Raw genomic sequence first — 72089 nt, 5'->3', positions numbered from 1 at the left:
ACAAGGGATTTATCAGGCCAAGTAGTTCGCCTTGGGGAGCCCCGATCCTGTTTGTGAAGAAGAAGAAGGACGGGTCGCATCGTATGTGTATAGACTATAGGGAGCTGAATAAGGTAACGGTGAAGAACCGTTACCCACTCCCGAGGATTGATGACCTCTTTGACCAGCTACAGGGAGCATCTTGGTTCTCCAAGATTGATTTTCGTGGTGATGCCTTTCGGGCTCACCATAGCTCCTTCCGCGTTCATGGATCTCATGAACCGCATGTGTAGAGCGATGTTAGACCGGTCTGTGATAGTGTTTATTGATGATATCTTAGTTTACTCCAAGACACAAGAGCAGCACGAGGAGCATTTGCGAGAAGTTCTGGAGACTTTAAGGAGGGAGAACTTGTATGCTAAGTTCTCCAAGTGTGAGTTCTGGTTGCGCGAGGTGCAGTTCCTCGGACACCTCTTCAACCAGGACAGGATCTCAGTGGACCCGGCCAAGGTAGAGGCCGTGATGAGATGGGAAGTTCTGAAATCTCCATCTGAGATTTGGAGTTTCCTGGGATTAGCAGGCTACTATAGGAGATTCATTCAGGATTTCTCCAAGATAGGCGTACCTCTGACGCGGCTGACGAAGAAAGTCGTGGTCTTTCGATGGGGGCTTGAGCAGCAGGCAGCGTTCCAGACACTAAGACAGAAATTATGTGAGGTGCCAATCTTAGCCCTGCCAGAGGGCTTGGAGGATTTTGTGGTGTACTGTGATGCGTCCATCTCAGGGTTGGGCGCAGTGCTGATGCAGAGAGGGCATGTCACCGCCTACGCATCGAGGCAGCTGAAGCCTGACGAGGCGAATTACCCGACGCATGATTTGGAGCTGGGGGCTGTTGTGTTTGCCCTCAAGATTTGGCGTCATTACCTCTATAGGGTTTGTTTTACCATCTACACGGACCATAAGAGTTTGAGGTATCTCATGGATCAGCCAAATCTGAACATGAGGCAGCGTCGGTGGTTGGACGTGGTGAATGATTATGACAATGAGATTCCTTTACCACCCGGGGAAGGCCAAAGTAGTGGCCGATGCACTTAGCCGCAAGGCAGCGCCGATCAGAGGCGTGTGCATGAGGATGACAGTGGTGACTTCGTTGTTAGAGCAGATTTGGGAGGCTCAGCAGGAGGCTATAAAGGAGGAACATCGGAAGAGCAAGCGTATAGTGGGTCAGGTTTCCTCCTTCGATTATGATAGTCGAGGGTTATTGACACTACACCGCAGGGTGTGGGTACCATATCACGGGGGTGTGCGCCAAGTTCTGATGGAGGAGGCGCACAAATCCCGATTCTCCATTCATCCTGGGGCGACGAAGATGTATAGGGATCTTCGTCTGGACTATTGGTGGCCCTGCTTGAAGCAGGATGTGGCATGGTACGTGGAGCGGTGCTTAACCTACAGGAAGGTCAAGGACAAGCATCAGAGACCACATGGCAAGATGCAGTCATTGGATATTCCGCTGTGGAAATGGGAGGATATTACAATGAATTTTATCACCAAGCTTCCCAGGACCGTGCGGGGAGTGAATTCGATTTGGGTCATCGTCGATCGACTGACCAAGAGCGCCCACTTTATCCCGATTCAGGAGAGCATCTCGGCCGAGAAATCGGCCGATATCTATATCAGGGAGGTGGTGGCGCGGCACGGGGTGCCAGTTTCGGTGATTTCGGATAGGGATGTGCGGTTCACTTCCAGGTTCTGGAAGAAATTCCACGACGAGTTGGGTACTCGTCTGCATTTCAGCACCGCCTTTCACCCGCAGACGGATGGCCAGAGCAAGCGGACCATCCAGACTCTGGAGGACATGTTGCGGGCATGTGTTTTAGACTTCGGAGGTAGTTGGAATACTTACCTTCCGCTGGCGGTGTTCTCGTATAATAATAGCTATCATGTGAGTATCGACCGTCCTCCCTTCAAGATGTTGTATGGGAGGAGGTGCAGGACCCCGGTATATTGGGGCGAGGTTGGCCAGAGGGTCATGGGGAGCACCGAAGTAGTGCTCAAGACAACAGAGAAGATTCAGCATGTCGGGAGTAGGCTTCAGACTGCTCAGATTCGGCAGAAAAGTTATGCTGATAAGCGTCGTTCAGACCTAGAGTTCCAGGTCGGAGATATGGTTCTCTTGAAGGTGTCACCTTGGAAAGGTGTCATCCGATTCAGGAAGCGGGGCAAATTGGGCCCAAGGTACATTGGACCATTCAGGGTTGCAGCCCGGGTGGACAAGGTAGCATAGAGGCTGGATCTGCCAGCCGAACTCAGTCAAATCCACAGCACCTACCACGTCTCCCAGCTGCGGAAGTGCCTAGTGGACAACTCAGCAGTGGTACCCCTAGAGGATATTCAGGTTGATGACAGCTTGAATTACATTGAGAGGCTAGTGGCAATCCTCGACCGAAAGTCGAAGGATTTGAGGAACAAGAGGTTGGAACTCGTGAAGGTGCAATGGCAGCACCGGAAGGGGTCGGAGTAGACTTGGGAGCCGATGGAAGAGATGATGGAGCACTACCCCGAGCTGTTTCAGGAGCAAGCAGCAGACTTCGAGGACAAAGTCTAAAATAAGTGGGGGAGATTTGTAGCACTTGGTTCTTGGTACGTAATCTTTGTAATTAACTCTTTAAATATTCACATTTTTGGCCTTGGACTCGGCGAGTTGAAGGACCAACTCACCGAGTAGAAGCGGGATAAGACGCAAGACTTAAGTGATGGACTCGGCGAGTCGGGTCCCAGACTCGGCGAGTAGGTACTGTTCAGACAAAAACCCTAATCCGAGGGTTTGCACCCTATTTAAGCAATGTTATGACGGCCATATTGTCCCTTATGCTAGCCGTTTGTGCTTTGTTAAGGCCATTTTTGGTGTTCTTGTGTGGTTGTTAAGCTTGGAAGGAAGGAAGGAGAGTTGGGACCAGTATATCCAGGGATTTTACTTCATTTTCAGCAGCTTCAAGGTATAATGCCCCTGTCTTGACTCATCCATGTGTTTATTCATCTTTAACTTGGGATCTCTTTGGATTTCTATGTCATATTTCGGATTTGGAAGTGTTGAGTTGGTTTTGACTTCAGATCTGGACCTTAAGAGGGGTCTCATGGCATAAAGGTGCCAACTTTAGGGCCATGAGAGCCCCATGCACATTGTAGGACACTTTATATGGGTTTTGAGCTAAAAACCCCATGCTTGTGCATCAAGTTTGGAACTTTACGTCTAAAGTGAACATTAGGAGGTCAGATCTATGGTTTTGGTGTGTTAGATCTCATTTAAATCGAATTTATGGAATTGGTCAAGATTGGACTCGGCGAGTGCATGAGTAGACTCGGCGAGTCCAAGGCAATCTTCTTGTGGAGGAAGATGAACTCGACGAGTTGTTCATACAACTCGGCGAGTCAAGGACAGGACCTGTTTATCAGTTGAAGATGAACTCGACGAGTTGTTCATATAACTCGGCGAGTCGGATGAAGATTCAGTCAATGTCCATTTAGAAGGAAAACTCGTCGAGTCATCGCATAACTCGACGAGTAGAGACGAGTGTAAGATCAAATGGAAGGATAGGGACTCGGCGAGTTGGCAAGCCAACTCGGCGAGTCAGGTCAACGGGTAGTTGACTTTGACTTTGACTTGGTCGGGGGTTAAGTAGTCATTTTACCCTAAGGACAGTTAGCAGTGTTTGATGGACTGTTTTGTGGGAAATACAGCCGGAGGATTTCCGGAGCAGCAGTAGCAGATAGACAGTTCCCGCACAGATCAGCAGCTACTTCGAGGTTAGTTACCTTCGAGTAGCGGTGGGTCTACGGCCACAATGTCAGCCCATCAGTAGGAGTTGTATGACTAGATGATTGTCTATGTGATATTCATCTGGGTTTCCTACTACCTGATATGTTTATGTACTAGTATGATATGATGTTATGTGCTAGTGACAGTAGGGGAGATAGTCCCCAGAGTACCGGCTGATAGGGCCGAAGGGGTAGTTATGCCCAGCCATGCTAGATAGAGTATGTGATATGTGTTATGTGGTAGTAGTATGGGGTGAAATAGTCCCTAGTATCTGGTCGAGAGGACCGAAGGGGAGACCAGCACCCAGATATGCTAGCCAGCATTCGGCCGAGAGGACCGAAGGGGAGGCCAGCACCCAGATATGCTAGCCAATATCCGGTCGAGAGGACTGAAGGGGTAGGTCGGGCACCCAGATATGCCTGACAGTATATGTATGTTATGTGGTTGTATGGTATGTGGTGAGATGGGGGAACTCACTAAGCTTCGTGCTTACAGTTTTCAGTTTTGGTTTCAGGTACCTCTTCATCGAAGGGGAAGGAGTTGGCGCAGTAGTGGCACATCATACACACACACTGTTTTCCGCTTTACGAGCTTGTTCTGGGATTTGTACTCTGATATTGGTTTGTTTTCATACTTTGGTTTTTAGACACGATGTATGTTATGAAATGGCTTAATTAGACAATGTTTTATTTACAAATGTTTTCCAAAGTATTGATTTAAAATAAACGAAATTTTTGGGCGTGAAATTTGGGTCGTTAGATACACCTTTGCCTTAGAAAGCTTACATGTGTGTCTAGACAAATTCAGAACTTATGTTACTAAGTCCCAAATGTTTAGACTAATTGCCAAATCTCACAATTTGAACTATGGAAAGGGATGCCGTAACCATAATCGAATTTGAGAATACAATTTTCACAAAATCTCTCTTTGTCTTATCGAGTCTTAGAGTCATACTCCAAGATTGTGAATTGAGTGACAAGTCTTAAGTAGGTTTATAACACTCATCACAACTTTTCCAAATTCCACATTTGATGAGTGTTATAAACCTACTTAAGACTTGTCACTCAATTCACAATCTTGGAGTATGACTCTAAGACTCGATATTAGAACGAAGTATGATTGACTTCTTGATTTAACCATTTCCACAATTCCCAATTCCTCTTCTTAGACATATAAATGTACTAAGACTCACTTAGAGGATCAATTGAGATATGTTTCTTAATCACTAAGACACAATAAAAGGTACTCTCCCTTCTTCTTAGAACAAAGAAACTTTTATCTTTCTGCCTACTTGATTCTTCTTATTCGTTCTCCTATTCATTGAAACATTTTTCAATCAACTCATATTTACACCTAATCTTATAAGTATATTCATATTTACTAAACTTTAGTAAATCATGACAAATATCTTTATCACTCTTGTGGTGGACTTGATCAACGTACAATCTTGTGTACTCGATCTCCTAGTCCTTCACTTGACACTCTGTCAAAGAATTAATCTAATTTCCAAATATGAAATTTCTCATTCATCACACAACCAAGTTGTATGATTCCAAGTTTCTGTCCAATTGAAACTTGGGCGATGAGAAACTCTCCCTATTTGGTAAATTCTCGACATTTCCACAAATAAAATAATTAAGAATCAAATCCATTCTTACTAATAATAGAAACTTTCAAACATCAATTTTTCGTACACGCCATTGCAAGGATAAATAAATAAGATAAAATCAAAATTCATTTTATTGTGGAAAAATTTGTCCTTGCAATTCAATTGAAAAACTATGTTATTACATATTTCTTAGCAATCTATTGTAACTCCAAGTAATAGCTCAAGAATCTAATCTTCAAGCAATGCGATCGAAATCTAGTTCTTCACGATTAGATTCAGCTCACTTCTTGCCTTAAGTTTCCTCTCTTTTCTTCGATCCTACAAAACATCAAAATGTAATCTTATCACATCATGTATTAAGAATCTAGAATAGGAACTTAAAAGAGTTAGATAATGGATTTTACCTGAAGTAGAGCCATACGTCTTGACTCTCCCATCTCTTAGATCTCTCAGGTAAATAGGGCAGCTTCGTCTCCAATTCCCCTTCTCTTGGAAATAAAAGCAAATGGACTTTTTTGGAATGACACAAGGAACTATCTCTGAGTTTACCTTTTCTGGATCTCCATTGTCATCATTTTCAATGTCCATTGAAGTTTGGGAGTTTGATTCACCAGACAAATTTGCTTGACCAGCACGCCAAATCATTGCTGATTCAGCAGCTATAAGCAAATAGGTGAGATCAATGATGGTCACGTCGTGATCCATCATATAGTACTCTCTAACGAACTCACTATATGATTCAGGAAGTGACTGAAAAACCCAGTCAATAGCCAACGCCTTGGGGAAGACAACACCTAGCATACCCAACCTGTCAATGTGTGACTTCATCTCTAAGACGTGTGCACACACAGACTTTCCATCATCGTGCTTAATTGCCAATAGGGCTTGAGTGAGCTTGAACTTTTCAAGCCTTCGAACTTGTGGGTTGGGGAGAACAATTGTAGGATGTGGAGGAAGTGAAGCATGATTTCTTGTTCCTCGATCATATCGTGGAATATCATCTTCGTTTGGAAAACTTGTTCCAAGGGATTTAGGAAAACCATAGTTGTTTGACATCTACAAAACAGGAGAAAATTCAAGTTAAGTTGATTGAGTCCTTAATAAAACACCCAAATGAATTATTAAGGCTAGGATCCAACACAATACTCTACAACCTAGAAGAGGGATGTCGTAATCTAGTTGCAGAATATTTGAAGCTAGGTAAATGACGATTTACCAATTTCCACCATAAAAAACGAAAAGGAAGTTTAAGTTTTAAACGAGGTGAAACTCCTAGACCTTTTGAGATTAATGGAACTTTTCAATGACATGTTTAATCTCGATTATGCCGTTCTATTTATGACCAAGATGTCGAGGATCACAAATAAGGTGTGAATAACCATACGAATCATTTGGTGCACCCAATGCTACTATCACCTAATCAATGTGTCGGTTAATCACACACTCTCCATTGATCTATGATAAGCATCGAGTCACCCTTCGCTAGTGTGCCGGTTAACCACACACTCTCCACTAACGTTTGACAAGGGTACGAAGTGTGATTTCATGGATTAGCATAAAATTTCACATTTTTACTAAAGTAACTATGATTTGGAAATTTGTAAAAGCATTTAGTTACTTTGTATTTCATTATACTTATAATGGAAGGTTTCTGTCCTATCCTACCCGTTCGGCTAATGACCCTCCACTAGTCAAGAGTGCGGTGGGTAAGAGTGAATACCCATTCAATTGCCATTTTATAGGCAATTTCCTTAAACACCCCTTATAGACCAGCTTTGTGAATGAGGTCTACTAACGGTAAGACTGACTCTTTACTCATATATATATATATATATATATATATATATATATATATATATATATAATATTAAACTTGTAATGTTACATATATATAGTATAGGGTGTATTATACACTTTATTAAATACTAGGTGGTTTTATTAACTTTCTCTTTTAATTAAACCATTAATTAATTTAACAAAACCATGAGGGTGTAATTTGAACTTTTTCAAAATACTAGGGTTTTAGAATTTAACATTTCAAAATTAAACTTCTAATCAACTTTTAAATTCCAAAACTTGAGGGAAAGTTTTGAAACTTTTCAAAACATTAGTGTTCAACTATTTAAATTTCAAAAACTAAAACTATTAAGTTTAAATTTAAACTATGAAACCTAAAGGGAGTAATTTGAAACTTTTCCAAGAACATTCTAGATCAACAATTCAAATAAGGCAATTATCTATTTTTGACCTAGTCAAATTTCTTGCAAGATAATTCATCAAATAACTCAAATAATAAAATATTATCTTATAAGGTAACAAATATTTGATTAAATGGTAATTATCTACTATTTTGTTAAGGATATTTACCCAAAATCAATAAAAAAAATCGGATTTTATTAATTAAAACTGTTTTGGTAATTATCCCACAGCAAAATAGGCAAGAAAATTGCAAAAACAGGCTGGACTCGCCGAGTCAGGGACTGGACTCGCCGAGTCGACCTGACTCGCCGAGTTCATCCACTGACTCGCCGAGTCAGTAAATCATAGGGCAAAAAACTTCATTTTTTATTCAAAAATCGATCACTCAAGCATCAAATTCACTAACAAACAGCCCTAGGCTCTGATACCACTGATGGGTTTTGAGCAATACATCATTCCTATGGTGTACATGAAAACCCTAATAGCTTTTGGATCTACTTTGTCTAATGAACATGCAATTGAATATCCAAAGCTATAAACCCTAGATCTAGCGTACAACTAATCATATTAACACAAAATAGGGTTTAGATCTAACCTTTGATTGTTATATAGCAATAACAATCTAATCCTTGGCTTCAGAAAGATTAGTGCCTCAAGTGTTGCACCTCTAATGGAGTCACAAACACCACTAAGCAACAAGAATGATTAGGAGAAGAACCTCTAATGGAGTCACAAACACCACTAAGCAACAAGAATGATTAGGAGAAGAGAAGAGGCACTCAAAAACGTCTGGAAACCCTAATCCAAGCGTTAGCTACGTTTTTGGAGCCCAAGGGTTCCTTATATACTTAGGTGTGACAACCCGAAATTTCCATTCTGAACAAACCATATCAAGTCAATAAAAGTTAGAACAGTTACAGTGCAATTCCAGACTTTTGGGTATAAGTTGGAGTATTTCAGGATTTACACTTAAGGAGATATCAGGAGAGTGGACGCACTAGGGTTTTGAGCAACACTGTTATTCCAAAACTTTATGATATTAGAGTTCATTCCGTGAATAAAATATTTTCTGCCAAAAATCCCAGGACTATATATAGGATTCTGAACCATATTTATTCATTAGTTACATTTCCAACTAGAGAAAAGCTGAATTCTCTCTCACGGATCTTCGGGTTTTCATCCCAAATCGTGAGTACTTCCATCTAGTTGTATTATATAGCTTTGATTGTGCTTAATAAAGTCAAAATCGGATCAAAACCCCAAGATTTGAGAGTTTACCGCCCAAGAACACTTGGGGAGTAAACTCTTTAATAAGGGCCAAATGGTGCCTAGTCCTTCCTTAAGCCATGAAACCAGTTTGGACTTGTACACTAATGAGTTTAGGGATAGAAAACAACCTCAAAACACCAAGGAAATGGTGTTCACGGCCCAAGATCTTCTTGAACCGTAAACACTAAATTTAGGGCCAAAAGTGTGCCCAATGTCCCTCCAAACTTTGGAACGGAACCTAGAGACTACCTATGGCTTGTTTAGACATCCAAAACACTAAGAATCAAGGGTTGAAAGTGAGTTCACGGCCAAGGATGTTCTTGGGCCGTGAACTCCATTTTAGGTTGCCAAAATGCCCTAAATGCCTTCATTAAGCCAAGAGACAAACATACCACTTTACCTTGATGTGTCTAGGACCCAAAACAATGAAAATACCAACATCCATGAGTGTTTACGGCCGCAAACACATGACCAAATGGTCCATGGGCCGAAAACTCAAGATAGGGGTGTTTTGATGCCACAAACACTTCCTAAGGCTTAGGCTTGAAATTAGGATGCTTCCTTATAACCTTTAGGACCCTCATAAGCATAAATGGCCATGAGTTTACGGTACTAAACTCATTAGGGCCGTGAACTCCTTAAAAGTCCAAGGAAAGTGGGTTTTTCTTCATCCTAGGTTAGAGCTAATGTCCCTAAATCATACCCTAGCCTTCAAGCTTGCATTCCCACATGAGTAGCCATGAGTTTACGGCCGTAAACTCCCTTGGGTCGTGAACTCATGGTAGTAAACTCATGTGAGTCCCTTTATACCTTCCTATGTTAAATCACATGTGATTCCAACACTTGGTGAAGGTGTTTCCTAGTCCCGGAACGTGTTTCCTTTCATATAAATGTTTTAAACACTATATTCATGTCAATATGTTTCCTTATATGTCATTTAGGACTTATTGTGTCTCGGGACTTCATTCGTGGAACTTCTCATCCCTACACGCATACCCGCTAGAAACACTCACAACAGGTGAGTTCATACCCCTTAATCAATGTTTTAAATGATTTTAAATACTTATATTAGGGAATACAGGTAGAAAACAACATGTTATTAAATCAATCATATGTATTTATAACTGTTTTTTCATTCAGCTGATTTCACATACTACAATATGTGATGCATGAAATGGTTTTATATCTTAAAAATACCTTGGTAGCAAAAGTATTACATTTGAAATGTTTACTAAAATGACATCAAGTCATTGTTAATTATTGTTCAAAACTCATAGATATCTTACAAAACCATTTTTACCTTCTTGAACAAAACTATATATATACACTTATGTTCTTATATATATATATATATATATATATATATATATATATATATATATATATATATATATATATATATTGATGTTACAGTTTTCATCCTTCATTCAGTTTCCCTCACCCTTGTATAGCAATGGTGTATAAACCTGTTTGGACAATCAATTACCTTCCAGTTAACTATTATAAGGATAGTTAGGAGATACATAACATTATTCCTTTTACAAGGAATTACATCAGAGTCAGTTCATTCATGAGTCTACACTATACATTACATGAGAACCTTACATGAATACATTACATGAGTACCTTACATGAATACATTACATGAGAACCTTACATGAATACATTACATGAGAACCGTTACGTAGATACATCTTCCTGTATACATTTACACGGATACTTGTACCTCGATTCATTAGGATGATTTATTAGTACCTTCTGTGTAAATTGTCCTGCCTATCCCAGTTCAACGGGATATCTAGATAGGACTAACCATTCTGAAGCCCAGCTGATTGGACAAGTGGTTGATGAACATCTACGGATGCCTACGGTTATTACTTATATTAGAATACAGTTATGGGACTAACCATTCCTCGAGCCTACTGTTCGCTACAGAGGTTAATGAACATCTACGGATGCCTACGGTTAATACTTATATTAGGGAATCGATTACGGGACTAACCCTCCCTCCCCCCTGCTGTAGCTACAGAGGACAATTGAACTATCTACGGATGTTCATTAGGTTATACATTTCGCTTACCACGATGTCGTGTTAGTCCTAGTACCAAAGGATAACAATTACATTAGTACATTTTCCTATTACTTTATTTTGTGATACATTCACATAAACAAGGAGTTAGACTAAGTACTTTTAGTAGTAGTCAATAGAAAGGAAAAACTATCATTATCATAGCAAAACATTCGGGTCTTGGTAGAAGACTATTATATTCTTTTCCAGTTTACTTTATTTTGTGATACATTCACATAAACGATGAGTTAGCCTAAGTACTGTTTGTAATAATCAAAAAGAAGGAAAAACTATCATTTTCATAGCAAAACATTCGGGTCTTGGTAGAAGACTACATTGCATACTAGTAGGAAATAAGGGATTTTCTAGGGTTTTCATACTTATATCAATTGTTTCATTTAAAGATTTACAAGGCATTCATAACAGCTTTCCAAAACAAGACAATGACACTTAAATACTTATGAATTCACCAGCTTTAGGCTGATACTCGCTTTCAAAATAACTTGTATTCTCAGGTCACCAGTTAGACAGGTATGATGGCCAGGCTTTGAGAAGACGGAGCACAGACAAGACTCGTCTTATTTTGATTATTCATTTTATTGTTGTACATTATGAAAGAACACACATGTATTAAAACTTTACTTTTAATACAATGGCGGATGTTGTTGCTTGTTTACTACTTTAAACTGTTGTGATACTTCACAAGACGTCCTCCACCTCGGAACATTTCCGCCATTCTTGGTTTTGGGGTGTGACAGATTGGTATCAGAGCATTGTTTATAGTGAATATAGTATATCAACCCATAAAAGATATACTAACTATAAATACATTGGGATTAAAACACTCTGTCTAAGAGTTATACTTTTAAATAATAAAATATTTAAGTAAGTATACATGCCTGCATTCATACTAAAATCAGTGTCACAATGACAAGAACAAAAGTATTACGATTGTTGAATATCACAAGTAAGTCTGGGGATGTATGGTCAGTCTTGGGAGTAGCATAGCCTGATCAACTATGTTGTTCCGAGGAGTGATTAGCACATGCCCAAGAATGGTTGTGAGATGGCAACAAGTCTAAAAACTTACCAATATTACCAAAAAGAGAACATTATAACATAACCTAAGTCTAAAATACCATAGGGGTGTTTTGTGTTACTATAAGTACTTTATACATGAGAACTAAAACGGGATCTTCATTACTATGTTGATAGTTGCTAAGTGGATACACTAAAATTATATGTAACTAGGATGTTATAGACTTAAAATTGGTGAAATTTTTTCTTTACCCCTATTCCTTGTGAATTTTGAGTTAAGGTCACTTATTCGAAGGCCTATCCTGTGTTGATTACATATAACTGGTATGCACTTTACAAATAGCGATATAACTAATGAAGATTTTCTAATGATTATCTAGACAGTTCGTCTAATAATTATTTCCTTACCCAAATTCTCGCGTAGATAACATGGTTGGACTCCATCCCCACGGCAAGTCGTACCTTCCGAACGAGGTCATTGCTGGATGGTTTGAAGAAGAGCCAGAGAATGATCATCCAATCCCTGTGAATGATCACCATGAGGAAGATCTCTCGGACGGTGCTAACTCCGAACCCGAGGTTGAGAACCCACCCCAGACAGCTCCCTTTCCGATTCCTAACCCTCATCCTGATTTTCATGGCCCGACGCCTGAGTGGGTGGAAAGTTTGGAAACATGGAGCCAAGGACAATATCAGCCCATGCCATTTAATGGTGACCGAAGCTTCTATGACCTGAGCAATGGGGGCTCAGCAGACAGAATCTTGCCAATCTTGGTCCGCAGAGTGGCCCGAAATGAGATTCAAGGCAGGACAGCCCTACATCAGATCACTGAAGTTGTCGCCGATGCGAGAATGCATACCCTCCACACCATTCGTCTAGAAGATGCTCGTGAGAGACCTGAGAGAAACCATGAATCCCTGCTGCGAACTGGCTGAAACATGAGCCGAAGTCATAGAACTTCGAGTACGCTAGAGGGTGTACGAAAGACACCTACTTGATGTGGAACGCCAACTGGCTGAACTGAGAGTTCATCAGAGGGATGACCGTTGCTAGTAGTAGATACTTTACTTTATATTCCTTGTTAGAAAGGAATCATGTTTCTGTCTATGCCCGATGTGGCATTTTCTATGAAGCTAACTTGTACTGTAAGCACTTTTGGTTAGGTCTTTATGCTGTCAAGAACTATCTTCTCTGGATATGATGTAAGACCTTGTTACAAGGTCATTTTCCCGAACTTGTACGTCGTGAATATCAAAGAGATTGACAGTCGGCTAACTTCTGTGTCATTCTTTATTCAAATACTCTTATCATACTTTCATTAGAGTCTATTTGAAACATGCTCTAGTTAAGTCATTGGACTATAGCAATTTAACTCCGGAGAAATCTCCAAGTCTCTTTTAATGGTTGGATAATGTTATTCACCAACCAATGATACCTCGGCTAGAACGAAAAACATCTTGAGACCATTGTACGAACTTACTTCCGATCTTTGCTAGGACTACATCATAGGGATGTAGGTCAAAACTTCATGAACATGCTTCCATTCTATACTAGGACTACATCATAGGGATGTAGGTCAAACCTTAGAGAGCACACTTCTATTTTTTTTACATGAGCGATCGAACTATGTCTAGGTTCAACCATTCTCGCTCACAAATTCATTTCTCTTTCCGTGTAACAGAATCATGTCGCCAAAGAAAAGCGATCAACCCATCAACCAAACACCAACTCTTCAGATTGATGCAGCTACCTTTCAAGCTGCAGTCTCGGCTGCCGTGTCAGCTATTCTGACCCACCTTAACGCTAACAACGCAAACGATGGTAGGATTGTTAACAGAAATTCCAATATGAGTAACAATCAAGCACCTCAACGAGCAGCAAACTATCATGACACCCCGAGTCCCAAAACCAAGTGTAACAAACGGAAGTCTTTGGCTAAATCTAAGGACAAATCGCTTCGAAGGGCGAATAGGAAACAACCACCAGTAACAACTTTCATAGCCACGACATCTATACCTCAAACTACCTTTCCTTCTAGTATCCCAATTGTCCCTAAACCAGCCAAACTTTATGTTGGAAATCTCCCAAAATTCATCCAATGCAGTTATCACCACCATGGCCTTTGTAGGGAGAAGCAATGCTCAAACTGCAACAGAAAGGGGCACACCAAGCGTTACTACAAGAGCCTAACAAGGCCGAACAACCAAGTGCCCAGCACCAGTGTAAACCAAGCTTGCTACGGTTGTGGCAAGGTAGGTCACTACAGAAGGAACTGCCCAGATACAGCAAATGCTAGCACAGACGGCAGTATGCTACCGACCACCGCCGCAAGAGAGACTACTCCGGATCCACGTTAATGTAATTAAGGCGTTTCGTTGTAACACACTTATAAACTATCCAAAACTAGTGCAACCAGAGTCTTATCTTTTGCGAGATCTCGTCCATTTAGGGATGCTCGTGCTGCGTATACTTGTATTTTGTAGTATACCTTGTTCGCAGCAATAGTCTTGTAGTAAATCTAAAAGTACAATAACTCTGTTACTGATTGCATTGTTGTGTTTTGGTCTGTAACGCCTTATGTTCAAATCTAATGTCTTTAGTTTCCATATGTTTCCCACTTTATCATACGACTCGAGTAAATTTGATCCTCACAATACCACCTTCATAAGTACATCTCTTTCTCAGTAAATGTCTTTTAGCGAAGTCGTCATATCAGAACACCGAGGTACTCATGCATGGAGTACCTTATAGTTCTTTTCCTTTCCGAAGGAATCCCCACAGTATCACTCGTGCAGTACGTCAAGTTCAATTCAAGGATTCATACGGTTGATCTATCACTAAAGAATGTATACATGAGAGTCATATATAATCAATGTTCTAAAGGTCTAGAATTGATGATTCCACTTTAACTTCTTTTCCCTCGATGGGATGTGAGATTAAGGAAGAATCAGTTAATCGACTACCTTTTCAATCTTAATTATCTACGACTCGTATACACGAGATTGTGATCATTGAACCATGTATGAATTCTAATATGAACTTCAGGACGGAGACTGCCAAAGAGTATGAGTAATTGCATTGGCATAGGAACAAACTTAGAACCCAGTATGACTCTTATAACCAGATCGCCTTACAGTCTAAACACCTACGGAGATACAAGAACAGCCCGGACAACACAGCGAACTACTCAACAAAAGAATTAGAAGACCAGGCTTCTCACCCTTGAGAGCTCCGATCTTATTCTTACCGGAAGTTGACGGAGTGCGTCATATGTACCTCGACGATCGAGGACTTCGTTAAGATTTCTTTTAGAAATAGTTATCTCTGCCTCGCATAGATGAGTTAATTGAGCAAACGCAGGGAAATAATTACTTTCAGAATTGGACCTGAGATCCGAATATCACCAGTTCGAGTGATAAGGAAGGATGTCCTGAAGACTACCCCCGAACTCGATGCGGACACTTCGAGTCCGTAGTGATACCCCTCGGATAGGACCAATACGCCCATAGTATTCATGAGCTAAATGAGTAGGGTACGTCTTTCTTACTGGGATCAGTTTGTCATTTCTCCATGTAATGACTTACTTATCTACCCTCGTAGTAAGAAAGAACCCATAGAAACATTACCTTTAGAGGAACTTTCGCGAAGTTCTCTAAACACGAGTTTTGAAATTGAAGAGTCAGGTTCCTAAGACACATCGCTAGTGACATGGGAATTTTTGACTACTCTTTCAATTTGTCAAAACTGTCGACAATTTGTCAACACCAGAGACGCCAACAGAAATCCGCCTAATTCTAGGTCGTGTAGACCTACTATCGTAGTCCATTCATAACTCCTCACAAATTATAGAAACCCTTTCGACTTTGACTCGACAAAGGGTGTCCCTTGACTGGGAAGTTAAGCGAGGGAAGGAACCTTTGGAATTCCAAGTGAGAGACCAAATTCTTTAGGGAGTCTCACTCTGGGAAAGGCTTAACATGCTTCGTAAAGCGTGTAAGGCTAAATCAAATATAGTTAGGACCTCCGAGATTCTTACCAAAATCGGTCCTGTATCTCACAGACTAGACCTACTCCGCGAACTCAATAACGTACATTTTACTCTTCGCGTCTCAATTTTTAAACCGTACCATTCCGTTAGGACTCTCGTAAGCCACTCAACGAGATTGAGATTTACGAGATCCTCACCTTCGTATTTGAACCGTACTGAACCTCGACCGAGAGGTCAAGCGATCGAAGCAACGTCGTCGCCCGTTAGTGAAGGTTCGTTGGAATACCAACCGAGGACCCGGATTCACTTATGAGCGTGAGAACCAATCGATTAGGAAGTTTCCACCTCACAACTCGATCACTTCTACCTACTTCCTTACATAGATTCTAATTTCGGGACGAAATTCCCTCTAACAGGGGGATGATGTGACAACCCGAAATTTCCATTATGAACAAACCATATCAAGTCAATAAAAGTTAGAACAGTTACAGTGAAATTCCAGACTTTTGGGTATAAGTTGGAGTATTTCAGGATTTACACTTAAGGAGATATCAGGAGAGTGGATGCACTAGGGTTTTGTGCAACACTGTTATTCCAAAACTTTATGATATTAGAGTACATTCCGTGAATAAAATATTTTCTGCCAAAAATCCCAGGACTATATATAGGATTCTGAACCATATTTATTCATTAGTTACATTTCCAACTAGAGAAAAGTCGAATTCTCTCTCACGGATCTTCAGGTTTTCATCCCAAATCGTGAGTACTTCCATCTAGTTGTATTATATAGCTTTGATTGTGCTTAATAATGTCAAAATCGGATCAAAACCCCAAGATTTGAGAGTTTACCGCCCAAGAACACTTGGGGAGTAAACTCTTTTATAAGGGCCAAATGGTGCCTAGTCCTTCCTTAAGCCATGAAACCAGTTTGACTAGTACACTAATGAGTTTAGGGATAGAAAACAACCTCAAAACACCAAGGAAATGGTGTTCACGGCCCAAGATCTTCTTGAACCGTGAACACTAAATTTAGGGCCAAAAGTGTGCCCAATGTCCCTCCAAACTTTGGAACGGAACCTAGAGACTACCTATGGCTTGTTTAGACATCCAAAACACTAAGAATCAAGGGTTGAAAGTGAGTTCACAGCCAAGGATGTTCTTGGGACGTGAACTCCATTTTAGGTTGCCAAAATGCCCTAAATGCCTTCATTAATCCAAGAGACAAACATACCACTTTACCTTGATGTGTCTAGGACCCAAAACAATGAAAATATCAACATCCATGAGTGTTTACGGCCGCAAACACATGACCAAATGGTCCATGGGCCGTAAACTCAAGATAGGGGTGTTTTGATGCCACAAACACTTCCTAAGGCTTAGGCTTGAAATTAGGATGCTTCCCTATAACCTTTAGGACCCTCATAAACATAAATGGCAATGAGTTTATGGCAGTAAACTCATTAGGGCCGTGAACTCCTTAAAACTCCAAGGAAAGTTGGTTTTTCTTCATCCTAGGTTAGAGCTAATGTCCCTAAATCATACCCTAGCCTTCAAGCTTGCATTCCCACATGAGTATCCATGAGTTCACGGCCATAAACTCCCTTGGGCCGTGAACTCATGGTAGTAAACCCATGTGAGTGCCTTTATACCTTCGTATGTTGAATTAGATGTGATTCCAACACTTGGTCAAGGTGTTTCCTAGTCCCGGAAGGTGTTTCCTTTCATATAGATGTTTTAAACACTATATTCATGTCAATATGTGTCCTTATATGTCATTTAGGACTTATTGTGTCTCGGGACTTCATTCGTGGAACTTCTCATCCCTACACGCATACACGCTAGAACCACTCACAACAGGTGAGTTCATACCCCTTAATCAATGTTTTAAATGATTTTAAATACTTATATTAGGGAATATAGGTAGAAAACAACATGTTATTAAATCAATCATATGTATTTATAACTGTTTTTTCATTCAGCAGATTTCACATACTACAATATGTGATGCATGAAATGGTTTTATATCTTAAAAATACCTTGGTAGCAAAAGTATTACATTTGAAATGTTTATTAAAATGACATCAAGTCATTGTTAATTATTGTTCAAAACTCATAGATATATTACAAAACCATTTTTACCTTCTTGAACAAAACTATATATATATATACACTGATGTTCTTATATATATGTATTGATGTTATAGTTTTCATCCTTCATTCAGTTTCCCTCACCCTTGTATAGCAATGGTGTATAAAACTGTATGGACAATCAATTACCTTCCAGTTAACTATTATAAGGATAGTTAGGAGATACATAACATTATTCCTATTACAAGGAATTACATCAGAGTCAGTTCATTCATGAGTCTACACTATACATTACATGAGAACCTTACATGAATACATTACATGAGTACCTTACATGAATAGATTACATGAGAACCTTACATGAATACATTACATGAGTACCTTACATGAATTCATTACATGAGAACCTTACATGAATACATTACGTGAGTACCTTACATGAATACATTACATGAGAACGTTTACGTAGATACATCTTCCTGTATACATTTACATGGATACTTGTACCTCGATTCATTAGGATGATTTATTAGTACCTTCTATGTAAATTGTCCTGCCTATCCCAGTTCAACGGATTATCTAGACGGGAATAACCATTCTGAAGCCCAGCTGATTAGCACCAGTGGTTGATGAACATCTACGGATGCCTATGCTTACTACTTATATTAGAATACAGTTACGGGACTAACCATTCCTCAAGCCTACTGTTCGCTATAGAGGTTGATGAACATCTATGAATGCCTACGGTTAATACTTATATTAGGGAATCGATTACGGGACTAACCCTTCCTCCCCCCTGCTGTAGCTACAGAGGACAATTGAACAATCTACGGATGTTCATTAGGTTATACATTTCGCTTACCGCGATGTCGTCTTAGTCCTAGTACCAAAGGATAACAATTACATTAGTATATTTTCCTATTACTTTATTTTGTGATACATTCACATAAACGAGGAGTTAGACTAAGTACTTTTAGTAGTAGTCAATAGAAAGGAAAAACTATCATTATCGTAGCAAAACATTCAGGTCTTGGTAGAAGACTATTATATTCTTTTCCAGTTTACTTTATTTTGTGATACATTCACATAAACGATGAGTTAGCCTAAGTACTGTTTGTAATAGTAAAAAAGAAGGAAAAACTATCATTTTCATAGCAAAACATTCGGGTCTTGGTAGAAGACTACATTGCATACTAGTAAGAAATAAGGGATTTTCTAGGGTTTTCATACTTATATCAATTGTTTCATTTAAAGATTTACAAGGCATTCATAACAGCTTTCCAAAACAAGACAATGACACTTAAATACTTATGAATTCACCAGCTTTAGGCTGATACTCGCTTTCAAAATAACTTGTATTCTCAGGTCACCAGTTAGACAGGTATGATGGCCAGGCTTTGAGAAGACGGAGCACAGACAAGACTCGTCTTATTTTGATTATTCATTTTATTGTTGTACATTATGAAAGAACACACATGTATTAAAACTTTACTTTTAATACAATGGCGGATGTTGTTGCTTGTTTACTACTTTAAACTGTTGTGATACTTCACAAGACGTCCTCCACCTCGGAACATTTCCGCCATTCTTGGTTTTGGGGTGTGACATTAGGTTATTAGGGTTATCAAACAAGGAAACCCTAATTTGACTGCTTAAGCCCTAAGAAGCCCATGGACCCCTTTTGGAACATGTCTTGGACGATTTCTAATGGGCTTCCCCATAGAATTCGTCCAACCTATTATTCCAAGGTGATCCATAGCCCAATTGCAATTATCTTATAATTACAATTCTAGTCCCCTAAGTTTAATTAATCTTTTTTAGCCACAAAATTAATTCTTAATTAATTATTGACTAATATTAATTAAACAATATGATTTCTCCTTTAATATATTATTCTCATAATATATTAATAAATCATAATTAAACCTTTCTCTCCTTTATTCATCCTACATATTGCTATGGTGAAGGCAACCCAAAAGGACCATGCTCATAATCGGGTCAAGTACATACCAAAATAGTTATGGACTTAGACACTAATCCAACAGTAAGGTCCTTAATGAGACTATCCATGGGATAGTAGTCTCTCTCTAATTCTCGAGTCCGCGCGTCTATGACCTCTGCAGCGGCTCCCAACTCCAGAATTGTGATTCGCCATTGCCCTGTTCTGGTCACCAAGGTTTGTGATCTACTAGATCATGACTGGGAGGGCTCTGTCGGCTGGTCCCCCATGGCTGAGGTTATAAAAACCTCGCTCCATGCTGAAAGTAGGGCATTGGTGCTGGTGCCAGCTCCATCTCTCCAGATCTTCTGCCCAGCGAGGCGTAGGTCCGTTGTAGCCTAAATGGTGTGCAGGGACTCGTGCGACGTAAGGAGGGTTTATGACTTCGGACTCCACATCGAATTCCTCCTATTCTTCTTCCTCTTCCTCTTCCTCTTCCTCTTCCTCTAGCTCTTCCTCAAATTCTTCTTCTTCGGGCTCCTCTTCCATGATCTCCTCGGGATCCTCTTCAGGATCCTCTTTTATCCAACCTCCATTTCCCTGGTCAGGGAAATATGGGTCTCATGGTGCATGGAATTCTGCCATGATGTATGTACAAGATGGTGAGAAATGCATGAAAAGTCTAATTGCATGTATTCTAAAATACTCCTATAGTAGTTTAATTGTTTATGTTTGATCCTATAGCTTCTTGGTATATACATATATATATATATATATATATATATATATATATATATATATATATATATATATATATATATATAGGGTTAGTAAACTTTAGATTTGTTGTCCACCACGACCATTCCTAAACACATGTTGGTCATATCTCGAATAAATATAGTTGATCAGGTTATACTTACCCTAGATATGATTACATAGCTGTCTAAGTTTAATCATGATGTCCAACTCCTCTAAATACTCCTTATTATAATACTATTTCTAATATGCATGTATGTATGTACACTTTTATAAAATACTTATATTTTGTTAAAGTACACTTTTAGTAGAGTGTTTTAGCCCCCATTGTATTTACAGTTGTATATCTTGTATGGTTTGATATATTAGTTCACTATAAACAATGCTCTGATACTGATCTGTCACAACCCCAAACTAGAAGGGCGGAAACGTCTGGGGGCGGATGGAGTGCTTCATGTAAAGTGTCATAACAATTGAATACAAATGAATCATAGCATCACAAACATTCATACATTGAGAATACAATTTACACTGTTTAGAGAATTTGTTTACTTAAAAGTTAAGTAAAAATAATTAAAAAGTAAAAATAATTAAAAAGTAGAAATAATGATGTAGTGACACCTGTCCTCGAAATGTTTTCTTCATACCTATTCACTGGTTTCCTGAGAATACAAGCAGTTTTCAAAAGCGTCAACATTTAAGTTGTCGAGTTCATAAGTGTTTTTGTATGAATAAAATTTGTAATGTTTCCTTCTAAATGATAGCGTAAAGTTTTCCAGAAAATCTAATATTTTCTTAAATGTAAGATGCAGTCTTAAAACCCTAAGATCAAAAATCTAAGTAGTTCTAGACTGTAAAGTAGTCTCATATAGCTTTATTTATTTTATAAAACTGAATGAAGATGCATTAGCCCTGTAAACCAAATGATTATCAATACCTTATGTGAGTTATTATAACCATACTTTATATGACTAGTGGCATGTACGACGTTCTTCAGGCGTCGAAGTTGGTAGACATGTTTCACCCTAGACATCCGGTCTAACTATAGCAAACTGCTTAGGTGTGGGGTTGTCAATCCCGTATAGATCTATACACACCGGTCTCGCTCTCCCTCCAGGAAACTCTGGTTACAATGTAGGACTTAAGGTGTACTTTAGGTAAAGTACATGAAGAGAGTGTGTCTCACAAACTGTACCAACGGTTTCCATGTAATGTAATGAAAATCTTTTCTTTGTATGTAGAAGCATTTCCTTTTTATAGTAGTGTTATAGAGTGACATCGTTGTAGTTTGAAATATTTAACTGTGAAATGCACGAAAAGTGATAGCTAGTTTCAATGAACCCCAAACTATACCCATTATAGTTTTGCTGAAAAAGTTGTAGAGTTAGTGAAATGTAAACCCATTTATACATTTTGTTATACAAAATAATAGGTTTAGAATATTCATAATTTGGCTTAAATCCCAAGAGAATAATGTCTTAGAATAGTTATGAATACTCATTCTTGGTAGAAAATTTCCTTTTATCACAAAAGTCATTATTTTCTCATTTGTTCACATAACATACCTTGAGTGGTTTTGGTAGGTGGATTTGAAGAGGTGTTGAGAAGATTCCAAGCCTAAACTCTTGACTGGAATGGATGAACTTCCTTGGAGATGGCTTTATCCTAAGTGTTCTAACACATTTAGAGTGTGTAAATGGAATGAACTAAACATAGGATTGTAAAGGATGCTAAGAAGTCTCGAATTTACTTACCAAACCTAGGAAAATGTTTGAAGAAATAAGCCTCTTGAAAGCTTGAAGCTTGATCTCTTGAGAGCAATTGGAATTTGACAGTAAGTGGAATGGAATTTGTGGTATGGGAGGGGATGATTTTGTCCTTAATAAAAGAAAGGAGATTGATAATATATTTACTTGGTTATCTGGAGGTTAAAGTATGGATATTTGGTGGGTAATACGTGGGATACGGTGATTTTATTGGAAATGGGTGAAATTTCAAATCCTAAAGTCAACTTTCCTTGCCTTTTTCCTTATCCTAGACCGCAAACCTCTTTAAAATATCCTAGTATGACCAAAATCACATGGGATTTCGGTCCTAGGCTTGACTTCACTATTTGATTTCGGTCCTAGGCCTTTTCCTATGGTGAACTCAGCCTTAGTGGATCCTTAAGGTGTGTTTTCGGCCTTAGTGGGTCCATAGGGTGTGTTTTCCGTTTTAATGTTTCCTAGACATTGTAATTTTGGTTTTGAGTAATATAGATCACAAGGATGATGGCCTTACAACTTGAGAACTCAAGGTCCTTGCATAAATACATGTTGTTATGTTAAAACTATTTGATTCTTGATTGATTTGCATTGATCTTTCAAGGTTTATGTCAACATAAATTTCCAAGTGGATAATATCTTTAATCATACAAATGGTGCCATCTTGGCTTTCAAATAACATTATTGCAAAAAGTTACATAGATATATATTGTGGATACACTTATACACCAGACCCCTTAGGCTTGGTCTGACCCAAAATTTCCTAGTTGTCACATTTGACCCTTCCTAATACTCCATTTTGTCCCCATATACTTTAGGAAAGATACTCTTGATTAAACCTGAAGATACAGACTCTACGGTATCAAAATTTCATGAAAAAAAGGCTCTTTTCTTCGTCAGCCCTCTCAACCTTGGAGCCTAATACCGAGGACCAATAACTGACAAATACTTGCCTTGCCCTAGGAGATAAACTCCATATCGAAGAGTTGAAAGCTATATCCAAAGTCTGCTGAGAGGTCCTCGGTTAAGAAACCTCTCTGTTCCCTCTCATCTGAATACACCGAAGACCTCATACCAGAGACCCTTCTATTCTTACCTTTCTCAAGTCGGAGACTTCAGTCTTCGATATCACATCTCAGCACTCCTCAGTAGCCCTCCCTCCTCAGTACTTAACCCTCCTCGCCTATCAACTCCTTGGTCCTTACCCCTCTCATACCACAACCTCCTTCCTCCTCAGGCCTCCCTCCTGGTGTCCCACCTCCTCCCCTTGAAAATCAGCCCCTCTCAGCCATATTTTTTAATTAACACTCATTTATTTTTTTTAACACCAATTTTTTAGCCAATTTTTTTTCATCCAATTTTTTATTAGCCAATTTTTTTGCTGAAACCCAACAAATACCTTAGCCTTTTTTTATTAAAACCAATTTATTTCTTTATTTTATTTTAAAACCAATTATTTTATTTTAACACCAATTTTTGCCACAACCCAACCTACGATCAGAAGCACTTTTGTGAAAAATAATTTTTACAAGATTCAATTTATTGTCTCCACGAAAGAGATTATTATTAGATATTTACTCATTCTTCCATCGTCACATTGGATTACTTATTGCTGATTATATTGGAAGAATTTTATTCTTTCCATGAGGATTGCTCTTTAATAAAGGTTCATCAACCAACAGTTTTTGGATCAGTGTCTTTGGACCGGCTATCCTCCATACCATAGTCGGACATCATATTTTTCTTCACGATGTTTGCACCGCAGTGGCGTCTGATCAACAAAGTTGCTTCATAATCTTTGCTTCATGAAGACTTTTTATTACTTGTCGCTCTTGATCTTCGGTTGACGAACCATGTATCTTTAGCATGTGGACTTTATTTATTGAAGACATAATCTTTGCTTCATGAAGACTTTTTATTACTTGTCGCTCTTGATCTTCGGTTGACGAACCATGTATCTTTAGCATGTGGATTTTATTTATTGAAGACAACTTCAGGAGTTTCGGCACGATAGTTTGGGTACATCAACATTTCTCAGCAGAGTAGATATTTTTCATGTGTAGTTCCTTTTGTTACTTTAGTACTTGTTCAGACAGTTTTCAGCGACATAATCAACTGGCTACTTATGATCGGAGAGTATTTATTTAACTCTCATTCTCGTGTTTCATCGAGATCCTTCATACATCTAGGGAGAGCATGCCAAGCTCTTGGTATCCAACACTCTCCGTCTAGATTGATTTATTTATTTTTGATATTCGGTCATTGGTTATCAAAAATAGGGAGAGAATATTATGTTATCATCTGGATATGTTTTTATGATTGTTTGAGCTTGGATTTTCGAAGACTTCTGAAGACGATGATTTATTTAGTGATACGACGTGTCAATGACTTTTGGTCTTCACGGATCAAATGTTTGGCATTACTAGATGTTTCTCGAATCCAGATTATTTATTATTCAGACTCTATCACACGATGTTTCATATTTTTAGCAGGTTATTATTTGAAGAATTTAGGTGTATTATGATTCGAGAACTAGAGATGTTTCAGACTTCTTGAAGCCGAAGTGCTTTTCTGATTGGAACTCTACTTTATAATTGTGCTTGTGATGAGTTTGAAGATTTGGATCTTATTTTCCAGCCTCAAGAGTGATGATGTTGAAGCTGAAGACCTTTACCGATTAGAGATTCATGGCCAACATCAGAGATCACAAACACTTCAGAGTTTCAGAGACATTTTAGCATTTGGTTCTCATTATGCTTCATTTTTATTACCGCACTTGCTAGTCGGTTACGGTGCATTTTAGCCTTTTATCATTGTATTTTTATCCCTCATCATTTGCGATCATTTAGGGAAAGATTATTGGAGCATGGAAATGCTTTACAAATTATGAGTGATAAGTTAGGTTATTTTATTACCTTTGTTGTATTGTAAGTTATCACTCTCTATAAATAGAGAAATATGGTCATTTTTATATGTGTACATCACAATATAGTTCTCTAGTTAGAGAGAGTGTGGTAGGATCTATCCCACCAAGTGCTCTTGTATTGTCATATTTTATTACTCTTTTATCTAGTAAAATTATCGGATTTCTGATCTTATTGTGTTCTTCATATTTTTATCATCATTAAATCTCAAGATCATATTATTCCACACAAACCGGTCGTAAAAATGGGCAACTACCCCTCTAGACGATTCAATAGGACCTCAAAGCATGAATGAGAAACATGAATGATAAATGTGGAAACTTTATACTTTACAAAGCTCCTCAAGATACAGGAGGTCTAAGTTTGCAGTAGAACAACCCTTAAATCAAAAACCTCACCACCTTCTTCTCCCATTTCACTCAAAGGCTTAAAACATTAAGAAAACCACATAAACACCATGATCACTTAAGATGGGGCAAGGGTTTGCTTTTGAGGAGGGGGAGGATGAAATCAGGCAAAACCTTAACCAACATCTTGCTTAAATAGGACCCAAGGCCTGAACTCTAGGGTTTGGGAATCTAATGCCACCATGTCATGGTGATTACTTGACTACGCCGAGCTTGCCATCCAATTGTGTTGCACATTAAATGATGTGGCCACACCACGGGCCACATCCTACCATATCTGTAACATCCCAAAAATCATGACCAAAAATTTCGTTTTTAATTTAATAATAAAACCACAAGTGTCAACCATTCATTCAAAACATATCACATCAGAGTATCATGTCTAAAACATTATTTTATTTTATCAGAGTAAACATGCCAAGCTAAAACTGTAACACTAGTCAAAATATGTCAATAACAATCACATGTGATTATGCCAATCACGTAATGTGATTTTGTTAAACTAGTAATGTAATAAACTCACTATGTATTTCATGATAATTCTAATATAAATATGAACTTTCAAACATAATTTATGGTATAAATCAAAGTATACGTCCATACGATTCCAAAAATATAGAGAACATCTAAATCCGACTTTGCATGAAGAAGTTATGATAAACCGAACACTATAAAATCTCTATAACATAAGGAATTTAAAATATGCTTAGAATTAGCTATTTGAGTCTAAAATAGAGTTGTATTGCTCGTAAATACCTACGCGTGGATATAAAGAACGTCAAAAACGGAGTTCGTATGCAAAAGTTACGACCTTCCGAAGTTACAACTGTCTGAGTGCACGACACGTGTCAGAAACCCTAATCTTACTGGACTCACGACGTGAGCCTAAAAACTCACGACGTGAGGAGTCTAACCGCCTCATTTTGCATCTAGAAGTCTACGGAACGATAACCCAAAATCTCACAACGTGAGCTAGGTTTTCTCATGATGTGAGGACGCTGCAGGACATGAATCGAGGCTAGAAAACACGCGTTAAAGCTACCAGATGACTCTTGCCATAGCTCACGACATGAATCTATCATTCTCACGTCGTGAGAGGCCAAAAATCAGCCTATAAATAGCAAGTCTGGCCTCCTCTCTCCTTACACCATTTCTTTTCTCTCTCTCGTTTACTGAAGCCGTTTTGCTTCCCGAACCCCGACGACCTCGTACTGCTGACCGTTTCTTCTTAGATCACATAAAATCACGATACTAAGGTTAGTTTCACGGCCCCACTTTCTAATATTTTCGGGGGAAAACACATGCTAAATATTATATATACGTTATTATTATGTCTATATGATAGTATATCAGTATCAACGTAGATAGTTATAATAACCAGGATATAGTTGTTCTAAAAATAATATTTTGAATATATACAACTATTATCAACTTCTTAGCATGTTATTGTTATAGTAGTATGCTAATGTAGATCTTGAGTTATACTTAGGATTCTATATATATGTTGTGTGCGATATAGTTCCAGAGTTATACTCGGAAGTTCTATATGTTAATTGATAAGTATGTTGTTATTATTGGTTTTATATCAAGATAATAACCAGGTATGTTATATGTTTTTGTTATTGGTTTTATGTCAAGATAAAACTTGTTTTTAATTCTAATTATAGTTGTCGTACTACCGCAAGTTGTAATCCTTGTACGACCGCAAGGTGTAATCCTTGTACCACCGCAAGGTGTGATCCATGTAATAATAATAAGAGGTATAAAACTAAGTCATACAGTCACAGCTACGGACTCATGGTAGCATAACTTTAGAAGCATTATACTTTGTCGATATACAAGTATGAATGTTAAGTATAAGTTTCCCAAAGACTTATACTCTAAGTATAAGAATCTAGTAGGTATGTTACTTGTATAATAAGTAGACCACTATACCTATCCTACTTACTCTTATAGAATTGAAATAAGATTTATACGTAGCAACTTAGTTTGTATGGAATTACAAACATTTATATTTATAATATATGAGACTTATAGGTATATACTTATTTGGTAAGTAAACCATTATACCTAGAACATATAGACTAAATGTTTGAGAGTCAAAATGATACTTTCAAAACTATACTTTTGAAACTTCGAAAATGTATTATTTTTATATGGAGTCAAAACCTGTGAACTCACCAACTTTATGTTGACATATTTTTAAATGCATGTGTTTTTAGGAAGTTGATAACTATGATACGAGGAATGACGTTACACTGCCCGGTGTTTCCGCCAACGGCCGGGGTGTTACAGATTGGTATCAGAGCTATTAACTATAGTGAATTAGTACTTTCTTAGGAGGGCACGACTATAGTTTAGGGCTTACTCTGTTAGGTTTAGGTATATGCCTTAGCCTATAATAAAAAGTATTATTAATTATTCTACTGACGGACTACTTACGGGAGCGGTGACAGGATAGACATGTCGATTTGGGTTGCTGGATTTCAGAACGGCTATATGCTAAAATGATCCTGCCCACCGACTGTCCTAACTGGCCGGTGCCTTATCAGATAGACCTGAAGTAACAAACAATAATTAATAGAGCATGAATACAACAAATAATAAATATAGAGTCATATATGAAGACTCGGACTCGCGATGATAATACACCTAAATACCCGGAATGCTTTTGATCTCAAGGATTTAGATCAGATATTCCAACTAAAGTTTATATGTGCATAGATCTTATCACAACTAGGTGTATGTGTACAACTATATTTTATTATGATCAGATCATATGAACTATTTAAATTGGGAGTAATATTTGATAGACTAAACACTTGGTGATCTAAAATGTATAGGAACTAAACAAAATGCCTAGAAGAAGTAGTGCTCGTCTAAACCTAAACCAACGACCAGAACCAGAACAACAACAACCGCAACCACCACCACCAGAAACAAACCCTACAATAAGTTCAGTAGAACTTGAAGAAATTATAGCTCAGAGAATCGTTGCGGCTCTTGCTAATGTCACAAGAGGAGGAGTTAGAAACGAAGGCAATGTAAGGACCGCCAGAATGTGTACCTACAAGGATTTTATGAATTGCAAACCTAAGAGTTTCCATGGAACGGAAGGGATCGTTAGCTTGACCCAGTGGATTGAAAAGACAGAATCAGTATTTCAAATAAGCTTATGTCCTGACGAATGTAAGGTACGATTTGCTGTGTGTACCTTCGTTGATGCATCACTTACATGGTGGAACAACCATGTGAATACAACGGGTATTGATGCCGACAATTCCATGCAATGGGAAGAGCTGAAGAGGATTCTAGTAGAGGAGTATTGTCCCAGGGAGGAAATACATAAGTTGGAACAAGAACTGTGGACCCTAACCATGAAGGGTTCAGAGATAAATGCTTATACCGCTAGATTCAATGATCTTGTGGTGATGTGTCCAGCACTAGTAACCCCCGAATATAAGAAAATTGACCGATATATCTGGGGTCTAGCATCGCAAATAAAACGAATGGTGATCGCATCAAAGCCTACAACATACGACAGTACAAAGCGTATAGCTCATCAGCTTACCAGCACAGAAATCCAAGTGGGATTTATAGCTGAGTCTCCCGAATCTGGAATGAACAAGCGCAAATGTAATGGGAAGAATCCCATACAATCATCTGAGGAGAGACAAGATGTGGCAACTAATTATGCAGCCACAACAACAACACCCGTACAACCAAGGAAGTATGTTGGAAAACTCCCATGGTGCACTCAGTGTAATCATCATCACCTAGGTAACTGTTCATGGTGCAGTCAATGTAACCATCAGCATGCAGGTGAATGTTATATTTGCATGAAGTGCAAAAAGAAGGGACACACTGCCAATTACTGCAGGAGCACAACAACTACAACAGGAAATCAAGGAACAAACATTGGAACAGGCTATGATGGAGGAAGAGCGTGCTTTAAGTGTGGTGAAATTGGACATATCAATAAGGAATGTCCAAATGTCCAAAGTTAAGGAGTCAAGGAAGTTAGGTCATGGTAGGTCAATTGTAATAGGAAGCAAGGAAGCTATCTAGTACCCATCGGTGGTATCTAGTTAAAAATAAATTTCAGGAAGAAATTTTATCAACGGGGGGAGAATGTAACACTAGTCAAAATAGGTCAATAACAATCACATGTGATTATGCCAATCACGTAATGTGATTTTGTTAAACTAGTAATGTAATAAACTCACTATGTATTTCATGATAATTCTAATATAAATATCAACTTTCATACATAATTTATGGTATAAATCAAAGTATACGTCAATACGATTCCAAAAATATACAGAACATCTAAATCCGACTTTGCATGAAGAAGTTATGATAAACCGAACACTATAAAATCTCTATAACATAAGGAATTTAAAATAGGCTTAGAATTAGCTATCTGAGTCTAAAAGAGAGTTGTAGTGCTCGTAAATACCTACACGTGGATATACAGAACGTCAAAAACGGAGTTCGTATGCAAAAGTTATGACCTTCCGAAGTTACAGCTGTCTGAGTGCACGACACGTGTCAAAAACCCTAATCTTACTGGACTCACGATGTGAGCCTAAAAACTCACGACGTGAGGAGTCTAACCGCCTCATTTTGCATCTAGAAGTCTACGGAACGATAACCCAAAATCTCACAACGTGAGCTAGGTTTTCTCACGATGTGAGGACGCTGCAGGACACGAATCGAGGCTAGAAAACACGCGTTAAAGCTACCAGATGACTCTTGCCATAGCTCACGATGTGAATCTATCATTCTCACGTCGTGAGAGTCCAAAAATCAGCCTATAAATAGCAATTCCGGCCTCCTCTCTCCTTACACCATTTCTTTTCTCTCTCTCGTTTACTGAAGTCGTTTCGCTTCCCGAACCCCGACGACCTCGTACTGCTGACCGTTTCTGCTTAGATCACATAAAATCACGATACTAAGGTGAGTTTCACGGCCCCACTTTCTAATATTTTCGGGGGAAAACACATGCTAAATATTATATATACGTTATTATTATGTCTATATGATAGTATATCAGTATCAACGTAGATAGTTATAATAACCGGGATATAGTTGTTCTAAAAATAATATTTTGAATATATACAACTATTATCAAATTCTTAGCATGTTATTGTTATAGTAGTATACTAATGTAGATCTTGAGTTATACTTAGGATTCTATATATATGTTGTGTGCGATATAGTTCCAGAGTTATACTCGGAAGTTCTATATGTTAATTGATAAGTATGTTGTTATTATTGGTTTTATGTCAAGATAAAAACCAGGTATGTTATATGTTTTTGTTATTGGTTTTATGTCAAGATAAAACTTGCTTTTAATTCTAATTATAGTTGTCGTACTACCGCAAGTTGTAATCATTGTACGACCGCAAGGTGTAATCCTTGTACTACCGCAATGTGTAATCCTTGTACCACCGCAAGGTGCGATCATTGTAATAATAATATGAGGTATAAAACTAAGTCATACAGTCGCAGCTACGGACTCATGGTAGCATAACTTTAGAAACATTATACTTTGTCGATATACAAGTATGAATGTTAAGTATAATTTTCCCAAAGACTTATACTCTAAGTATAAGAATCTAGTAGGTGATGGGTTTTATGCATAAGAAACAATCCTATGTGCTCATACAAACCCTAATGCTTGGATTTAGGTTTCTCTATTGTACATGCGTTGAATCCAAGACTAATAAACTTAGATCTAACATATTATAAACTGAATTAGGGTTTAGAGAATTACCTTTGATTGTTATATAGCAATAACAATCAATCCCTCGCTTGGATTGGCCTTAGAAAGCTTAGTGCCTCAAATGTTGCACCTCTAATGGAGTCACAAACACCTTATGCAACTTGGATGAAGAGGAGAAGAAAGGAGGCTTCCAAAAACGACTAGAAACCCTAGAGAATCAGTTGTTCACGTTTTTGGGGCCTAAGGGGTCCTTTATATACTTGTGTGGGCTGCTAGGGTTTCAGTCAAAACCCTAATGGACAACTTAAACTCTAAGCAGCCCATGGAACCATCTGGATAAGGCTATGGACGAAAATATGATGGGCTTCCATCATAATTTCGTTCACCCCTTGTTCCTTTAGCATTCCTTAGCCCAATAATTCAATTATCCAATAATCGCAGTCAAGTCCCCTAAATTTAATTAATCTCTTTTGGCCACAAAATTAATTCTTAATTAATTCTTGACTAATATTATTTAAACAATATGATTTCTCCTTTAATATATTATTCTCATAATATATTAATAAATCATATTTAAACCTCTCTCTCCTTAATTCATCCTACATATTGCTATGGTGAAGGCAACCCAAAAGGACCATGCTCATAATCGGGTCAAGTACATACCAAAATAGTTATGGACTTAGACACTAATCCAACAGTAGGTATGTTACTTGTATAATAAGTAGACCACTATACCTATCCTACTTACCCGTATAGAATTGAAATAAGATTTATACGTAGCAACTTAGTTTGTATGGAATTACAAACATTTATATTTATAATATATGAGGCTTATAGGTATATACTTATTTGGTAAGTAAACCATTATACCTAGAACATATAAACTAAATGTTTGAGAGTCAAAATGATACTTTCAAAACTATACTTTTGAAACTTCGAAAATGTATTATTTTTATATGTAGTCAAAACCTGTGAACTCACCAACTTTATGTTGACGTATTTTTAAATGCATGTGTTTTCAGGAAGTTGATAACTATGATACGAGAAATGACGTTACACTGCACGGTGTTTCCGCCGACGGGCGGGGTGTGACAAAAACTCCTTTGGTGTGTGTGCCATGCGATCACCGCGAGCTCTTCCCTCCGTTACTGGAAGTACCTAAAACCAAAACTGAAAATCGTAAGCACGAAGCTTAGTGAGTTCCCCAACCTACCACATACCATATATAATCACATACTGCAAGCATCGGGCCTCGCCCGCTACATCGGGCCCCGCCCGGCTCTGGAGGAATCCGGCATCAAGCCCCGTCTGGCTTCGATCCCCGCTCAGTATACATATATGTTTCTCTTAGGCCCCACCTGTCTCTGGGCGTTGCCCGCTAAACACATACAAACATATAACATAACACATAACAAGTGGCTAACAAACTCTACTATACTCCTGATCTAAGGCCTCGCCCCTATCCTGCTACTGACAAGTCATGGAACCCCGTCCACGCTCCTGCTGATAGTGAGATACGGGCCCCCACCAACACTCACCTCTCTCCTATATTGGGCCTCGATCCTGCTCTGTTACTAATGAGATACGGAACCTCGTCCATACTCTGCTAGTGGTGAGATACGGGACCTCGCCCACATTCACCTTCCCACCAGGCACATATGAGTATCGCATAGACAACAAGTATAAACTATCACACAAACATTCCTCGGGCACCCGACCGACATCAAACCTTGATCCAGAATCACATACTAGCATACAATACCGAGGGCTAACCCCTGGGTCTTCCTACTCATAAACTACATGGGCCGACATTGTGGCTGTAGACCCATTCACACAATGAGGAGACTCACCTCGTACTGTTGAACCCTGCTGATACTCCTCTGGCTGCTGACTGGCAAATTCCTGAACTGCTGACCCTTCGGCTTCCCGAACTACCAATACCAAACACTACTTAGTCCAATATAATAATCTATTATAGGGTAACATGACCATTCTACCGCTAGTCCAACTTGGTCCATATCTAAGGCCCAAAACTAGGGCCCAATACTAGGTAAGCTTCCCAAGCCCACTAGTAGCCCACTAATGGCCCAATTTGCTAAATCGGGCCCAACCCCTATAATGGGCCTTACCCTAAGCCCAAAACATTTTTTTGGCCCATATTAATCGACTCCCAATGGCCCATCAAATCCCAAATACCCAAACGTGCCCTCAATCCGTGGCCTAATAACACATAGCCCATACAGACAGAGTACGCGGGGCGTACATCTATGTACACTAAGCGTACAGCCAAGATGGTGTGTACGCTGGGTGTACCTGCACTTACGCTTAGCATAACCCTCCTACTAAGCCCTCTTTCCATTAAGTGCTTAATATTCAGATCTAAAAGCTACCATTATAGATCCTGGTCCTTTTCCACGTCTTAACCCACAAAGTCACTGACTTGGTGACTTTACTTGACCCAAACAAGCCTAAACTCCAAAGTGATATTCTACTTCCATAAGAGGGGCTAGATCTCATGCATGAACACAAATGGACCATCAAGGTGGCAACTTTCTACCTTAGGGACTCATTTAGAACTGAAAATGGCAACTCAAGGTCTAACAAAACGAGTTGAGTCATAAAGGTCCAATCTTGGGACCTATAACATCCAAAAACTCCATCCAAGAAGATCTAAACATTCAAGAGACATGTTCAAGACTTTATACCTCAAGAATGTCTGGAATGGAGCAAAAACGCCATATCTATATCTTCTCCTTCAGTCCACCACCTTTCTTGTTCTTCACTTGCTTGAGAAAATGGCTTACAACACTAGAATACTCTCCAAGGGCCTCCAAGCTCAAAAAACACTCAAGGGAGGATTAGGGTTTAGTGGTGGCTGTCCAAGGGTGAAAATGAAGGCTGACCCTTGAGGTATATCATTCCTTATATAATGCCTGACCCTAAATTAGGGTTTTCTAGACTTTGGACATACGTTGGGCGTATGCCAAAAAGCACCCGCGACCATTTCTCTTATACGCTGGGCGTACCCACGTGACTTCCACTTTGCACGCATGGTCCTCCTTGCCAACTTTTTCATTAAGGGGCCATTAATGTCAATAACTTCAAAGTGCTATAACTCCTTCATTCTAATTCCGCTTTCGACGGACCTTATATCCACGAAATGGTGGCGAGAAGCCCTATGCTTCTAGCGGCACACCTCGGCCCAAAACTTCTCCAATAAAAAACTTCAAGATCCATAAAAGACCGAAACGTCATAGCATCGGGCTCTAAAATCCATAAAAAATACTTTCAGAATAGTGCGTTACAACTCTCCCCCACTTAAACTAGACTTCATCCTCGAAGTCCGCTACAGCCAACTATCCTACAATCAGCTCACAACATTCCTTTCTGATGCATGCATCACCTGCTGGGTCCGATCCCTGAAGGACCACTACCATTGGTCTTTCGTCCGGTTTCTCCGCAAAATAATCCCTGAAGATAAGAACCCCGAGAGCGCTCTAACCACCAACAATCCTGAAAACACGGCTCCTACCCAACCGACAATCCTTTCGGTACTCCCCGGGTACTTATGTTTGACATCCTAGGGGTTCACCCCATTTTCCTTGCGCGTTCACCGGCCTTCCCAAGGCAACTTTCCATAAATAACAACCTTCTGTATCTTTGTGAAGGATATACCCTTCGCTGAATCTACCCCCTCCAGCCACTCCCAGTGCTGGTTACTTCACTGATACACACTAAATGCTTCCTCTTACTATATCTTGGTGCTGAAAACCCATCCCAATGAAATGGATCAGTTAAGGCTTCGAGTAAAAGATTCATCCCTGCAACGGTTAGACTCATACGAGAACTACGCAACAGGGTCAAGCCCTTCCCTCTAAGATTATTTAACCCTATTGTAAGAGGCATAGCACTTCTCGGTTAACTAGCTGCCCCACACCAAACTTCTCTTACCATTACTTCCCCTAAATGAAGATTTTGTTGTCTCTTATCCGCCTTCTGGATGAACCGAGACCACCCTAGTCCCAACTAATCTGCCATCAATTGGGTTACTGGACTCCCACTGGTTACTAAACCCAATCTCAATCGCTCAGTCGCTCCTACCGACTCCCGAAGGAAACTTCAGCTATCTACAACTATTTTATCTACCTTGCCACTCTGACTCTATATGCTCTGGGATCCTCGATCCCCTAACCTGACCCTAAGGCCTCTACCAAGTCCCACCTTTACTGCTACCAACATACGGGCCTCTCCCATGGGTCTCACCCGACTATATCTTGGAGCGACCTCTCCCAAGGTCTCACGTCTCTAGGGCTATGACGGCCAACTCCATACTGAATCTCATCGAACTATCCTTTCCTGATTTCTATCATGCTAACTAGGAGACATGGGCCTTGCCCAAACTCCGCTAACTAGGAGATACGGGCCCTCACCCACACTCCTCTGACTGGCTACTAACGAATGCTGCGACTATCCCACATTCTTACCACACTCTCCATGCAGACTATACCATTGACTACTAATCTAAAAGCATCCCATGCCAGACGTTCACATAATCTACATCCTGACTCACTCGAGTCCTGCTGGCGATCCTCCGACCTGGTTTCCCAAACCATCCATCAGCTAACATGAATATACGAACTCATCATTGGGAAGTTTCCCAAACTTCCAGCTCACATGCTCGTTAATCCAACCAGCCACTTGGGTTGATTTCCTTCTCAACGAGGATGCACACTCATCCCAGTTTTGTACTTACTTCTGCTTTTGACCACTCGGGTGGTTCTCCCCCACTTTGATTCAACTAGATCCCTACAGCTTACAACTTGAAAAGGATTCTCAATCCTTTACTCCATCTAATGGCCGATCTGCTGAAAACCAATACTTACTATTGCTAGTGCTCCAAAACTAACCAATACCGAATCTGAACCACTCTGAAAGACTAACATAATACCTCCTGAGCCCCTTTCACACTTGCTATAGTGACTGCATCCTAAGAACCGGCTCAAAAGGGAAACATCTTCGAACTACTACTCTAACATCCAAGGTATGCAAATGGCATATAACTTAATCATAAGCAGGAAACATAATATTCTGAAATACACTTACTAACATCGATGTAGCACCATAACAATACTTACTATTGCTAGGGCACGGTCGACGTACACCTTAGTTCTCGGATAACTAAGTACCACGAGATCGTTGTTCACCCATGAGAACTTCTCTTGCTAGTTCTTTTTAGACTTCTTATCGTGGATAAGAATAAGGACTTCCTATCAGCGAGAAAGGGTTCGAGTCCCGACTGAGTGGAGGCTTTAAAGAAGTACTTGAAAGTAGGAACGATTAGCAAGTGGCCTAGCGCACGACAAAGGAGTTCAAAGCCCAATATCTTGTTTATAACGATAGGGTCCAACTCTCTTACTAAAAACCCGTATTCCCGGATGATCAAGTTGAAGAAATCGGTGGTAGGCAAGCATAGACCTACCTTAAACAAGGCGATTGAGATCCCGACTTTGCTCTCAGGAAGACTGTACAAAGAGGCATTAGGCAAGGGGATTTTCACCACGTGTTCAGGAACAAAACCGAACTGGAATTGAAAAGATTCCTACTCTTTAGCAGTGAGATTTCTTCCCAAAGAGTGAAAAGTAGCCATAGAAGAGTTTGGAGGAAAAAACGAAAAGGTTTCTTTCGAAAAGAAGCGTAAAGAAAGCAAGGTAACAGGTGAGGAGGATGTGACAAGGAAGGCATAGGCTTAAATACAAAGAAAGGGGCAGTGAACTGTCTTCATGATGAAACTGCCGAGCAACGACGATTTCGCTCTACCATCAGCATAGGATATCAATAGCAGCTCGCCACGTATCTGTGAGTAGCCTAAAACAACTCTGCTACGTCACGAATGCAGAGGCCTACTGGTCTAAAGGACTTGTTAATGTTACCTAACGGTCACGTTAAATGTGAAGGAAAATGTAACAGAGATGTTACTACCTTAGTTAAGACCCGGTCTTGGCCTAAGAGAGCCAAAGTCGGAGCGGCAACTCATTTCTCATCACAAGGGAAGAACATTCCATGTGATATCCTCATTTACTCACAACCAATGAGAAAGCAACGAATAGCCCGGGTGATGCCCATAACTGACTCACCTGGCAGTTAGTTAGCGTGAATAGCTCTCCTAGTAAGAGGAGGCCACGCTTCACGCTCACGAGGCACGGTCCCCACGATCCGTTAGTAACATGTATAAATGGATATCTTCCATCTCAAGGAAGAGATCCATCTTCTCTCTTATGAAGATTACCCTAAAATTTCTCTCTTTCTCTCTCTCTCTCTCCAAAAACTAACTTGATCGTGTAAGCGACATCCCAGGAGAACACTCGGTCGTCCCTTAACGATTCTTATGTGATTGTGTTCTCATGCAAGCACCCAAGTCAGATCCATCATTCAACATCCAAACCATCTGCGAACATGTCACAACAGCAACAAAATTTGGCAGATCACTTGACTAAAGGTCTGAAAAGAGACTTAGTGCACAAGTCTATTATAGGGATGGGATTAAAGTCCATTTAATTCTGTAATGGTGAGAGACCCAATTCCTTTCTAATATGCCATTAGGAGTTAAATTCAATGTTGAAAGCTCACACTTATAGATTGGAACACATTAAGTATACATCCTAGGTACATGTTTGGTTCTGCAAGTTAGCCATGTTGAAGTTTAACCTCTTAATAAGTCATTTGATAAAATGTATATTCAAATACATGAAGTAAGGGAGTTACCTATGTGATTGTGAAGTGTATCCACATTTAAAGAGGTTGGGGACTTGGCCTTGATACAATCATGAGAGGATTATGATACACACCTTTATAATAGTGTCAAGTTGTATTTCGCTAGAATGTTTAATAAACTAGTATGTATTTTACTTTCAAGTATTCAGTAGGGTTGAAGGGTTCAATTCTTAGAACACCCTGATTCTCGAGTATTTGAAATGTTTGATACTAAGATGAGAATTCAATCATTTTGATATTTTCATTGATGTACCGGTTTGATTTGTTTAGATAAATTTATGTTAGTTCATCGATTACATTAACATGGGGGAGGATTGTTGGTGATTTTAGTGTCACCAGATATTTTATGTAATTGGAACTAATATGTGAGCTAAGGGGCTTATCATTTGTATTATATATTATATGTTTGGAGAATGCAGAGTGCATGCATATATAAGATCGAATTATAAGCTAGTACAACAGAATGACGAGGGTAAAGGGGGTTGTGCCCCCTTGTAGGGTCCTAGGGGCAGCGCACCTAGCGGGGTCCAAGGGGAAGAGCCCCTGGCGGTAGTCCCTAACTAATATAGAAGACGAATACCCTAATGGGTGATTATGGAAAAACCGGATTCTAATGGGTGATTATGGTAAAATTGATAAATCTTATCAATTTTGCTAACCATTGATTATGTCATTAAATTCATGATTTTCCTAACTAATATAGAAGACGAAAACCCTAATATGTCTAATATAAATACAACTCTTTAATTGAGTCATCATATACCATTCTCAGTTCTTCTTCTTCTACACGAATTCATAACCTTTTAACGATTTGACTTGTGTTCTGTGCCTAGATACACAAATGTCCTTTTGGATTATTCTAGACTGAATTTCCTGTAACCCAGACAAAGGATGGAATATTAGTTCGGAAAATGAACATACATGATCCATAAAGAATCTGGATTTCCACCATCACCCTACTCATATATTCTCCTATTGGAAGTATATAAATGGTATTGCTTTTTGGGAAGCTTTAATTAGAAATGACTATTTAGTAGTTATGATTATCAATTATTCTCTTACGTAGTATGTGAATAGTAATAAAAAAAACTGGTAGTCAAGTGTAAAGAGTGGTTAGAAAACATGAATAGATATATGTATCTATTCAGTCGTAATCCTTTCAGTTTTTTTGTTAGCTATTTGCTAACTTTTAGTAGAAATCTTTTAGTTATATATATATATATATATATATATATATATATATATATATATATATATATATATATATATATATATATATATATATATATATATATGTTAAATGCTACTTGAAGTTGCATTTGGAGCTTTGTTTATAATATAAGAGCTAAAAGTCTATTTTGCGAATCGCAACTTTTTCTTTTTTTCAAGTTGTTTCTTAAAAAGTAGAGCTTAAAATTTCCCAAAAACTCAAATTTTCCAAAAACTCAAATCGATATTTGACTCTTAAATAACATCTTTAAAAATATTATACCAAAGAATACAATTATACAACTTTTTGACAATTGTATTATTTTCCCTTTCTAAACAAAAAAACATCCTTAAATTCTTTTTTTTTTCACCAAAATGTTTGTACGGGGACTTGTTACGTCGATTTATTTAATGTTCAATTAATAAGCTATTGTAGAATGAAGACACATGTAGTGAGAAGAGTACCAAAGACATTGAATTTCCATTTAACTTTTTCTTTTAAAATAAAAATAAAAATAAAAATTGGCAAATCTAGGAAAACAAACCCACCAACGCAGAAGGTGTAAAACCAGTAACTTTTCAAGGTTATCATCTCATCATATTTATATATAGATGCATGTAGGGATCATTCTATGTGTGTGAGGCCAGAGATACACTTCTCTTCTCAGTTCTCACCAATCACAACACCCACCACCCCCAACTTTCTCTCTCCTTCAGTGAGATTTGTCACCATTTTTGTTGGATTTTGTTCCTGAAACCACTGAATCCCGTGGTTTCGTATGCTTCACTAATCTGTCCCAAAAAGATAGGAAATTCTCCACATTACACGAGGTACTTAACTTACTCCTCCTCTGTTCTTGCTCTGTTTTTCTATGTTTTAGGGTTCTTGCCCAGATCTTTCTTGAAATGGAACTATAACGAATTTGACAAAAAACCCAAATCTAGTTTGATTGAAAGTTTACAGATTTGTGTTCTAGATCTGATTTCGAAAGATGGGTTCACTTCATTTTCTCCTCTAATTGCATAAAATCTTGAGGAATTTGTCATTTATGTGAAGTTCATCACTAACTGATACGGATCTTGAAAGAAAAGGAAAGCAAAAAACTTTTGACTTTAATTCATGATTTCCAGCTGAAATTTGACTACGTCGTAGTGGGATTTGTTTGGAATTATGTACTTTTACTTCATACTTGATTAATCTTCAAGATCCACTTATTTTCTTTAAGAAAATAAAGTAGCAATCGATTGAATGCGATGGTAATCAAAGAATCACACCAAAAGATGAAATAACTTCAATCAAGATAGCCCCCTACCCGTACCCCTACCCCTACCCCCACCCCACTCCATGATAATAGCTTTCTTCAATGGTAGGTGAGGAACCTGAGATGTCCATTTCTTATGTAACACTCTAATCTTTGTTCGATCTCATGGGCACAAACACATATGTCCCTACTTGACTTTTTTCTTTTTTTTTCCGAAATTTGGGCCCAAATTTCATGTGAGTTGTTGTTCATAAAGTTATTCTGACATGGACATTTGTTAACCAAAAAGTCGGTAGTAATGAGTAATCGCCATTTGCCACCAGATCTTGATTTTTTTTTCTTTTAATTACTTTTTTGCCATCAGATCTGCACTTATTTCTTGACTTCACTTTGCTGTCTATATTTCGAGTATTTATGTACCCATGAGCTAGATCTGTCCTTCACCACATGAAACTAAGTTTCCATATTTAGTAACCTCGGTGATCTACAAACCTGTCTTGCTTATTTTTACCATTTTTGATCCAAAATCTTTGTTTAGATCACGTATGTTTAATTTTAAGCATTAAACTACTACTAACATATGTGGGTTTTTCTTGTATCATAATAAAGTTAGGATCTTGAATTGTATATAAAGAAAACCAAGGACTTCACATACCTTAGTCAAACGGTTACCTTTGACCATATCTGATCCACCTTTGACTTGATTTTGTGAACAGATAGTAGGTGTGAAAGATTTCTTAGAAGAAGGGAAAAATGAAGCTAAAAGATGATGATAAGCCCTATAGGCCAAATGATAAAAGTTCAAGGGTTGTACCAATGGGGATAATGTTCATTGTATTGTGTGGATTTTCGTTCTATCTTGGTGGGATCTTTTGTTCTGAAAAGAACTCATTTGTCACTGAAGAAGTTGTGAAATCGGTTGAATCTCCCAAAAAGACTGTTTCTACTCCAATTCAAGTGAAATCGGTTTCGTTTTCTCAATGTAGTGCTGATTTACAAGACTACACACCTTGCACGGATCCTAAGGTATGGTGCTACTTTAGTTTTATGTCACTTTTTGTGTTTATATTCATTTAGACAATGCTTATGGTATCAAGAAAATCGGTAGAAATTAGTTGGATCTAATAAAAAATGAGTGATTTTAAATTTTTTATAATTATAAAACTTTATGTCTTTTTAAGGTTAAATGCAAGAAATACCGACACACTTTTATGGATTCGTTTGTAGCATCAATTATGTAGTATTTTGAAAATCTCCTCAATTATAACAATGTCATCTAAATACAAAACAATGATCATTGTTATAATATTCTAAGAAGGAAAAAAATTGAAAGTATAATGTTATGAATGGTTAAAAATTCAAATTACAATATTGTAATAAGAAAAAAGATTAGAAGTATATTGATGTAATAGAATGAAATAAAAGTTTGATGCTACACCTATAATACACAAATAAATAAAAACATATTGCTATTTCTTGAATGTATGAACTAATGTTTACTTATTTTCAATCATTGAATCAATTTTCAAAAGGGAAATTCAAGTACTTATTAGTGATTTGAAGTTAACTTGATTGTGTGTTATGGTTTTGGTGAACAGAGATGGAATAAATACGGACGTCACAGGCTTACATTCATGGAGCGACACTGTCCACCAGCTTTCGACAGGAAAGAATGCCTTGTGCCACCACCTGATGGCTACAAGGAGCCAATAAGATGGCCGAAGAGCAAAAACGAATGTTGGTACAGGTAAAGATTCAATCTTTAGCGATCTTTATAGTCTTTCTCCGTTGAACTTTGATCAAAAAGTAATCAATTTTCTCAATTTGTCGTCAATTTAGGAACGTCCCATATGATTGGATCAACAAACAGAAGTCTAACCAGCATTGGTTAAGGAAAGAAGGAGAGAAATTCTACTTCCCTGGAGGTGGGACTATGTTCCCTAATGGCGTCAGTGCTTATGTTGATTTGATGCAAAACCTAATTCCCGGAATGAAAGACGGGACTGTTCGTACTGCCATTGATACCGGTTGTGGGGTGAGTTTTCCAAGCTTCGAAATGTTGATCAGATTTCAGAAATCTTGGATTTCAATGTGTTTAGATACTCAAATCTTGAAACTTTTTTGAATTTTGATCTGCAGGTTGCTAGTTGGGGAGGTGACTTGCTCGATCGTGGAATTCTTACGATCTCCCTTGCTCCAAGAGATAACCATGAGGCCCAAGTCCAGTTCGCTCTTGAACGTGGTATTCCCGCCATTCTTGGAATCATATCGACTCAACGTCTTCCATTTCCTTCAAATTCTTTCGATATGGCTCATTGCTCTAGATGCCTGATCCCATGGGCGGAATTCGGTAATTTCTCAATCTTGCTTTATTTCATTAAGAGTTTACATAATGCCCACCAACTGTTTGATAAAACTCCTCAATGAAACTTTTTCAGGTGGAATTTACCTTCTTGAAGTAAACCGGATCCTCCGTCCGGGCGGTTTCTGGGTCCTATCCGGCCCGCCCGTGAACTACGAAAACCGATGGAGAGGATGGAACACAACAGTCGAAGATCAAAAATCCGATTATGACAAATTAACCGAGCTTCTTACTTCAATGTGCTTCAAATTATACAACAAGAAAGACGATATAGCCGTGTGGCAAAAATCATCCGACAATAATTGCTACAAAAAACTCGATACACCCGACAACTACCCACCAAAATGTGATGATGGAACCGAGCCCGATTCCGGATGGTATACCCCATTGAGACCTTGTGTTGTTGTCCCCGACCCGAAAAAGTCAAAATTGAGCTTGAAATCGATTGCAAAATGGCCCGAAAGATTGCACGTGGCACCCGAACGTGTTTCGGATGTTCGTGGTGGAAGTGATGGGGCTTTTAAGCATGATGATAGTAAGTGGAAGAGTAGGGTGAAGCATTACAAGAAGTTGCTTCCGGCTCTTGGAACAAATAAGATCCGAAATGTTATGGATATGAATACGGTTTATGGTGGTTTTGCTGCGGCTTTGATCGAGGATCCACTTTGGGTTATGAATGTTGTGTCTTCGTATGCTCCGAATACACTTCCCGTGGTGTTTGATCGTGGTCTCGTTGGAACTTTCCAAGATTGGTAAGTGGAAACACCCATAAATCTTGTGTGGTTTTTATATGAATGTGTTTGTTTGTGTTGGTATTCCATATCTGCTAGACACAGTTTCATCTGTCTTTCTCTCTCCTCAAAACTTTTTTCGAAAAGAAAATCTAGGGCTTCACATATCTAACAATTTGTTGTTTTGGTAGGTGTGAGGCGTTCTCAACCTATCCTCGAACGTACGATCTCCTTCATGTCGACGGCCTCTTTACAACCGAAAGCCATAGGTAAAACTTTCGTAGTTCGACTTATCTTTAACTAGATTCCAAAAACACATAAGGGTTTAAGGGTTCAAGTCTTAGCGACTACATTGCGAAAGTTACAATTCCAATGTGGATTGGGCTTTTTGTGACATTGAGCTCTTATACCTAATTTACATCTTACATGATGCTATTAAGGCAGACTGTGTGGTTCAGCTCAGGGTTGTTAGATTTCTAACATTTGAGTTTGACTTTTTTTTTCGCGTAGGTGTGAGATGAAACATGTGTTATTGGAAATGGACCGGATCTTGAGACCAAATGGATATGCAATCATTAGGGAATCAAGCTACTTTGTAGACGCGATTGCGACAATAGCAAAAGGAATGAAATGGGGTTGTCATAAAGAATCCACCGAGTACGATATAGAGACCGAAAAAGTTTTGATTTGCCAAAAGAAACTTTGGTACTCAAAGCAAAGCTCTTAGTTATTTTTGCGTCAAAGCACGGGGCATACTTATAACAAGTGTAAGTTTTTTATTTTTATTCGACACGTATAATCTTTGATGAAAATCAAGAGAAACAAATTTAGTTGCATAATAGTTTTGTTGTAGTAATATTTTTAATTTATTTGATTTTATTATTTTTGTACCGAGAAAACTTTCTTTTCGTTGTATTTGTTAAAGATGATGGAGCAATTGTAAGCTCGTATTTGTATCAAGTGATGTACAACTTTTATAGCATGAAGTACAAGTCATAATTACACAATTTACAATTCTTGTAGCATGAGATGGTTGTTTGGTTCTTGTGGAGCATTTTTTATTACCATGATCTGCCCATATTTTATTTAAAATACGGTATAATTAGTATTTTTATTTAAAATAAGGTACAATTAATATTTTACAAAAGGAAAACTGACACTAGCATTAGTAAAATCCTTAATTTTATCACATACAAGTAATGCCAAATGGTATATAGGCCATGAGACCAACTCGTGGCCATATGGAAGATGCACCACGGCTGTGCACACCATCCTCCATGCCATGGCCATGGTGGTTCATAGAGATTGGCACAAAAGAGAACAGACGAATGGGGAAAAAGAAGTGATTTCCAAGGTCTTAACAGCTAGTGACATTTTCTAAAGAAAATCATATTTATTTAAACACACTCACCATCTCATCCGTATACCACTTAAGTTTCACTCACAATCTTCTTCTTTTCAACGTTATAAACTTGAAATTTTCGAAAAATATGATTGGGATACACAGGGAGTTTGTCTCAACATTTGTTAATGTTGTTACCAACATTGTTGATAAAGACTCAACGCATGTGCAGACACGAGCCGGATAGTCAAGGTTCCCATGAATGTTTCCAAGGTCTTAATAGCTAATGACATTTTCTAAAGAAAATCATATTTATTTAAACACACTCACCATCTCATCTGTATACCACTTAAGTTTCACTCACAATCTTCTTCTTTTCAACGTTATAAACTTGAAATTTTCGAAAAATATGATTCGGATACACAGGGAGTTTGTCTCAACATTTGTTAATGTTGTTACCAACATTGATGATCAAGACTCAACGCATGTGTAGACACAAGCCGGATAGTCAAGGTTCCCATGAATGTTTAGTACGTGATTATTTTTCGAAAAATTGTATTTATAATGAGGAAGCATTGATCATCGTTTTTGTATAAGTAATGATGCATTTTTACACATTAGTAACGCTTTAGAGGCGTGGTATAAGTTTTTTCAGCAAAGACCACACACTAGATCTTGAATGGGCTTTAGTTATATACATAATTGTACGGTTGCATTAGGTATATAGGTTACAATATTACTAATGACACAACATGTGTATTTGTATGAGAACCGCACGAGAGAGTGTGGAGTGTTTTTGCACATATGTTATAGAGGTTTTCGACAAAATATACTCGCATAACCTTACTAAACGTGATATTAAGAGATTATATGTTATCCATGAAGCAAATCACGATCTACCAAGAATGATAGGTCGTCTTGATTGTATGCATTGAGAGTGAGAAAATTGTCAAAATACATAACGATGTCAATTTACCTGATGTGATATAGGTGCACCGTCTTTAATACTAGAAGTTGTTGCATCTTATGGTTTATGGATTTGGCATGCATTCTTTGGGGTTGTAGGGTCCAACAATGACATATTTGTTCTTAATAATTCTCACATTTTCAATGATATTCTGACCGGGCAAGCACCTACTATTTCTCTCATGAAGAATGGAATAGAATACGAACATGGTTACTCCCTTTTTGATGAGATATACCATGATTACGCTAAGAAGACGTACTTGTTACCGAGAGATGAAAATACAAAGAAATTCACAAAAAATACAAGAATTTGTTAGGAAGCACATAAGAGAGTGTTTGGTGTACTCAAACAGAAATGACATGTAGTGAAACATGTTGCACGACTATGGGATGACAGCAAGATAAGTAGAATAATATATGATTGTATCATATTACATAATACAGTAGTTAAGTCAACATGATGTGCGATTAGCACGTATGTTGAGGCCGATGGAGTTAATCTATTGCAACAATTGATTCCCGATGAGAATGAATACATGATAAGAGTTCTTGAATTCAACTACTCAAACGTGTCAATTTTCCCAACAATACTAACGGAACATTTATACCAAAACGAATGCATCGAGTACAAATAGTAATTTTATGTTGAATTATGTCTTTTTTTGTAAGTTTTATTTTTATTTATGTAACTTTTGGATAATTTTAATTTTAATTTTAACTTTAAGTTTAAGTGTTACATTATTAAAATTAAATATTATTTACTTAATATTTTTTTTTCAAATTAAAAATAAATCTTAATATATAATATTTTCATTACATCTTAGTTATCATCGTACAATGAATGAAAAGGCAAATGGGCAACAAGTTGTGTCGCTAAACGTTTTTGTATGGTAAAACCAATTCTTTTGAACACTACATCCATAGATCTAGGGGATATAACATTGTTATGCATGATCCGTCGTACTATACTAAGAAGCTCCACCATATCCGGAGCAACAAAACCAAACGTATCAAATACAAATGGTATGAACATGTGTTGATTTTCCATACACGGTTTCTCATGTTTGGTGACCTTGCATGTAGCAGCTTTTAATGCAGCCTGTCCAACCATAAAACCCTCAGCCCTTAAGCCTACGAGAGGGGATACCCTCGTAAGGTCCACATATGCGTGTTTCCCTCCAACCCATCCAAAAATGAAAACATCAGTCAGTCTAAGGGTTGACCTTCCTTCTGTCGGATCAGTTAGGAAATTCACATCAGCATCTTCTTGGCGGAAACCCCGACACGCTTTAATATGTCGACCAAAACATCCCTAACCATATCATTCCTGTATTTGAACCCTGGGAGTTCTTTGCAATAAACTACGTGCTCTCCAAAAGAGTCCAAACATGCATTGCGGCACACCGGGCATATCTCGCCGGCTGAGAATATTGAAATCATGAGTTGATATTTAACTATGGTACGATACTCCACATGAGATATATGTGGCCCAGAAAATCTTGAGCATGTAGTGCACATAAACATTGAAAAACTACTTTTTTTCAAGCCGTCATGTGGAAATGCACTTTCCATATCTTGGACAATTTTACTAAAAATGGCACTCGCCCGTGTATTCTGGGATTTAAGGGGGGGGGGGGGGGTGTCCTTAGTAGAAAAACTGTCAAGGTCAATGTCCAAAAGTTTGTTACAAAGAGAAGCTAAGGCACAAGCATAATCAAAATTCATACCATAAATGCCGCTATCCTGTAAGATGTGGTTTTGCAATACCCAAGTTAGGCCATTGAGGCAACAAAAGCATATGAGGTAACCTTTATTGCCGAGTATAAACCCAAACCATCAAGCCGAATGGGTAGGGAAGCAAGTCGTCACCACAAACCACAATGTCCTCAATCGCCCCACACAACCCCTTATCGAAGAACAACGCTGCCTCCTCCATGTGAACGGGTTGGCACGTCCTCAGCCCAACGAAAAGTTTAACAAATATATTATTTTGATGATGAGATGTGATAGGTATACCAAGTATAATGTAGTGTTTCTGTCGTGATAAGATCACACTAATGTGACAATAATTTTTAAATGGTCATGTGGTGGCTATATCTTATGGCCTAACAGGGCCGATCTAAGGGTGTGCAAAGTGTGCAACCGCACAAGCCCCTTGTAAAAATAGGGTCCGATTTTTTAACGTATTATCTTATATGATATTTCGTTAAATAATAATTTATTAAAATTCTTGTATAAAGTTTATCTTGTTCAATTGGTAGCGAGGCCGATTCAGCATCTTGTTAGCGCAAGTTCCATTCTTTTACAAACTTGTTTTAAATATTAATTTAATTGACCTTTTTCTTTAATTTCGTTTGTGGGGCTTATTTCCAACAAAAAAAAATTGTTTTTACAATATAAATTTAATCGATCTTGAGTCCTATCTTCCTTGTGAGCAACAAGTTGTACAGCAACCCTTTTTTGCATTCAATAAAAGAAATTTAAATAACAACACAAATTTGATTGTGTTTTTCATTATCAAATTCATAAGAAATATTTACATAAACATAGATGGTAAACGAGCAACAAGCTGTACCGCAACCCTTTTTTGGATAACTGAATTAATTCTTTTAAAAACATTTATAGATCTTGGAGTCATAACATTACTATGCATGACCCGTTGGACTCTATTGAATAGCTCCACAGCTTCTGACGCAAGGAAACCGAAAGTATCAAATGCAAAGAGTATAAACGTGTGTTGATTTTCCATGCACGCTTTCTTATTTTTGCCACTTTGCTTGATGCAACTTTTAAAATAGTTTGCCCCACATTGAAAACTCCACTCCTCAAGCCCACAAGAGGGGAAATCCCTACTAGATCCAGACAGACATTTTTTCCTCCGGTCCATCCAAATACTAAAACATTAGCTGGTATAAATTTTATTTGTTTTTTTTTTCTACAAAACTAAAAGTTAAATCTTACATTTTATTGAGTGTTTTAATGATAATATTTAGTGAAAATTTATTAACCATATTATATGGGAATTTATAAAAATAGAAAAAAAAAATCCAAGCTACTTAGAAAAGTAGGGTCAGCCTTGAGGAGGTGCGAAGTTTGGTACCGCAGGAGTTATGTGTCATTAAGGAGGCCTGATTTTTTTATGTATTAGGAAAATTTCATCACTTATATATGCTAATCCATTGTTAATTAGTCACCAATCTATCGATAATCCGTCAGTTGGTTTCCGTCAAGATTTCGTTGCTAATTATTTTCTTTGATTAATTGTAAATGAATAGTTTTTATGTTTTTACTTCTATATACTATAATTAATGCAGTAGATATCAGATACTGTCGTAGTATTAATGAATTTTGTTTATCTAAAAACAATTATATTTAGGATCTATTTTTATTTATCGCACAGAGTCATCAAAATCAATAGACCGGCCGTATGACCTAAAAGTAAAGTTTTTAGAAGCCATATGGCCTCATTGGTAGCAAACAATGTATACCTTTCATTGAATAAAATACAAGTTCTCGTAATATTACTCTTCTGAAGTTCGGTTGAGGACTTGTGGGTGCTAGTTTGATAGAGCCGTGGGTTCGTGATTGGGTTGCGAGCAAGGTTTCTTTACTATTTTTCAAGGGTTTTATGCAAATCAAAATTTATGATTTCTTGTAGTTCAAATCAATTTAACTTTTCAAAGTTGATTTTGGTCAATGTTTCTTTACATCTTTTCAAGTGTCTTATGCAAATCAAAATTTAAGATTTCATTTAGTTCAAATCGATTAAAATTTGTCATTATCTCTCCTTCTAACCTCTATGCAGTTTAAGTGGACCAACTTAATAAAAATTCATGTATCACTAGAAGCATAAAAGCGAATGTACAACTGACTTAACTTCCATCAATAGGAGATAAGAATTATGAAGCTTATGGGACCAAGTTTTTGAGCCCAAAACTATCATTTAGGGTTCCAAATTCATTATTTCTTGTTTATATTGAGATTTTGAGTTCTTATTAATTTAATTAAGACAAAACTTCAAAAATGGTCCCTGTGGTTTTCAAAAATCTAAAGTTTAGTCTCTAATCTTTAAAAACCTCACAGATGGTCCCTGTGGTTTCAAAACTTTTAACAAATGGTCCTTTTGGCTAACTCCGTTAGCTTTTGGCCGTTAAGTGAAGGACATTTCTGTCATTTCACTAGCACAAGGACCATTTATGAAGTTTTTCCTTATTTAGAAAATAAAAAAATAAATAAAAGTAAAAAGTAATTGTTTAATATACAAATGGTCTCTCTCTCTCTCTCTCTCTCTCTCTCTCCATTGCCTTCTTCCTTTCATCTTTATCAGATGATCTCAAAAACCCAAAATCAAACGTGAATATGTGGCAAAACAAGTTCGTTCATCCCTAAACGATACAAATAACACAAGAACCCACCCCCAATTTCAACCAAATTTGTTACCAATCATGATTTACAAGTTTGAGATTCAACAAAAATCGAGACCCATCGTTGGGTCTCTTTGGTTAACTGATCGCGATTTCAGGATGCACAAGAAGGAAATCGAGACCCTTTGCTAGGTCTCTTGGTCTCAGTTGAAATCGACAAGTCTTGAAAATGTGATTCAAGATGGCAGAGGTGGCGATGGCTTACCAGCAGCAGCAGAACGACAGTGGCGGTATGTAGCTGGGGCTGCTCCGGTAGCCTTCTACTGCTCCATTTATGTTTCTGTTCTAGCGAGTTCCACAAGAAGGGATAGGGAGAAGCAACGACAGATGGCTGGAGGTTGTGTGGGTGGTTTATTGAAAGAAGAACAACGGTGGAATGATGGCGGTTTTGTGGCAGTGGGTGGCAGCCCTACTATTGGCTTTTCTTGCTTCTAGTGGTTCACAACACGGAAGGAAAAGGGAAAGCAGTAACAGGTTTTCAAGGGTGTTTGTCAACTTGCTTGATAAAAAAGGAATCGAAGGAGGTGAGTTTGGTGGTTTATGGCAGTGGGGCTTGGTCGACCAAAACGGTAGTGGCAACAGGTGGTGTGTGGGCAGTGGGAAGTGGTAGAGTGTGACCGGAGAGGAGGCCAGAAATTGGTATCTGCGGTGGTTGTTTCTTCCACCGGTGAGTCGGTGATAGAGAGATGAGTGATGAGGGGTTAGAGAGAGAGACCATTTGTATATTAAACAATTACTTTTTACTTTTATTTTTTTATTTTTTAAATAAGGCAAAACTTCATAAATGGTCCATGTGCTAGTGAAATGACAGAAATGTCATTCACTTAACGGCCAAAAAGCTAACGGAATTAGCGAAAATGACCATTTTTTAAAAGTTTTGAAACCATAAGGACCATCTGTGAGGTTTTTAAAGATTAAGGACTAAACTTCAGATTTTCTAAAACCACAACGACTATTTTTGAAGTTGTCTTTAATTAATTAAGAAAATTGAGTGATTCCAGTTTTACAGATCATTTTATTTTTTATACAATGATTATAATTTTGAATTTTGAAAATTTAACAATACGCCAAAAATAAAATGGCCCTAAAATGGATATCTTATTGTAACTTGTAACTTTGAAGACATCAAATAGCATTATGAAAGAGTTCAAAGTCTTGTACAAAAATAATATATTCCCATTCTTATAAAACAAAACGCGTGAGTCTGTCTCTACCTTTTATTCCAGAAATTGCCTCATTGCTCCTTTTTGGCTTTATCAAAAAGACAAAAAAATTGCTTACACCATTTCCGTGTTTATGAAAGGAGTGTGATAATTTACATATTTCCACCTTTCTAAGGACAAAACACGTTTGGACCCTACACATTTAAACTGTTTTGGCAAAGATAGAATCTCACGTGTCTCTTTTTAAAGAAAAAAAAATAAAAAATAACCCTTAGACTAATCTGAAATTATGCATAAAAATTTAACAAAAATAATATTAGGTGAAAGTATGGTTTTTAAAATCGCGATCATAAAATTGTACGATTTCACCTAGGTAATCGATCCGATTTACTTGGATCATTTTTCGGCAGGATCCCAGTAGCATCATAGAATCGGAGCGTAAAATTTGGTTTATATATATATATATATATATATATATATATATATATATATATATATATATATATATATATATATATACTAGGTGTGAGACTCGTATATTATACGAGTTAATTTAAAAAAAAAAAGATTAAACATTAAAATGTAAGTAGTAAATATTTTTTTATGTAAAACTTTAAAATAAGAAAAGAAGAAATGTATTCATTGCAATTTAATTTCATATATATTATATTTGATACTTCACATATATAAATATATGACTTTAATTTTAAAATTTAAAACAAATCTGAAATTGACAAGTGGATAATATTTATTTCAAAAATACCACAAAATGATAAGTTAAAACTCATGAGCGATTAACAAGTGACAAAATTATTTTCATTTATTAAGGAGGATATATATATATATATATATATATATATATATATATATATATATATATATATATATATATATACACACACAAGGTTGTAGAACTCGTTACTCGGTACCTGTTCGGCCGACTACCGAGTAGCGAGTACTCGGGAGTACTCGGGAAGTACTCGGATTTGGAAATTTGTGTAGAAATATTTTTAGGGAAATTATATATGTCAAAATCATAATATAAAATCATAAGTTGATTGAAATATATAACAAAACTGGATACATGAGAATACACAAAAAATGAAAAACACATAATGGTCTCACTTCGTGAATAATTACTGAAAATTTAAGATATATATGTAGTAATAATCACATGTGTGTGTGTGTTAAATAATAAATCATTAAGTATATTATACATATTAATCACCGAGTTGACCAAATTTCACAACACTACTCAGTTCGTAAGGGGCTGATCGGGAAGTACTCGGGATTATGTAACTCGCCTCAGCAAGGGGGGGAGTAACGAGTACTCGGAGGAGTAATCGGCCAACTCGGGTAGTTTTACAACACTGTATATATATATATATATATATATATATATATATATATATATATATATTGAAACAACCCAAAAAAAATACAAGCCAAAAATTTTGTTTGGAAACATTATTAAACCTATAATATCCAAATATTATATAAGAAAACATAAGTTGTGTGTCTCAAAATATCATAAAATATGTCTCTTATCAACTGTTGTCAAAGTCATGTCAAAATATCAGAGTCTAACTCCCAGGCTAAAACTGTGGTGTGTGTCATGCCATCAACTCGAGCCCTTCCCCTTGCTTGTTGAAATACCTGAAACCAAAACTGAAACTGTAAGCACGAAGCATAGTGAGATCCCCCAAACTACCACATACCATACAATAATAAATAAAGCACATATTGGGCCTTGCCCACTGCATCGGACTGAAGTCCGGAACTGACTAGGGCCTCGCCATCTGCATTGGACTGGAGTCTGGAACTGACTTGGGCCTTGTCCACTGCATCGGACCAAAGTCCGGAACTAACTAGGGCCTCGCCCTCTGCATCGAACCAGATTCCGCAACTGACTTGGGCCTTACCCTCTACATCAGACGGCAGTCCGGAACTGACTGAACATAGTATAACATAATCATAACATTTAACACATATATTGCATACTGCATCGGATTGCAGCCCGGAACACATAACACATAGTCATGCCTGGATCAGAAAGACATCAAGCATACTGTACTACTACTATCTAAACGGGCCGGCATTATGGCGGTAGACCCGTTCCTACTGGAAAGAGACTCACCTCGTAAGGCTGACTGCTGAAATACTGATCGGGAACTGTTTGACTGCTGCTCCGGTAACTACATGGCTACAACTCCCATAAAGATACTTAATCAAATACTGATAACTAATCTTAGGGTAAAATGACCATTTTACCCCTGGTCAAAGTCAACTTCCAGTTGACCTGACTCGCCGAGTTGGGTCGCCAACTCGTCGAGTCCCTCTCCTTTCTTTTATCCTTCTATCTGAATCTACTCATCGAGTTTAGCAAAGACTCGACGAGTTCCCCTTCTATAATGACATCTAGCCAACCTTCATCTGACTCGACGAGTTGTTCATACAACTCGGCGACCTTCATCATATGAATACGTCCAGACTATGACTCGCCGAGTTGTATGAACAACTCGTCGAGTCTGTTCTTGTGGGTAAGGAGATTGCCTTGGACTCGTCGAGTCTGCTCATCCAAATGCTCGACCCCCGATCCTGAACCTGATCCCTCTCCGGCACCTGAACTGCCGGCTGCTGGCCTAGGGCGTAAAACCACCATTCTGAAAACACAATATGACAATGTCAGAAACACTAATATAACTGGAGGGATTTCATCTACTACAAGTTTCCTGGTCTTGTCGCAGCCTTCCTCGATTCAAGTACAAATTCTCTACTTTCAGAAGTATGGGCCCCTACTACCTTCCACATCTATTCATACTTTCCTCAACAACTGCCTCGACTCCACCAAGTCCATTCTATTACTACTGCTGATCTCATGCTAATCTCATCCTAGGCTTGCCCTAGGGTAATCACCAACCCACTCTCCACCATCAGCTGCATAAGAGGTCCCTGCTATCTTCCCTTAACTTGCTCGTGAATACTATTACATATTACTAAGACTAAATAATTCTTCGAATGAGGGATCCTACCCTACAACGGTTGGAATCAGACAAGAGCTACGCAATAGAGCTAGACCTAACCTTCTGAAATTGTTTAATCCTCGCAATATGTAATGTAACATATTCACTTACTAGATAGTAGAAGATAACTAGAACTCATAAAAGCACAAAGCAAGCAGCATTCGGGCATTAGGTACACATAAGTAAGCATATACTACTCTGGCTATCATACTGGCTAATCTGTACTAGCATGCAGTTATCATAAAGCTGAACACATATAACAGGCACATAAGGCATCCTTCCTAGATCCTTAGTCCTAATCTAGCATGTTGTTCTAATAAAGCTGATAATCATAACATAACATGAACTTGCATGGGTAATTTGGGAGTACTTACTTGAGCTCGGCTGATCGCATGCACCACACCCTTTTTCTCTTTTTCAAACTCTTTTTTATTTTTAAGTTTATTTTTCAAAAATTATTTTCAAAAATGTTTTTCCTTTTGAAAACCTTATACCATTTCCTTAGTTTGAGTCCAGACACCCCCGGAAGTGTGTTCGAATCCCTCAAACCAAGGCTCTGATACCAACTTGAAACAACCCAAAAAAAAAAAAAAATACAAGCACAAAATTTCGTTTGGAAACATTACTAAAACCATAATATCCAAATATCATATAAGAAAACATAAGTTGTGTGTATAAAAATATCATAAAATATGTCTCTTATCAATTGCTGTCAAAGTCATGTTAAAATATCAAAGTCTAACTCCCAGGCTAAAACTATGGTGTGTGCCATGCCATTAACTCGAGTCATTCCCCTTGCTAGTTGAAGTACCTGAAACCAAAACTGAAACTGTGAGCATGAAGATTAGTGAGATCCTCAAAAATACCACATACCATGCAATAATAAATAAAGCACATATTGGGCCTTGCCCACTGCATCGGACCGAAGTCAAGAACTGACTAGGGCCTCGCCCTCTGCATCGTACCGGAGTCCGGAACTGACTTCGGCCTTTCCCACTGCATCGGATCAAAGTCCGAAACTAACTAGGGCCTCACCCTCTGCATCGGACCGGAGTCCACAACTGACTTGGGCCTTGCCCTCTGCATCGGATCGGAGTCCGGAACTGACTGAACATAGCATAACATAATCATAACATTTAACACATATATTGCATACTGAATTGTACTGTAGCCTGGAACACATAACACATAGTCATGCCTGGATGAGAAAGACATCAAGCATACGAAACTACTGCTATCTAAACGGGCCAGCATTGTGGCCGTAGACCCGTTCCTACTGGAAGGAGACTCACCTCTTAAGGCTGACTGCTGAAATAATGATCGGGAACTATCTGACTGCTGCTCCGGTAACTCCCTGGCTACAATTCCCATAAAGATACTTAATCAAATACTGATAACTAATCTTATGGTAAAATGACCATTTTACCCCTGGTCAAAGTCAACTTCCAGTTGACCTGACTCGCCGAGTTAGGCCGCTAACTCGTCGAGTCCCTATCCTTTCTTTTATCCTTCTATCTAACTCTACTCATCGAGTTTAGCAAAGACTCGACGAGTTCCCCTTCTATAATGACATCTAGTCAACCTTCATCTGACTCGGCGAGTTGTATGGACAACTCGTCGAGTCCTCCTTCATCATATGAACACGTCCAGACTATGACTTGCCGAGTTGTATGAATAACTCGTCGAGTCTGTTCTTGTGGGTAAGGAAAATCGCCTTGGACTCGACGAGTGTGTTCTAATGCTCGTCGAGTCCCATGATATCCAGATTGTGGCTATATCTCAATATGTCGGATCACTCCTCTGGACTCGTCTAAATGCTTGCTATTACTCAGCTGGGTCCTTTTCAACCACAACAGATTGGGGACTGAAGCCCCGGACTCGTCGAGTTCCAAGAACAACTCGTCGAGTCGCCTATTTTCCAAGTCTATAATCTCAATTTCTGGTGTACAACTCACATCCAAAAGGTAGATCTGGGCTTCTAAGATCGATCTAGCACGTAAAGTTATGAACTTTACGTGAATGCATGGAAGTATATGCTTTAAGGGCCCAAAATGAGGTCTAAAAGGGGTGCATGGGCTAATATGGTCATAAAGCTTGCATCCTTATGCCATGAACTCGGTTCTAGAGTCTAGATCTGAAGGTGAATAGACTTGGGACGTCCAAGTCTTGAGGATCAAGCTTATTGACCCCAAAACTCCATGAAGGGGCAAAGGAGAAAATCTATAAATCCACAAGTGAAGTTTTGAGCTTGATTACCTAAAAGTGAAGATAATTTGATGTTGCTCCTAGATCTAGTCCTTCTCCCTTGATCCTTCTCCCTTCCTACTCTTCTACTAGATACACAAGGCACCAAAAACCCTCCAAGTCACTAAGAAAGCTCAAATTTGCCAAAAAGGAATTAGGGTTTCGAAAGTAATGCTCTGGAGGTGATGGAGGATGGACCTGAAGCTCATAATGTTGTTTAAATAGGGTGCAAACCCCTTAAATTAGGGTTTCATCCAGACTGGCCTACTCATCGAGTCCTAGCACGGACTCGGGGAGTAGGTCACTTAAACCCATGTCCCAACCTTGCATGTACTCGACGAGTTAGGGCTGCCACTCGTCGAGTCACTAATACAATTTGTGACAACCCGAAATTTCCATTCTGTACGAACATTATCAAGTCAATAGAAGTTAGAACAGTCACAGTAAATTTTTAGACTTTTCCATATAAGTTTGAGTATTTCAGGGTTTACACTTAAGGAGATATCAGGAGAGTGGATGCACTAGGGTTTTGTGCAACTCTGTTATTCCAAGACTCTATTATATTAGAGTTCATTTCGGGAATAAAATATTTTCTGCCAAAACTCCCAGAACTATATATAGAATTCTGAGCCATATTCATTCATTAGTTACATTTCCAACTAGAGAAAAGCCATTTTCTCTCTCACAGATCTTCGGGTTTTCATCCCAAATCATGAGTACCTTTCTCTAGTTGTATTATATGCCTTATAATGTGTTTAATAACATCGATTTCATAACAAAACAACTAGATTCGAGAGTTTACCGCCCAAGAACACCTTGGGGAGTAAACTCTTTTATAAGGGTAAATTGATGCCTAGTCCTTTCCCCTTGATAAGTAACCACCTTAGACTTGTATGTTAGTGTTTAAAAGACTAGAAATCATCCATGAACACCAAGAGTAAGGTGTTCACAGGCCCAAGAAGTTCTTGGACCGTGAACTCCAAACTCAAGGGCCAAAGAGTGCCTTATTCACTACTAAAGCCTTGGACAATTACCTAGATTTACTCCTAGTTAAATTAAGCACTTTAAAACATCAAAAACCTATCCCCAAGATAGATTACGGTCGTAATCTCTAAGGGAAATGGTCCCAGGGCCGTGAACTCCTCAAAGGAGTGTATTTAATCCCTAAACTCTTCCAAGGATTAAAACACCAAGTAGGAATGCTTCTAGGGATCATTTAGAACTTCAAAACACCAAATGTCATGAAGCTTAGGAGCTTACGACCATAAACTCAAGAGTTTACGACTGTAAACTCCTTGTGTGAGGTTTATTGGAGAGTAAACTCATGTATGGAGTCCTTTGGAACCCTAAACCCATTAGCCTTGTCCCACAACAACTTAAACACAATCCTTAGGGCTTATAACACTTATATAAAGTGTTTATTATGTTCTAGGATGTCTTAACATTTACAATTAGTAGTTTAAGACTAATTGGGTGCATATATGTGTGATTATATGTTCATTAGGATCATAGTGTGTGTACAAGTCCTCACTTGACACCTAACAATCCTACACCGTTCAGTTCATCCAAACCACCATCTTCAGGTGAGTTCATACCCCTTAATCAACGTTTTAAATGGTTTTAAATGCTTTAATGGGGGGGGGGGGGGAATACAGGTAGAAAACAACATGTTATTAAATCAATCATATGTATTTATAACTCTGTTTTCATTCAGCAGATTTCACATACTACAAAATGTGATGCATGAAATGGTTTTATATCTTAAAAATACCTTGATAGCAAAAGTATTACGCTTGAAATGTTTATTAAAAATATATCAAGTCATTGTTAATTATTGTTCAAAACTCTTAGATGTCTTACAAAACCATTTTTACCTTCTTGAACAAAACTATATCTATACACTTATGTTCTTATATATGTATTGATGTTATAGTTTTTATCCTTCATTCAGTTTCCCACACTCTTGTGTAGCAAGGGTGTATAACCCTGCTTGGACAACCAATTACCTTCCAGTTAACTATTATAGGGATAGTTAGAAGATACAAAACATTATTCCTATTACAAGGAATTACATAAGAGTCAGTTCATTCATGAGTCTATACTATACATTACATGTTACATGAATACGCTTACATGAATACGCTTACATGAATACGCTTACATGAATATCTTACATGAGTACCTTTACGTAGATACATTTACCTGTATACACTTACATGGATACGTGTACCTCGATTCACTAGGATGATTTGTTAGTACCTTCTGTGTAAATTGTCCTGCCTATCCCAGTTCAACGGGATATCTAGACGGGACTAACCATTCCGAAACCCACCTGTTAGCAACAGTGGTAGATGAACATGTACGGATGCCTACGGTTATTACTTATATTAGGGGTACCTTTACGGGACTAACCATTCCTTTGGCCTACTGTTCGCTACAGAGGTAAATGAACATGTACGGATGCCTACGGTTAATACTTATACTTGGAGTACCTTTAAGGGACTAACCCTTCCTTAAACCTGCTGTAGCTACAGAGGAAAATTGAACAATCTACGGATGTTCAAAGGTTATACATTTCGCAAATCGCGATGTCGTGTTAATCCTAATACAAAAGGATAACAATTACATGATTACATTATTCCTATTACTTTATTTTGTGATACATTCACATAAACGATGAGTTAGACTAAGTATTGTTAGTAATAGTCAAAAAGGAAGGAAAAACCATCATTTTTATTACAGAACATTCGGGTCTTGGTAGAAGACTACATTTCATACTAGGAATACTACATTTCATACTAGTAGGAAATAAGGGATTTTCTAGGGTTTTCATACTTATATCAACTGTTTCATTTAAAGATTTACATGGCATTCATAACAGCTTTCCAAAACAAGACAATGACACTTATATACTTATGAATTCACCAACTTTAGGCTGATACTCGCTTTCAAAATAACTTGTATTCTCAGGTCACCAGTAGACAGGTACGATGGCCAAGTTTTGAGAAGACGGATCACAAACACGACTCGTCTTTTATTTTGATTGTATATTTTGGTGTCTTATTACATTGAAAGAACACACATGTATTAAAACTTTACTTTTAATGCAATGGATGATGTTGTTTCTTGTTTACTACTTTACACTGTTGTGATACTGTACATGACGTCCTCCACCCCGGAACGTTTCCGCCGTTTTTAGTTTTAGGGTGTGACAGATTGGTATCAGAGCATTGTTTATAGTGAATATAGTATATCAACCCATAAAAGATATACTAACTATAAATACATTGGGATTAAAACACTCTGTCTAAGAGTTATACTTCTAAATAATAAAATATTTAAGTAAGTATACGTGCCTGCATTCATACTAAAATCAGTGTCACAATGACAAGAACAAAAGTATTACGATTGTTGAATATCACAAGTAAGCCTGGGGATATATGGTCAGTCTTGGGAATGGCATAGCCTGATCAACTATGTTGGTCCAAGGAGTGATTAGCATATGCCCAAGAATGGTTGTGATATGGCAACAAGTCTAAAAACTTACCAACACAACCATAAAGTAATAGCGTAAGGGTATTTAGTCTTACTGTAATTATCTTAGTCAATTCGTCTATTTAGCTATTTCTTATATCCCTTTTCTCGCGTACATTTTAATGGCTGGATTTCATCATGGCGACCCGTACTTCCCAAACCAAGGCAACGCTGGATGGCTAGAGGAAGAACCAGAAGATGATCACCCAATCCCTTTGGATGATCACCATGTTGAGGGTTTTTCTGATAGTTCTGACTCGGAGCCTGAAGTCAACAACCTACCCCCAGCTGCTCAAGACCCAAACCTGAACCCCCGTCCCGCATTACAAGGACCCACACCTCAGTGGGCCACTAACTTGAATAGATGGAGTCAGGAACAGGGTCAACCCATTCCCTACGACGGAGACAGAAGTTTCTACAACCTCACTGAGGGAGGTTCTGCTGACAGGGTCCTACCCATCATGGTTCGTAGGATTTCTAGGAACACGATACTGGGTCAATTAACTATCAATCGAGTCTTGGAGATTGACGCCAACTCTGGCGTTAACACCGTCCGCATTCGCCAACTAGAGTCTGCTCATGAAAGGACTCTGGTCCGTAATGCAGCTCTACAGAGGGAACTTGCTGAAACTCAAGCTGAAGTTAGGGAACTTCGAGCTCAGTAAGTGAGAGCTGACAGGCGTATGAGGGACATAGAACGCCTACTATCGGGATCAAGAACTCATGCTAGCAGTTTTCGTCGCCGATAGAATCCTGACGACTCATCTTTTGGATATAACCTAGTTTATGCAAAAACTTTGGTCTAATTTCCTATCTTTGTAAATCTTAGACCTGTTAGGTCTTGATCTAGTCATAGTTCTGTCAAAATTTTCCTATCTTGGTTGATGTAAGGCCTACTTTTAGGCCATTTTTCCCGAACTTGTTACATTTGTAATCCCAGTATTATTGACAGATATCTAATCATATGGAAATTATTATCCAAATGCCATCATCTTCATTTAGTTATACTATTCATTTTGTTGTTGGACTATGGAGAGTTAGTCCATGAGACACACTCATTATTCATTTATTCTTATTCATGTCGTCATCTTTTAAACGTATAGTTAAAGATGCCGCCACGCAGAAATCCCAGGCGTAACTCAAATAACGAAACACTGATACCACCACCTCAACCTCCTCAACTACCTTCTCCTTTCGATGCCACTATGTTCCAGGCAGCCTTCACAGCACAGTAGCAGCTGCTGTGTCAGCCATCAATGCTCCTGTCCCTAGTGGATCGGGAACAGGTGCACCTCCCTCAAACCACAGCGAAAGCCATGGACATCCTCGGGAATGCACCTACAAGGACTTCACGAACGCCAAACCCCGCAGCTTCAACGAAACTGGTGGGGTTATGGTGTTAAGGCAGTGGATTGAAAAGATGGAATCAGTCTTTGAAATCTGTGCTTGCCATGAGGGCAACAAGGTCAAGTTTACAACTTGTACCGTCTCTGACAGAGCAATAACATGGTGGAACGGACATGTTAAGTATCTGACTCTAGTGGTGGCATATTCCATCAGCTGGGAACACTTGAAGGACATGCTAATGAGAGAGTACTGTCCTCGAGGTGAAGTACAAAAACTCGAGCAGGAACTCTGGGGTCTACAAATGGTTGGATCCGACATATCAACCTACACGAATATGTTCTGTGATCTGGCAATTCTATGCCCTGAGATGGTTGCTCTTGAGAGCAAGAAGATAGAGAGAGATATCTGGGGACTTTCACCCCAGATCCAGTCAAGTGTGTTAGCTTCCAAGCCTGTCAGTTTTGATAGTGCCAAGGAGCTGGCACAATCTCTCATAGATCACAGGAAACCTCAGAACCCAACAATCCCTACACCCGTACCACAAAAGGTCAACAACAGCAAGAAGGGGTGGTACAAGAGGAAAAGGGGGGCTTCACAAGAATCCTCCAAAAGACAACAACTTGTGGCAATCAATGCTGCCACGGTAACTCCCGTTGTCTCTGCGAACCCCTTACCAACAAAAAAATTATGTTGGAACTCTCCCGAAGTGCAACAAATGCAACTTCCACCACCACGGACCTTGCAGGGAGATGCAGTGCTCTAACTGCAACAGGAAGGGGCATACAGCCCGTTTCTGCAAGACTCCAACAGCTCAGGCCGCCCAGGTTCCTAACACCAGTATGGGCCAAACTTGCTATGGTTGTGGCGAAGTGGGCCACTACAAGAGGAACTGCCCTAAAGCGGGGATGGCCGGAGGAGTAGGAAGAGTTATGGCCCTAGGCCACGAGGAAGCGGTAGCTGATCCTACGATAGTTACTGGTACGTTTCTCCTCGATAACTCATATGCTTGCATACTTTTCGACAGTGGAGCAGAGAAAAGTTTTGTAAGTCATAAATTTGCACACCTGCTTAAACGAAAACCATGTGCATTAGATAATTCATTCACGGTAGAAATGGCTAATGGGAAAACGAAGAGTACTAACTGCATATACGTAGGTTGTACTTTAACTTTAGATGGCCATACTTTCAAGATAGACCTCATGCCGGTCCCAATTAAATGTTTCGACGTTATCATCGGCATGGATTGGTTGAGTCTTCTTCGCGCCGACATCATGTGCTTTGAAAAAGCAGTTCGTCTTAACCTTCCTAACAACGAAACCTTAGTTATCTATGGCGACAAACCTAGTACGAGCCTTCGCATCATTTCGTGCATTCAAGCACAGAAGTGTTTGTGAAAGGAATATCATGCATTCCTCGCACACGTCGTCGATACGAGTCAAGAAATGAAAGACATTCAGAACATCCCAGAAGTACGCGATTTTCCCGACATCTTCCCAGTATAACTTCCCGGATTACCACCACAACGCCAAGTCGAGTTCATAATCGACTTAGTGCCAGGAGCTACTCCCGTAGCCAAATCTCCTTATCGTCTGGCACCGGCCGAGATGCAGGAACTTTCCAGTGAGCTTAACGAACTTCTCAAGAAGGGATTCATTAGGCCAAGCTTCTCACCATGGGGAGCACCGGTCTTGTTCGTCAAGAAGAAAGATGGATCATTTTGTATGTGCATCGACTATAGAGAACTCAACAAGCTTACCATTAAAAATCATTATCCTTTTCCCCGCATTGACGATTTATTTGATCAACTTCAAGGAGCCAACTACTTCTCGAAGATAGATCTACGATCCGGATATCACCAACTACGAGTGTTAGAGGAGGATGTTCCCAAGACAGCCTTCTGAACTCGTTATGGACACTACGAATTTGTGGTGATGCCGTTTGGATTAACTAACGTGCCCGCAGTATTCATGGATATGATAAATAAGGTATGTCGTCCTTACTTGGATCAGTTCGTCATTGTTTTCATTGATGACATACTTATCTACTCTTGAAGTAAGGAGGAACATAGTCAACATCTCCGTAGAGTCTTAGAAACATTGCGAGCAGAGAAGCTCTATGCGAAGTTCTCCAAGTGCGAATTTCTGATCCGACGAGTTGAATTCTTGGGCCATGTTGTTAGCGAAGAGGGAATACACGTGGACCCTTCCAAAATCAAGGCCATTGAGAACTGGTCAACACCGAAGACGCCTACAGAAATTCGTCAATTTCTAGGTCTCGCTGCTACTATCGCAAGTTCATTCAGAACTTCTCCCGCATAGTTAAACCTCTTACAACCCTGACCCAGAAAGGCATGGCCTTTGACTGGGAAGAGAAACAAGAAAGAGCGTTCCAAACGCTCAAGCGAGCCTTGTGCACCGCACCAATACTATCCCTCCTCGAAGGGATAGAAGACTTCGTTGTCTATTGCGATGCATCAAATCAAAACTCGGATGTGTTCTGATGCAGCGAGGTAAATTCATAGCCTATGCCTCGAGACAGCTGAAGACACATGAGGTCAACTACACGACCCATGATCTTGAGCTAGGAGCAGTTGTGTTTGCTCTGAAGATCTGGAGACACTACCTGTGTGGTACAAAAAGCACGATCTTTACAAACCACAAGAGTCTACAACACCTTTTCGACCAGAAGGAGCTCAACATGAGACAACGACGGTGGGTTGAGCTACTCAGTGATTACGAGTGCGAAATTCATTATCATCCGGGTAAAGCCAATGTAGTAGCCGACGCCCTAAGTCGGAAAGAATATGTTGGTCGTAGAGTCAAATCTTTGACTCTAACTATCCATTCACACTTGTCCACACAAATTAAGGAGGCTCAGCTCGACGCTTTGAAACCTGAAAACGTGGTAGGTGAATCCCTTAGAGGAATGGATACGAACTTGGAAGTCAAGGGTGGCGGAGCCTTATACCTCATGGATCGGATCTGGACACCGAAACACGGTGGCTTCAGAGACTTGGTCATGACTGAAGCTCACAACACTCGTTATTCCGCCCACCTAGGTTTAGATAAGATGTATATGGATCTTAAAAGGTTATACTGATGGCCTAACATGAAAGCAGATATTGCTACCTTCGTGAGTAAATGCCTTACCTACGCAAAGGTCAAGGTCAAATACCAGAAACCCTCCGGTCTTCTACAGCAACCGGAGATACCCGAATGGAAGTAGGAGCGGATCACTATGGACTTCATAACCAAGTTGCCCAAGACGACGAGTGGACTTGATTCCATATGGGTCATTGTCGATACACTGACCAAGTCTACACACTTCTTGCCAATCAAAGAAACAGACAAGATGGAGAAACTTACACGAACTTACATTAGGGAGATTGTAAGACTGCACGGTGTTCCCATATCCATTATCTCAGATAGAGATAGTAGATTCACTTCGAGGTTCTGGCAGTCGTTACAAAGTTCCCTAGGAACTAGGTTGGACATGAGTACAGCCTACCATCCACAAACCGATGGAAAAAGTGAGAAAACTATCCAAACCTTAGAAGATATGTTGCGAGCCTGTGTGATTGACTTTGGGAAAGCTTGGGATACCCATTTACCCCTTGTCGAATTTTTCTACAACAACGGTTATCACACGAGCATAAAGGCAGCTCCATTCGAGGCCCTCTATGGCCGAAAGTGCAGATCCCCTCTGTGCTGGGCTGAGGTGGGTGATACCCAGTTAGCTAAGGGACGAGTTCCCGAAAGCACTCTCACGGGTCTGGAGATCATTAGGGAAACGACAGAAAAGATCGTTCAAATTCGTGAACGATTGAAAGCCTCTAGAGACCGACAAAAAAGCTACGCCGACAAGCGAAGGAAACCGTTGGAATTCCAGGTGGGCGACCGAGTTCTACTGAAGGTCTCACCTTGGAAGGGCTTGATACGCTTAGGAAAGCGTGGGAAGCTGAATCCAAGATACGTAGGGCCTTTCGAGATCCTTGCCCGAATCGGCCCCGTAGCTTACAAACTCAATCTACCGCGCGAACTCAGTAACGTACATCCTACCTTCCACGTCTCGAACTTGAAAAAGTGTCTGTCCGACGAGACTCTTGTTATTCCACTCGGCGAGATCGAGATCAACGAGAGCCTCAACTTCATGGAGGAACAAGTAGAGATCATGGACCGTGAGGTCAACCAAACAAAGCAGAGCCGTATCCCGATAGTGAAGGTTTGCTGGAACGCCAAATGAGGATGTGAATTCACTTGGGAACGAGAGGATTAGATGAAACTAAAATATCCTCATCTTTTCGCTTAGTTATTTGTAACTTCTTATTTTCTTAAATTCTAATTTCAGGACGAAATTCCTTCTAACGGGGGGATGATGTGACAACCCGAAATTTCCATTCTGTACGAACATTATCAAGTTAATAGAAGTTAGAACAGTCGCAGTAAATTTTCAGACTTTTCCGTATAAGTTTGAGTATTTCAGGGTTTACACTTAAGGAGATATCAGGAGAGTGGATGCACTAGAGTTTTATGCAACTCTGTTATTCCAAAACTCTATAATTTTAGAGTTCATTTCGGGAATAAAATATTTTCTGCCAAAAATCCCAGGACTATATATAGAATTCTGAGCCATATTCATTCATTAGTTACATTTCCAACTAGAGAAAAGCCATTTTCTCTCTCACGGATCTTCGGGTTTTCATCCCAAATCGTGAGTACCTCTCTCTAGTTGTATTATATGCCTTATAATGTGTTTAATAACATCGACTTCATAACAAAACAGCTAGATTCGAGAGTTTACCGCCCAAGAACACCTTGGGGAGTAAACTCTTTTATAAGGGTAAATTGATGCCTAGTCCTTTCCCCTTGATAAGTAACCACATTAGACTTGTATGTTAGTGTTTAAAAGACTAGAAATCATCCATGAACACCAAGAGTAAGGTGTTCACAGCTCAAGAAGTTCTTGGACCGTGAACTCCAAACTCAAGGGCCAAAGAGTGCCTTATTCACTCCTAAAGCCTTGGACAATTACCTAGATTTACTCCTAGTTAAATTAAGCACTTTAAAACATCAAAAACCCATCCCCATGAGGGATTACGGTCGTAATCTCTAAGGGAAATGGTCCTAGGGCCGTGAACTCCTCAAAGGTGTGTATTTAAGCCCTAAACTCTTCCAAGGATTAAAACACCAAGTAGGAATGCTTCTAGGGATCATTTAGAACTTCAAAACACCAAATGTCATGAAGCTTAGGAGCTTACGGCCATAAACTCAAGAGTTTACGACCGTAAACTCCTTGTGTGAGGTTTATTGGAGAGTAAACTCATGTATGGAGTCCTTGGGAACCCTAAACCCATTAGCCTTGTCCCACAACAACTTAGATACAATCCTTAGGGCTTATAACACTTATATAAAGTGTTTATTATGTTCTAGGATGTCTTAACATTTACAATTATTAGTTTAAGACTAATTGGGTGCATATATGTGTGATTATATGTTCATTAGGATCATAGTGTGTGTACAAGTCCTCACTTGACACCTAACAATCCTACACCGTTCAGTTCATCCAAACCACCATCTTCAGGTGAGTTCATACCCCTTAATCAATGTTTTAAATGATTTTAAATGCTTTAATGGGGGGGGGGGGGAATACAGGTAGAAAACAACATGTTATTAAATCAATCATATGTATTTATAACTGTGTTTTCATTCAACAGATTTCAGATACTACAAAATGTGATGCATGAAATGGTTTTATATCTTAAAAATACCTTGATAGCAAAAGTATTACGCTTGAAATGTTTATTAAAAATATATCAAGTCATTGTTAATTATTGTTCAAAACTCTTAGATGTCTTGCAAAACCATTTTTACCTTCTTGAACAAAACTATATCTATACACTTATGTTCTTATATATGTATTGATGTTATAGTTTTTATCCTTCATTCAGTTTCCCACACTCTTGTGTAGCAAGGGTGTATAAACCTGCTTGGACAACCAATTACCTTCCAGTTAACTATTATAGGGATAGTTAGAAGATACTAAACATTATTCCTATTACAAGGAATTACATAAGAGTCAGTTCATTCATGAGTCTATACTATACATTACATGTTACATGAATACGCTTACATGAATACCTTTATGTAGATACATTTACCTGTATACACTTACATGGATACTTGCACCTCGATTCACTAGGATGATTATTGGTACCTTCTGTGTAAATTGTCCTGCCTATCCTAGTTCAACGGGATATCTAGACGGGACTAAGCATTCTGAAACCCACCTGTTAGCAACAGTGGTAGATGAACATCTACAGATGCCTACGGTTATTACTTATATTAGGGGTACCTTTACGGGACTAACCATTCCTTTGTCCTACTATTCGCTATAGAGGTAAATGAACATCTACGTATGCCTACGGTTAATACTTATACTTGGAGTACCTTTACGGGACTAACCCTTCCTTAAACCTACTGTAGCTACAGAGGAAAATTGAAAAATCTATAGATGTTCAAAGGTTATACATTTTGCAAATCGCGATGTCGTGTTAATCCTAATACAAAAGGATAACAATTACATGATTACATTATTCCTATTACTTTATTTTGTGATACATTCATATAAACGATGAGTTAGACTAAGTACTGTTAGTAATAGTCAAAAAGGAAGGAAAAACCATCATTTTTATAACAGAACATTCGGGTATTGGTAGAAGACTACATTTCATACTAGTAGGAAATAAGGGATTTTCTAGGGTTTTCATACTTATATCAACTGTTTCATTTAAGGATTTACATGGCATTCATAACAGCTTTCCAAAACAAAACAATGACACTTAAATACTTATGAATTCACCAGCTTTAGGCTGATACTCGCTTTCAAAATAACTTGTATTCTCAGGTCACCAGTAGACATGTACGATGGCCAGGTTTTGAGAAGATGGAGCACAGACAAGACTGTCTTTTATTTTGATTGTATATTTTGGTGTCTTATTACATTGAAAGAACACACATGTATTAAAACTTTACTTTTAATGCAATGGATGATGTTGTTGCTTGGTTACTACTTTACATTGTTGTGATACGGTATATGACGTCCTCCACCCCGGAACGTTTCCGCCGTTCTTGGTTTTGCGGTGTGACACAATTGATATAAAAGTAGATCAAATACATACCAGAAACGGGGCGTTACAATTCTCCCCCACTTATCTTAGACTTCGTCCTCTAAGTCTGCTGTCTCTGCAAACAACTTTGGGTGGTGTTCTCTCATCTCCTCCTCGGGCTCCCACGTCCACTCCGAGCCCTTGCTGTGCTGCCACTACACCTTTACTAGCTAAACCACCTTGTTCCTCAAGGTCTTTGTCTTCCGATCAAAGATCGCAATGGGTATCTCTATGTAATTTAGGCTGCCATCAACCTGAATATCCTTCAATGGTACAACTGCCAACTCATCCACTAAGCACTTCCAAAATTGAGAAACATGGAAAGTGTTGTGGATCTGGCTGAGCTCTTCTGGAAGATCTAACCGATACGCAACCCGACTTACCCATGCCAAAACCCTAAAGGGACCAATGAATTTGGGGCCCAACTTGCCGCACTTCCGAAATCGGATGACACCCTTCCAGGGTGACACCTTCAGGAGGACCATATCGCCCACCTGGAACTCCAAGTTCGAGTGCCGCTTATCGGTGTAACTCTTCTGCAGACTCTGAGCAGTCTAGAGCCTGCTACAAACCTGCTGTATCAACTCCGTGGTCTTGAGTACCACCTCCGTACTCCCCATGACCCTCTGACCGACCTCACCCCAATAGATTGGGGTCCTACACTTCTGCCCATAAAGCATCTCAAAGGGAGGACGGTCAATACTGGCGTGGTAGTTGTTGTTATACGAAAATTCCGCTAATGGAAGATACGTATCCCAACTGCCACCGAAATCTAGGACACATGCCCAAAGCATGTATTCAAGAGTCTGAATCGTCCTCTCGCTCTGCCTGTCCGTATGAGGGTGGAAGGCGGTGCTGAAATGAAGACGAGTACCCATCTCGTCATGAAACCGCTTTCAAAACCTGGAAGTGAACCGGACGTCTCGGTCTGACACCACTGAAACTGACACTCCATGATGTACCACTACATCTCGCACATAAATATCGGCTAACTTCTCAGCCGAGATGCTCTCCTGGATCGGTATAAAATATGCACTCTTGGTCAACCGATCCACGATGACCCAAATCGAATCAACTCCACATGCGGTCCTGGGAAGCTTAGTAATGAAATCCATGGTGATATCCTCCCATTTCCACACTGGAACATCCAACGGCTGCATCTTGTTATGGGGTCTCTGGTGCTCTGCCTTGACCTTCCTGCAGGTTAGGCATCTCTTTACATACCATGCTACATCCCGCTTCATGCAGGGCCACCAGTAACCCGGTCGAACATCTCTATACATCTTTGTCGCCCCCGGATGGATGGAGAACCGAGACTTGTGGGCCTCATCCATCAACACCTGCCGTACTCTGCCCCAGTACGGTACCCAGACCCTCCCATGCAGGGTCAACAATCCTCGATTGTCATAATCGAAGGAAGCTACTCAGCCCACGATCCTCTCACACTTCTGCTTCTCCTCCTTCAGGCCCTCAACCTGTGCCTCTTTGATCTTCCCTAGCAATGGAGTAATCACTGTCATCCTCAGACATATATCTCTGATCAGGGCCGCCACCCCCTTGCGGCTCAGAGCATCGGCCACAACGTTGGCCTTGCCCGGATGGTAAAGGATCTCATAGTCGTAATCCTTTACCACATCCAACCATCGACGCTACCTCATGTTCAGATTCGGATGATCCATAAGGTACCTCAGACTCTTGTGATCCGTGTAAATGGTACAACGGACCCTATAAAGGTAATGTCGCCAAATCTTGAGGGCGAACACCACTGCCCCCAACTCTAAATCATGCGTCGGATAGTTAGCCTCGTGAGGCTTCAACTGTCTAGAGGCATAAGCTATGACATGCCCCCGCTGCATCAACACTACTCCCATACCTATGATCGAAGCGCCACTCTAGACTACAACGTCATCCACTCCCTCGGGCAGGGTAAGAATCGGTGCCTTACACAGTCGCTGCCTGAGCGTCTCAAATGCTGACTGCTGCTCAGGACCCCAGCGAAATGCCACTGACTTCTTAATCAGTCGAGTGAGCGGTACTGCTATCTTGGAAAAATCCTGAATGAATCTCCTATAATACCCTGCCAGACCTAGGAAGCTCCGAATCTCAGATGGAGACCTCAGGACCTCCCACTGCATCACGACCTTTATCTTGGCCGGATCTACAAGTATACCCTTATGGTTGACGAGGTGTCCAAGGAATTGCACCTTGCACAACTAGAACTCACACTTGGAGAACTTCACGAAAAGTTTCTCCCTCCTTAGTGTCTCTAGCACCTCTCTCAGGTGCTCCTCGTACTGATCTTGAGTCTTGGAATAAACCAAGATGTCGTCGATAAACACTATCACAGACCGATCCAGCATCGGCCTGCATACGCGGTTCATGAGATCCATGAATGCGGCTGGAGCGTTGGTGAGCCCAAATGGCATCACCACGAACTCAAAATGACCATAGCGGGTCCTAAAAGCGGTCTTCTGCACATCCTCATCCCTGACCCGCATCTGGTGATATCCGGACTGTAGATCAATCTTGGAAAACGAAGATGCTCCCTGAAGCTGATCGAACAAATCATCTATCCTCGAAAGTGGGTAACGGTTCTTCACTGTTACCTTGTTCAACTCCTAGTAATCTATATACATACGGTGCGACCCATCCTTCTTCTTCACAAACAGGATTGGGGTTCCCTATGGTGAATTGCTCGACCTGATAAAAACCTTGTCTAGCAGCTCATGTAGCTGTGTAGACAACTTCTGCATCTGTGGAAGAGCCAACCGATATGGTGCCTTGGGTATTAGAGTCGCACCAGGAACCAAGTCAATCTTGAACTCAACCTGTCTCTCAGGAGGTATTCCAGGAAAATCCTCTGGAAATACATCTGGGTACTCTCGTACCACCAGTACATCGTCAACTGTCACCTTACCCTTCTCCCGGGCATCCATAACATAGGCGATGTACCCCACGCAACCCTGCTGA

General features: G+C 39.0%; 1 protein-coding gene across 3 annotated transcripts; it reads left to right on the top strand.

Annotated features, from left to right (window-relative positions):
- Positions 1 to 40174: 40174 nt before the first annotated feature.
- LOC145053057 (putative methyltransferase PMT21) lies at positions 40175 to 44918 on the top strand. 3 transcript variants are annotated; one of them, XM_079001024.1, is made up of 8 exons: positions 40175 to 40387; positions 41542 to 41844; positions 42417 to 42565; positions 42658 to 42853; positions 42958 to 43168; positions 43257 to 43932; positions 44103 to 44180; positions 44422 to 44918. In XM_079001024.1, the coding sequence occupies exons 2-8, from the start codon at positions 41572 to 41574 to the stop codon at positions 44636 to 44638; spliced, it is 1800 nt and encodes a 599-aa protein (XP_078857150.1). In that variant the 5' UTR covers positions 40175 to 40387; positions 41542 to 41571; the 3' UTR covers positions 44639 to 44918. The 3 variants fall into 3 exon arrangements, with proteins under 3 accessions (XP_078857150.1, XP_078857149.1, XP_078857148.1); XM_079001023.1 differs by having other exon boundaries at positions 41539 to 41844; XM_079001022.1 differs by having other exon boundaries at positions 40176 to 40387; positions 41535 to 41844.
- Positions 44919 to 72089: the final 27171 nt, after the last annotated feature.

This window comes from Lactuca serriola, chromosome 5, assembly GCF_051521515.1.
Source record: "Lactuca serriola cultivar US96UC23 chromosome 5, Lser_US96UC23_V15, whole genome shotgun sequence".
NCBI classification, from domain to species: Eukaryota; Viridiplantae; Streptophyta; class Magnoliopsida; order Asterales; family Asteraceae; genus Lactuca; species Lactuca serriola.
Note: the sequence above shows the minus strand (reverse complement) of the source record. Positions and strands in the feature narration are given on the sequence as shown.

Bases quoted from the DNA above. Each gene is read 5' to 3' on its own strand.
- LOC145053057 (XM_079001024.1), top strand. From the start codon at position 41,572: ATGAAGCTAAAAGATGATGATAAGCCCTATAGGCCAAATGATAAAAGT. The intron at 42,566-42,657 runs GTAAAGATTCAA...TCGTCAATTTAG, and splicing joins AAAAACGAATGTTGGTACAG to GAACGTCCCATATGATTGGA. The intron at 42,854-42,957 runs GTGAGTTTTCCA...TTTGATCTGCAG, and splicing joins CCATTGATACCGGTTGTGGG to GTTGCTAGTTGGGGAGGTGA.